The sequence below is a fragment of the Scyliorhinus torazame genome, chromosome 14 (assembly GCF_047496885.1).
Source record: "Scyliorhinus torazame isolate Kashiwa2021f chromosome 14, sScyTor2.1, whole genome shotgun sequence".
Classification (NCBI taxonomy): Eukaryota; Metazoa; Chordata; class Chondrichthyes; order Carcharhiniformes; family Scyliorhinidae; genus Scyliorhinus; species Scyliorhinus torazame.
The window spans coordinates 200126198-200197470 of NC_092720.1; the positions used below are offsets into that span (position 1 = coordinate 200126198).

Here is a 71273-nt window from a genome sequence, read left to right on the forward strand (position 1 = left end):
CTGAATATCCTGAGGGGAAAGAAAGAGAATAGATATGATCGAGTCAGATTAAAGAGTTCTTGTTGATGTAAATCCCGAGTAGAAATCTACATTTTTCACCCGTCTCACCTCCTCATTATTCTCGATCAGTCTGCAGCCTTTGACACGATCGATCACACCATCCTCCTCCACCGCCTCTCCACTGTTGTCCAGCTGGGTGTTCTGCCCGCACCAGTTCCCACTCTTATCTCTCTAACCGTAGCCCCCATCACCCCTGTGCTTGGTGAACTACATTGGCTCCCGGTTCAACAACGTATTGATGTTGAAAATTCTCATCCTTGTTTTCAAATTCCTCCATGGCCTCACTCCTCCCTATCTCTGTAATCTCCTCCAGCTCCACAACCCTCCGAGACATCCTATAATTTGTGTCTCTTGTCCATCCCCGATATTAATCCCAACACGATTGCTGGCTGAGGCTTCATTTGAATCCAGCGTTCGCAGGATCAGGAACAGCAAAACCCACAACTCAATAAAGATCTAACAACTCCACTTTAACAATGCATCTTAACCCCGTCCTCAGTAGAACTCCATCTGCAGCAGTGTAAACGTCTCCAGTTCCCAGCCCAGCTGTCTCTGAGTCCAATCATCAATCAGTGCCGTGGTAACACTGAGTATCGGAATCACACTGAGATTATCTCACCTCATTTCCCATTGGACCCTTACTGACAGCAGAAAGAAACAATCACCCAACCAATCAGACTGAGGCCTTGCCCAATCCCAGAGGTTAAAGGTCAGAGTGCCCGCCCTCAGTCTCTGGAATGTTTCACTGGACAAGACAAAGAGATTTTGTACCTTGAGGAACTCTGGGGCCTCTTGTACCCCCAGCCTCGATTTTAGATCTCTTATTGCTCCTTCAAGAGAAGACATTTCAGCCATGGTTTTGTTTAAATTCTGCTCCATTTCCTCGAACACTTTATTGCTTTTTCTCTCCAACTCTGCTTTCAGCAGCTCCTCCTTCTCAACCAGGAACTTGTGCATCTTTTCAAATTCACTGTTGATTTCATTTCTCAGTCTGTCAACTTCAGCCTGGAACAGATTGAATACAGAACAGAATAAGCAACGTTTATAATCCCAGTTTCCCGGTCTCTGTCCACTGGGATAGAGGAAAACAATTTGCATCCAGTATGACTAACAAATAATAACAGCTCACTGATGGCTCAATAATTTGATGGAATATTGGGTCTGTGGGAGTGAGTTACAAATAAACATTATAAAGTGATTCCAATGGTTAATCCTAAATAAGAATCATCAAGGTGTGAATTACAGACTGGAATCTAATCGAGGGGTTCAGATGGTTTATATATAGAATAATGGATACCTGGGAGTGAGTTATAGACTGGAATCTAATCGAGGGGTTCAGATGGTTTATATATAGAATAATGGATACCTGGGAGTGAGTTACAGACTGGAATCTAATCGAGGGGTTCAGATGGTTTATATATAGAATAATGGATACCTGGGTGTGAGTTACAGACTGGAATCTAATTGAGGGGTTCAGATGGTTTAGAAAAGAATAATGGATACCTGGGAGTGAATTACAGACTGGAATCTAATCGAGGGGTTCAGATGGTTGCTATATAGAATAATGGATACCTGGGAGTGACTTACGGAATGGAATCTAATCGAGGGGTTCAGATGGTTCATACATAGAATAATGGATACCTGGGAGTGAGTTACAGACTGGAATCTAATCGAGGGGTTCAGATGGTTTATATATAGAATAATGGATACCTGGGAGTGAGTTACAGACTGGAATCTAATCGAGGGGTTCAGATGGTTGATATATAGAATAATGGAAACCTGGGAGTGACTTACGGAATGGAATCTAATCGAGGGGTTCAGATGGTTTATATCTTGATAAAGGATGCCGGGGAGTGAGTTACAGTCTGGAATCTAATCGAGGGGTTCAGTTGGTTTACATATAGAATAATGGATGCCGGGGAGTGAGTTACAGACTGGAATCTAATCAAGGGATTCAAATGGTTTATATATATAATAATGTATACCTGGGAGTGAGTTACAGACAAGATTTATTTAATCAATTGATGTGATTGATTAGGAGGGAAAATAAGACATTTTCACATTGTCATAATAATCTGCAATTTGCAGACGCTCCCTTATCTTGCAGTTCGGGGAGCAGCCCGCAGTGTACTTTGGAGCAGCAGCATTTTATTCAGTAAAACTCTCTCTCTGACTGTGTGAGAAGCTCACTCACTCTCAATAACAAACACAGGGAAGTTTACACAAAGCCTAAAGGCCAGTCTCCTACCTTCATGTGTAAAATCCCATCCTCTCGTTCTCTTTTACTGTGGAGACTGAGGTCCATTTGCTTCTGCAGAGTTTCCAATGATGTTTCTAACTTGTTCTGAGACAGAAAGGACACAAAGGGGTTTGTCAAAGGAAACAATCATTGTCACATTCTGGAGGAGTTTGCTGTTTGAAATAGAGTGAGACTAGTGAGGTAGAGAAGGAGATATTCTCAGGATTGACACTCAATAATCAAAGTAGAAGCTGTGGGTTAATTCTGTTTGTTACAATTATCCTCCTCCAGGTTAATTCCCCTCCTCAATCAATCCTTTCCTCGTTCCAACCCTCTCCTCTTTACACTCCTCTCCCCTTCCCTACCCCTTTCTCTCCTGCCCTCTCTTCCCCTTCCCACATTCGACAAACACTCTCTCTCTCTATTACTTACACCCTGTCCCTCTTCCCCATCTACCTGTGTCAGTAGCAGTGATCCAGTACCTTGTATATCTGGGCTGCCTCCTTTATTGGGATCACACTGTGCGTCTTATGAGCTCTGGACACACCAGCCATTCGCTTTGTGTTCATCTCCGCAGAAGAGTTTCAGCTTCTCTTCGTGTTCCTGACAGTAAAACTCCTCCTGTGGCTGTGTCACCTTCACCTTCAGCTCTCTGAACTTCTCCACGATGTTAATCAAGGTCAGAGCGGGCCTGACGTTCCTCTGGGTGAAGACCTGTCGACACTGGGGGCAGGAAACATCGCCCGGGACCTTCTGCCAACTCTGAGAGATGCAGGAGCTGCAGAAATGATGTCTGTGGTGTTGGGTGCTCTGGTGCACAGATGAGCCAACACAGTTGTATGTGGTACAACTCTATTTTATTTTAACTCTTATAATACAGTTCGTTCTGGATACTCTGCACGTGCTGTCTCCCTGAGTGTGTTTGGTAACAGATGTGTCCTGGTCCTCCTCTGCAGCTAATACTGACCACCGGGGGTCGTGTCTGTGCTTTTATATCTTTCTGTGATTGGTTGTGGTGTTGTGTGTTCTGATTTGTCTGTTGGTGTGTCTATCATGATGTGTGTGTTTGAATATCATGACATCCCCCCTTTTTACAAAGATATGTGCCTACGTGGTTATAAATATAATTGTGTCGTGAGTGCATCTAAGAGTGTGTGTGTGTGTTGTGTACAGCGTGTGTATATGACGTAACTATTTACATGGGGCGATGTCGGGTGCGTCACACTAACAAGGTTGTACCATAACAAAACTTGGATGCGAGAGAAAAAAAAAACTTGAACATTGGTCTGGTCAGACGATATCTGGAACAATAAACAACAACAGGTTATAATACAGAAGTGTTTGACTTTTTGAACGTATGAACAGCGTTATAAGTCCAGTCTAATGGGTGACCGCCTCAAGAATGGGCTGGTCCTCAAGCCGGTTCAGCTGTGGAGATTTGGGGTCACACTGGTTCACCTTGGACTGTTGGAGGTGATGCTGTTGCCGAAGTCTCTACTTTACCATTTGTTGTACTTCGTGCAGTGCTTGGTTTTTTCATTCGTGCAAATATAACATTCAACATCTTTGTTAGTGGTGCCTTGGCTGTGGTTTGGTTCTGGTGGCGATGGAAGGGGCATGATCCGTGGCATCTCCACGAAGTCATCCTTGGGAACCAGTGGAGGATCCGGCGTGTGCGTACGGTTCAGTTGCGAGCGTGGAAGGCGGCGCAAAGCTCGCTGATTGCGCCTACGCACCAATCCATCCGCCCTGCATGCCAGGAACAAGGTGGAGTCTTTTTCTTTTTATGTTTGTGGTGGACGGCATCTTGTAGCCGATGGGTCGTTGCCATCGAAGTAGCACCATCACTAATATCATGCAAGGCGATGACTGTGCCAGATGTGGAAGTTGGCCGAGACCGTGTACGCTGGTTCCGGCCACCTGCTGTGCCGGAAGGGCGACTCCGCAGAGAAACGTCGAAGCATGTCGCCTTGGAGAGAGAATTGTTGCTCGCATCAACGTCTGGCGATGGCGCGAATTGGTGTGTCCATCTTGGACCGCCGGTGCTGGTTGCCACTGCCGACCCAGTGGGACTGCCACGCGATCCATTCCCTGTCGCCGTGGCATCCGCCGTCACCCTGAGCGAGCCATCACCGAGGCCGCGACACCGCCCGTCCGGAGCAAGGTCTGGCGTGCGCGAATCAGAGTCGGCGCTTGGCTGCTCCCCATCTGGAGTCCGGTCTGCCTTCCGTTGATGCCCCCCGTCCGGAGTCCCAACAGGTTCACTGGAGGCAGCCGAGATTCCCTGAAGCTGCACTTCTGGAGTCGGAACATGCAGGAATGCACCAACCAGTGGAGAGGGTCGAGCCATCGAGGGTGGAAGCGGTGCGCCGCCACCGCAGTCGTCAGTGGTCCCACCGTGATCGTCGAGTGCCTCGGTACGCACTAGGCGAGGTCTGTCACCTTGCACCTTTTGCATGGGAAGTGGGATGCTGTCGTCACTCGTCTCACATCCCGTGGATAGATCCTCATTAGCAGCTTGCTGTTCACTAGGGTTGGGTAAATTGTCAGAGTTTTCATCTGGTGGTGCACACCATGTCGGTGGACTGTCATTGTCTTGCCGTTGTCCTTCATTTGGGCTTTTCTTCTTTGGAATTTTAAATCTTCCCCCAGACATTGCAGAACCTTGTTTATTACCCCCAAATTCTCCCATAGGTATGGTCTCGAATATAGGATCCAATGTTCCTATCGACATTGTACTATTTTCCAAAGAACATTCCATTTCACTTTTCTTCTCAGGTGCCTCATATGTATCTTTGTCTAATGTACATGCCTTCATGGTCTCTGGGTCTGATTTTGCTGGGACTGGCATGGTCACAGTCTCTCTTTTACTGTTCTCAATTGCCCACATTATACTCCCCATACATAACTGCTTAATCACTGGGGTTAGTGTGGTACAATGGATAATCGGGTCGACCTTATCTGCATCTTCACCATTAGTGGAAAGCACACTTGGTTCACTTGAAACTGCTGTGGGTTTTAAATTCGTTATCTGGCTACTCGATGTCGGTGTCCTCAGGATTCTTGCTCCAATGTTCTGCTCAATAATCAGTGGAGTGTGTATAGGTTCAATGCAATTAATGTTCCCCTCAAGGTTTGAAGAGTCATTACTGACTAACTGCTGGTCTCCGAAGTTGGGATTTTGCGGCGTTGTGTTGAAGGGAGACATTTGTCCCTGCTGTAGATATGATTCAGGTTGTGTTATTTCCATTACCTGAGGATCAATGTCTTGTCCATTTTTTCGATCCGTACTAAAACACTGGCAATTCTCAGTCTGCTCCTTGCAAGTTAAACATTCAATTAATTTCGTTAGCAAATCCTCAGCATCCTTCTGTGGCCGTGCAGCATTATTAATCTCTGTTCGGCTATAATGATCCTGAAGGTCAGCGCATAAACCTTTTTTCTTCGGGCTTGGACGAGGCGATTCCTTTGGCTTGTCTTCAGTTGGGCTTGAACAGTCTTCAGCGCTGTGCCCTTCATTGTAGCATGAGAGACCGTCATGGTCATGCTGCTGTGTAGTGGAGCATGGTAGGCTGTTATAGCCTTCTTGCTGTTCACGTGAGCATGGCAGACTTGCATCGTCTGCCGCTGGTTGGTCAGGAGAGGTTGCTAGACAGCGCTGTGCCCTCATGGTCTTGTTCCTGCAAGGACTGCACATTGGAGTCTTGCGTTGCTTCTATCGTGGAGGCTGTCCACGAGCTCTCTGTGGAGGCTTGTGACACTGGAGTCACTTCTTGTTCGTGCAAGGACTGCGCTCTGGAGTCTTGCGTTGCTTCTATCGTGGAGGCTGTCCACGAGCTCTCTGTGGAGGCTTGTGACACTGGAGTCACTTCTTGTTCGTGCAAGGACTGCGCTCTGGAGTCTTGCGTTGCTTCTATCGTGGAGGCTGTCCACGAGCTCTCTGTGGAGGCTTGTGACACTGGAGTCACTTCTTGTTCGTGCAAGGACTGCGTTCTGGAGTCTTGCATTTCTGCAATTGTGGAGTCTGTCCACGAGCTTGCTGTGGAAGCTTGTGACACTGGAGTCATTTCTGGTTCATGCGAGGACTGCACTCTGGAGTCTTGCATGTCTTCTTTCATAGAGTCGGGAACGTTGAGCGGGACGTGGACCACGCTCTGTGTGGCAGCAGGGCACTCTCCGTGTGCTTGCACCGCTCCCTGTCTGTTAATGTCAGGCTGCAGCATCATCCGGTACTGATAAGTTGGAACGTCATATCTGCTGGATTGAAGATCCTCAAATCCGAAAAATGAATCCGCATCTGCGTCGGATTCAATGTGGGGGCCGCCAATGTGCAACATGAAAGGTTCGTCCGAGTCATAGTCGTATAGGACCACGGAGCTATCATTGGGCTCGCGAGGTCCGGAAACACTGTAAAGATCGTCATCGAAGTATTCAAGGTCGGAATCATCGGCTTGTGCGTAAGTAACTGCTTGTCGGAGGGTTCTTCGGAGGTCAAATTCATCTCCTGGGTGAATTTGCGGCACTGTGCTGTCATTCCAGGTGAGGGAAGGTTGTTTTACAGCTTTAACAGATTTTTGTTTTTTTGATTTGGGACGTTTCCCTTTTAAATTGGATTTGGGATGTTTCCCCTTTAAATTGGTGCAGTCTGGGGCCTCTGACATCCTGACGCTCGGTATGTAGCACGTAGGAAGCGACTGCGCATGCTCAGATAGCTGTTCCTTTACGATGGCCGTTTTCTTGACTGCGCATGCGCAGCATCTCGCGCATGCGCAAACGAAACTTCCGGTTCTGCGCACTGCTCGCGCAACTGTGCTAGCGTGATACCTTTAGCAAGATGGCCGCCGACCTCGACCCAGCCCTCTCTCAGGCCCGGGATTTCGGCCTCTGGGAATTCGGGCTCCGGGATCCCAGCCACGAGGTGAGTACTGCAGCTTTTCTTACCTTTACTTGCCGATTGGATTGCGTTTTCTTCACAGTACTTGGAGAATTTGTCCAGGACTGCCTGGTAATCGTACCTTTGCTGCCTCCTGAAGAACCTGAACCTTGTGAATATTTCTCTTGCCCTTGCACCGGCGATGGTGAGGAGAAATTCAATTTTTTCGCTATCATCCAGGTCTTGGAGTTCAGCTGCCACCAGGAACAATTCGAACCATTGCCGGAATCGCCGCCAGTTTTCGCGGAGATCGCCGTAGCACTGGAGCGGCTGCGGAACCGGGAGCTCTATCATTTTGCCTGGGCACTGCTGGTTGTCTGTGTACACTGAGGTATGCCGGCAGGTATCGATCCACTCCTGTACCATGTGGTGTTGGGTGCTCTGGTGCACAGATGAGCCAACACAGTTGTATGTGGTACAACTCTATTTTATTTTAACTCTTATAATACAGTTCGTTCTGGATACTCTGCACGTGCTGTCTCCCTGAGTGTGTTTGGTAACAGATGTGTCCTGGTCCTCCTCTGCAGCTAATACTGACCACCAGGGGTCGTGTCTGTGCTTTTATATCTTTCTGTGATTGGTTGTGGTGTTGTGTGTTCTGATTTGTCTGTTGGTGTGTCTATCATGATGTGTGTGTTTGAATATCATGACAATGTCCACATTCCAGAAACACCGGGTGGGTGAATATCTCCAGACAGATGGGACAGGTTAGTTCCTGTGTGAGATCTGGAGACGCCATCCCAGTGCTCAGAGTCTCTCTCTCCTTCCCTGTTCCAGCTCTTTCACTTTCAATTCCTGTTCAGGGCTGCACTTCCTGGATTTCACTTCACGTGATCAGTGACACCCTCAGTGTCAAGAACTTTAGAATTAAATCAAACTGACCCCTTTATTGTGTCTGGAGCCCCTCCCTCATCCCTGAGCCCCTCCTTATCCTCTCTCCAACCTGTCCCCATCTGACCCTCATTCTTACAAAAAACATATTTTCGAAAATGTCCACCCCCATCTCCAACCTCCCCCTTGTTCCCCAAATTCCTGGAGAGTCTCTTTCTCCCTCCCAAATCCGGGCCCATCTTTCCCCCCTCAATCCTGCCTGAACCTCTCCGATCAGCTTCTGGACAGGAAGATGGAAAGTTGGTGCCGAGTTTGTGTAACTGGAGTGAAGAGGAACAACGCTGTGTTGGAGCTGCTCATTTCTCAGATGCTGCACATTCTCTGCCTGTGGGGAGAAGCGTCTCGAACAACAGATTCAGTCTCAATGTTGTCTGATTCACGCTGCTGTCGAGTCCCTTTGGATGTTTTACTGCATTGAAGGCGCTATATAAATGTAATTTGTTGTTGCCTCTGACTGAATCAAAGTGTTTGTGCTGGAAACTGTCCTGAGATGGGGTCTTCAGTCCCAGTCAGAGACCCTGACACACACCCTCACACACACAGACACACACGCAAACACACACACAGACCCAGACACACATAGAAACACACAGACAGACACACATACAGACAGGCACACACATATACACACACATTCAGAGATGTGGAGATGCCGGCGTTGGACTGGGGTGAGCACAGTACGAAGTCTTACAACACCAGGTTAGCACCAGCTTGGGGTGAGCACAGTACGAAGTCTTACAACACCAGAACTCACATTCAGAGAGACACACACACACTCAGATAGACAGACAGACACACACAGACACCCACAGAGACACACTCACACACACAGACACACCCTACCTGGGCAGAGCTTCCATTTACTGGAGGGTGATGAAGGGACCGGCTCCGTCAGTCACTAGATCACATTTACACATCTGGAACTGGGACATCGAATGCACAATAACATCTTTAAATTCCTGTTCACCTCCTGCTCCATCCGCTTGTTAATCTTCTGTTAGTTTGAACAAATCGTGAAGCTGATTCTGCTATTGCCTCACAAGACTTGTTACTGAGACAGTGATGCTCATGAAAAGGATATTCGACTGGGATGGCAGCACTCAATGGGAGACAGTGAATCAGCCTCTTGTTGAACACTCTGGACAATATCCCTTTCCATTGACTCCCACTGGGAGTCACTGTGAGTACATCGAGCCCGGATTTAAAATGTTGCTTCACCTGAAACAAGGGCCTCGTCTCCATCCCCAAACCCAGTCAGAGTGAGTCCAGCCCTGAGCTGCTGGGCAAGGACACACTCCCTCTATTTGAACCGCGTCCCCTGCCCTGTTCTCAGTGAACAAAGTGACCTCCTCATTGTAATCACTCTCTGGGTAAAGATGTTTCTCCTGAATTCCCGATTGGATTTCCCAGTGACTCCCATATCTGAGGGGATTCTGATCTCCACACGGTGGGGATCGTCGGTGGCCACGTTTGAGGAATTGTCCGTCGCGCGGGCGGGAATGTGTAAAATGGAAACATTTGTACAGATTGTAACATTGTGTGCTGGGGAGGATGTTCCCCAGGTTGCTTATGTTTTTGTGTTATTTAATTTATTTGGAATAAAATACATTAAAAAAACTTTTTCTACTTCATGGATACACAAATCCTTCTGCCTCCCAATATTTATCAGTCTCTCATCTTTTGAAAATATCCGAGATCCTCATGTCAAAGTGGATAATTTTACAGAACATGTTGGGTATTGAGCCCCTCCAGCCTGTTCAGTCAGCTCATAGCTGATCTGTACCTGAACCATTTACTCACCTTGGTTTTATAACCTTTGTGTGAAGAAGCGCTTCCTGAAATCCCCCCTTGATCTCTCTCATCCTGACCCACACTTTCCCCATGTTGGCTGGAAGGGCTTTACATGGAGCAGCGCCGCCATCTGCTGGCAGTACTGTGAATGACCACTTGCACAGTCAGCTGCCTTTCAGTTGGAGACCGGATTGAGTGAGGCCATAAATATAATAATAATAATCTTTATTATTGTCGCAAGCCGGCTTACATTAACACTGCAATGAAGTTACTGTGAAAAGCCCCTTATCGCCACATTCCGGCGCCTGTTCGGGTACACAGAGGGAGAATTCAGAATGTACAAATTACCTAAGAGCACATCTTTCGGGGCTTGTAGGAGGAAACCGGAGCACCCGGAGGAAACCCACACAGACACAGGGAGAACGTGTGGACTCCACACAGACAGTGCCCCAAGCAGGGAATCGCTCCTGGGACCCTGGAGCTGTGTAGCAACAGTGCTAACCACTGTGCTACAGTGCTGCCCACTATTCTCTATATGAACCATCTGAACCCCTCGATTAGATTCCAGTCTGTGACTCACTCCCGGGTATCCATTATTCTATATATAAACCATCTGAACCTCTCTATTAGATTCCAGTCTGTAACTCACTCCCGGGTATCCATTATTCTATAAATAAACCATCTGAACCCCTCGATTAGATTCCAGTCTGTAACTCACTCCCAGGTATCCATTATTCTATATATAAACCATCTGAACCTCTCTATTAGATTCCAGTCTGTAACTCACTCCCAGGTATCCATTATTCTATAAATAAACCATCTGAACCCCTCGATTAGATTCCAGTCTGTAACTCACTCCCAGGTATCCATTATTCTATATATAAACCATCTGAACCTCTCTATTAGATTCCAGTCTGTAACTCACTCCCGGGTATCCATTATTCTATAAATAAACCATCTGAACCCCTCGATTAGATTCCAGTCTGTAACTCACTCCCAGGTATCCATTATTCTATATATAAACCATCTGAACCTCTCTATTAGATTCCAGTCTGTAACTCATTCCCAGGTATCCATTATTCTATATATAAACCATCTGAACCCCTCGATTTGATTCCAGTCTATAACTCACTCCCAGGTATCCATTATTCGATATATAAACCATCTGAACCCCTCGATTAGATTCCAGTCTGTGACTCACTCTCAGGTATCCATTATTCTATATATAAACCATCTGAACCTCTCTATTAGATTCCAGTCTGTAACTCATTCCCAGGTATCCATTATTCTATATATAAACCATCTGAACCCCTCGATTTGATTCCAGTCTATAACTCACTCCCAGGTATCCATTATTCGATATATAAACCATCTGAACCCCTCGATTTGATTCCAGTCTGTGACTCACTCCCAGGTATCCATTATTCTATAAATAAACCATCTGAACCCCTCGATTAGATTCCAGTCTGTAACTCACTCCCAGGTATCCATTATTCTATATATAAACCATCTGAACCTCTCTATTAGATTCCAGTCTGTAACTCATTCCCAGGTATCCATTATTCTATATATAAACCATCTGAACCCCTCGATTTGATTCCAGTCTATAACTCACTCCCAGGTATCCATTATTCGATATATAAACCATCTGAACCCCTCGATTAGATTCCAGTCTGTGACTCACTCTCAGGTATCCATTATTCTATATATAAACCATCTGAACCTCTCTATGAGATTCCAGTCTGTAACTCATTCCCAGGTATCCATTATTCTATATATAAACCATCTGAACCCCTCGATTTGATTCCAGTCTATAACTCACTCCCAGGTATCCATTATTCGATATATAAACCATCTGAACCCCTCGATTTGATTCCAGTCTGTGACTCACTCCCAGGTATCCATTATTCTATAAATAAACCATCTGAACCCCTCGATTAGATTCCAGTCTGTAACTCACTCCCAGGTATCTATTATTCTATATATAAACCATCTGAACCCCTCGATGAAATTCAGTCCGTAACTCACTCCCAGGGATCCATTATTCGCTATATAAACCATCTGAACCCCTCGATTTGATTCCAGTCTGTGACTCACTCCCAGGTATCCATTATTCTATATATAAATCACCTGAACCCCTCGATTAGATTCCAGTCCGTAACTCACTTCCAGGTATCCATTACTCTATATATAAACCATCTGAATCCCTCAATTAGATTCCAGTCTGTAACTCACTCCCAGGTATCCATTATTCTATATCCAAACCATCTGAACCCCTCGATTAGATTCCAGTCTGTAACTCAGTCCCAGGTATCCATTATTCTATATATAAACCATCTGAACCCCTCGATTAGATTCCAGTCTGTAACTCACTCCCAGGTATCCATTATTCTATATATAAACCATCTGAACCCCTCGATTAGATTCCAGTCTGTAACTCACCCCCAGGCATCCATTATTCTATATATAAACCATCTCTACCCCTCGATTAGATTCCAGTCTGTAACTCACCCCCAGGCATCCATTATTCTATATATAAACCATCTGAACCCCTCGATTAGATTCCAGTCTGTAACTCACCCCCAGGCATCCATTATTCTATATATAAACCATCTCTACCCCTCGATTAGATTACAGTCTGTAACTCACTGTATCCCATCCCACCTTTAACTGTATCAAACTCAGTCTCGCACAAGAGGTCAAATTCACCCCACCCAGCACCTCACTCTCCACCTAATCTCTCCCCCAACTCCTCCTCCCATTTCTCCTGAATCCTCATCACGTGCATTCCCCCTGCTTCCCCAGCCACCCGTATCGTTCCCAATCCTACCCTCCTCCTCCATGTCCAGAAGCAGCAGCCTTTTCAATGGGACATACTTCGGCAGCCTGGGGAACCCTTTACACACCATCCGTGCAAAGTCACTCACTTGTAGATACCTAAAATCACTCCCCCCTCGGGAGCTCTCCACTCTCCCACAGCTCTTCCAGACTGGCAAACCTCTCCTCCAAATATAAATCCTTGGCCCTCATCAAAACCACCTCTCTCCACCTCCTGTACATGCCATCCGTCTCCCCCGATTTGAATCCGTGGTTCACACACAACAATGTTAGCACCGACATCCCCTCCGTCCGAAACTGTCTCCTCAGCTGGTTCCACACCCTAACCGTGGACTGTACAACCGGGCTCTCCATATATCTCCTCGGTGACAACGGTAGTGCCACCGTTACCATGGCCCTGAAGCTGGGCCCCCTACAGGACTCCTCCTCCATCCTAACCCATTCCGGTCTCTCTCCCTCCCACTCTCACCTCACTTTCTCCACATTCACCACCCAATAAAAGTTAACAAGCAGATACAGTGAACTATTAGGAAGGTAAATGGTATCTTAGCCTTTATTACAACGGGGCTGAAGTATAAGACTATAAGTCTTGCTGCAATGCAACATGGATTGAGTGTGGTCACAGCTGGATGACTGTGGACAGTTTTAGTCTCCGTACCTGAGGAAACATGTACTTACCTTAGAGGGAGCAATGAAGGTTCACGGAATTGATTCTTGGGATGAAAGGGTTTTCCAATATGAGGAAGGATTGAGTTGGATGGATCAATATTGTTTGAAGTTTAGAAGAATAACAGGTTTCTTATTGAAACATGTACAATTCTCAGAGATCGTGACAGGGTAGTTGCTGAGACTCGTCCAGAACGAGGGGGTCACAGAATCAGGATAAGGGGTTGTCCATTTAAGACTGAGATGAGGAGAAATTCCTTCCCTCAGAGAGAGTTGTGAATCTTTGGAATTCTCTCTCTCGGTGAGATGTCAGTGAGTATATTCCACACAGAGATCGATATATTCCTGAGTGCAAAGAGAATGAAGGGATAGGATGGGAAAGTGGAGTCGGTGTTGATGATCAGACAGGATCTTACTGAATGATCACATGTCCTACTCCGGAACCTATTCTGATATTCTCATTCCTGATACCACCACCTGGAGGTTCCCTTCCAGTCACTCACCATCCCGACTGGGAAACACATCGGCCGTTCCTTCACTGTCACTGGGTCAGAATCCTGGAACTCCCTCCCTAACAGCACTGTGGGTGTACCTACACCACCTTCTCAAGGGCAATTAGGGATGGGTAACGAGGGCTCAGCCAGCGACATCCACATCCCAGACAGGAGAGAAAACATTCTTTCTGCTCATTCACTGAATCAGTAATCATCACACCAGGTGTCTGTCCCGTCTTCAAATAAAATATTTATTCAAGGGAGGAAACAAAATAAAGATTCACAATGAATTGTTCGAGAGCTGGGAACAGTTACCACAATTCAGGAGATTTTGCTTCATTCTATACCAGTCCAGTGTTTATGGGTCCCATTATATTCAGAGAGGGACAGTGGGATGGGTGGAGAATCTGAGTTAAATTTACAGAATAAACAATACAGAAACACACTCACCCCCTGACAGCACACAGCAGAGAATCAGGACAACATGAGCTGTTCAGACAGTAAATCAGGCTTCTCACTAAAACTCCGACCTCCCAAAACGTGTCCCACTGTGTTACCCAGTGAGCAGTGTGAGTAGGTCAGGGTGATTACAAGGGTTAAAGATGGGGTAGAGTTTCTCGGTGAATGTGTCAGTGAAGGTGTACAGGTGAGACATGTCCTCAGCATCGTAAAATGACACCTGTCCTCCCTCATAATCCAGGTAAATTCCCAACTTCCGGGGTTTCACTTTCCGCTGGGTGATGACATCCGGGATTTTCGATGATTTGCAGTCAGGAAGCCGGGCGATGACCCAGAATCCATTCTCAGGTGACTCTGTGATCGCTCCTTTCCTGTTGACAGACTCTCTGCAGACACCCACAACCCAGCAAGGCTTGTGTCCAAGACCCACCTCCCAGTAGTGTCTCCCTGATGTGAAACTCTGGGAGCTCAAAACATACAAGTGTTTATTAAATCTTCCCAGATGATCAGGGAGATCTTGCTCCTCATTTCCGAACCTCACACTAGTCAGATCCTGGGAAATGATGAGTCGGTTGTTTGCCGTCTCCGGGTCCAGGGTGAGAGATGCTGGAACTGGAAGAGAACATGATTGGGAAGCTGTTACTGTGAGAAAAACAGGAGTGAATGACGAGACGTGTACAGACGGTGATGGGACATCACCACTTTCCTCAGCCCAGGAACTGTGGAAGCTCAGGGACAGAGGACGGGATTCTCTCAGCCCGGGGCCTGGCCGGACAATCCCCGTGATCGGTGCGAATCGCGCCACGCCCCCCCGACGCCGGCACGCGATTCTCTGCTGAGCGGCGCTGGCGTGGTTGGCTCGGCATCGGTCGCGAGCCGCTCTATGCGGCAGGCCCGCCGATTCTCGGGCCGGGAGGGGCCGAGCGGCCGTCGTGGAAACGCCGAGTCCCACCGGCGCCGCCCACACCGGCTCTCAGCCGGCCGGAACGCAGCGTTGAAGGGCGACGGCCTGCGGGGGAGGGGGCCCAGAGTGTGTGAAGACATTTCTCCCCATTCCTTCAGCTCCATTCACTCAGCACAGATCAGCATCAATTCTCTGATAATAAACATCTCTCTCCAGGACAAGACCTCGGTTAAGACAAGTTGACCCTCATCTGCTTCTGACCCAGGACAGAGGCAGGAGGGAAAAAGGGAGGGAGGAACTTAAAATCAATCATGGTCACCAAAGAGAAAGTATCTGGAAAACTATTGGGATGAAAGGCAACTTGTCCCCTGGACCTGATGTCCGGCAACCCAGGATTTTAAAGCAGTGGTTTTGGAGAAAGTGGATGCATTGGTTGTAATCTTTCCAAATTCCCCCCATTCTGGAAAAGTCCCAGCGGTTTGGAAATGTTTCAAAAAAGGAGGGAGACAAAGCAGGAAGATTTGGGCCAAATCTGTTATTTGGAAACTCTCGATGCCATTGTGAAGGAGGGAGTCACAAGACATTTAGAAAATCTTCATACAATCAGGCGGAGTCCACACGGTTTTGTTAAATGAAGATTGTTTTTGAGACATTTATCAGAGCTTTCTGAGTATGGGACCAGCAGGGTAGATAAAGGTGAACCAGTAGATGTTGTGTATTTGGATTTCCAAACGACATGTCCTCATGTAAAATATTACTGCACAATATAAGAGTTCATGGTGTTGGATAGAGGATTGGCAAACTACCTGGCATAGCCAATATAAATGGTTCATTTTCAGGTTGGCAAACTGTGACTAGTGGAGTGACACACGGATCAGTGATGGGGACACAATTGTTTCTGATCTATATTAGTGATTGGATGAAGAGACCAAATCTGGAGCCAAATTTACTGATGACAGAAAGTTTGGTTGGGAAGTTGTGAGGAGGATACAAAGGTTCAGCGGAGGGATATAGACCGGTTAAGTGAGTGGACAAAGATTTAGCAGATGGAGTATAAAGTGGGAAAATGTGAGGTTGTCCACCTTGGCAGGAAGAATAGAAAATCAGCAAATGATTTGAAATGAAGATGAAATGAAAATGACATGAAAATCACTTATTGTCACAAGTAGGCTTCAAATGAAGTTTCTGTGAAAAGCCCCTAGTCGCCACATTCCTGCGCCTGTTCGGGGAGGCTGCTACGGGAAGCGAACCGTGCTGCTGGCCTGCCTTGGTCTGCTTTCAAAGCCAGCGATTTAGCCCTGTGCTAAACAGTCCCTTCAACAGAAAGAGACGGCAGAATGCTGCAGTACAGAGGGATCTGGGGGACCTTGTACATCAATCACTAAAAGTTAGTGTCCAGGTACAGCAAGGAATGAGGAAGGCAAATGGAATGTTGGCCTTTATTGGAAAAGGGATGGAGTGTAGAGTAGGGAAGACGTGCTGCAACTGTACAGGGGATTGGTGAGACTGCAGCTTGAGTACTGTGTTCAGATCTGATCTCCTTACATCAGGAGGGAGAGACTCTCATTGGACACAGTTCAGAGAAGATTCACTGGGCTGATTCCTGGGATGAAGGGATTGCCTTATGTGGAAAGGTTGAGCAGGTTGGTCTGTACTCACTGGAGTTTAGAAGAATAAAAGGTTATCTTATTGAAACATAACATTCTGAGGGATTCCTTCGTCAGGGTAGATGCTGGGAGGATGTTTGATCTCTGGGGTAAGCGAGGTGTAGGCGACACAGCATCAAATGAAGGGGCCTCTATTTAAGACAGAGATGTTGCTATTTACAGCACAGAAGGATGCCATTCGGCCCATCATGTCCGTACCAGCTCCCAAAAGAGCGGCCCAGCTTGTCCCATTCTCCAGCCCTGTCTCCGTGGTCCCCTAAATTCGGCACATTCAAATATATATCCAGCTCTCTTTTGAAACCTCCTGTGGAATCCGCCTCCACCACTCTCCCATGTACCACATTCCAATTCCCAACAACTCTCTGAGTAAAGAAGTTTCTCCTCACCTCACTCCTAGCTCTCTTGCTGGCCATCTTGAAATTGTGAGTCCTAGACACTGACTTACCAACCAGTGGAAACAGAGTCTCCTTCATATTCTCTGCTCTGGAGAACAAGCCCAATTTTCCCCAATATTTCCTTGTATCTAAAATTCCTCACTGCTGGTATCATCCTAGTAAATCTCCTTTGCACTCTCTCAAGGGCTTTAACATCTTTCCTTAAATAATGTGCCCAGAACTGAACACAATACTCGACCAATGATTTGTAGTGGTGTAGCATCACATCTTTGCTTTTATACTCTGTGCCTCTATTTATAAACCCAAGGATCCATTTAGCCTTCTTAACAACTCTTTCAACTTGCCAGGCCCCCTTCAGAGAATTATGCACTTGAATCCTGAGGTCCCTCTGCTCCTGTACTCCCCTCAAAGTTGTACCATTGAGCCTATATTGTCTCCCCATGATTCTTCTACTAAAATGCATTACCTCACATTTCACTGCATTGAAATTCATCTGCCAGGTATCGACCCATTGGCCAACTTGTCAATGTCCCTCTGAAGTCGCCCAGCGTCATCGTCACAATTCGGTATTCTCCCGAGCTTAGTGTCATCTACAAATTTAGAGATTTTACCCTCAACACGCAACTCTAAATCATTTATATCAATCGTAAAAAGCAAGTGTCCCAACACTGAGCCCTGGGGAACACCACTTGCAACTCGTCTCCAGTCTGAGAAATGGCCATCTATACCTACCCTCTGTCTCCTATCTTTTAGCCAATTTCCAATCCATGCAGCCCAGGACCCTTCAATCCCAAACATTTTTAATCTGCTAACCAACCTGCCATGTGGCACTGTATCAAATGCTTTCTCAAAGTACAAATATACAACATCCACAGCACTACCCTCATCCACTACCTGTGTCACCTTGTCAAATAACTCAATTACATTTGGCAGACATGGCCTGCCCTTGACAAGGCCATGAGGAGTGGCTAATATTAATTAATTTTTCTCGAAGTGCATATTTTTCTCATCTCATATTATCGCCTCTATCAGTTTTCCCACTGCTGATGTCAAACTGACAGGTCTGTACTTTCCTGGGTTAACCTTTGCCCCTTTCTGAAACAACGGCATCACATTTGCAATCCTCCAGGACTATTCCTGTGTTAGATGAGGAATTCCATCTCGGAGAGGGTTATTAGTCTTTGGAATTCTCTACCACAGAGACCAGCAGAGGCTGGGCCATTGATTCATGACCGAGTTCGATAGATTGTTGATCAACAAGGGGGTTAAGGGTCATCTGGGACAGGCAGGAAAGTGGAGTAAAGGCCACAATTCGATCAGACATGATCTTATCAAAAATCAGAGCAGGTTCACTGGGCTGGACCGCTCCTGTTCTTATTCCTTCTGATCTAATGATCATTTCATCAGTGTGTCTAACCTCATTAATCACTTGGATAACAGCAGGGAGACGGTAATATACAGAGAATGATACCTGGAGAAATCGCTGCTCTCATTTCCCTCCACACTTTGATGTATTTGACTGGTTCACCAGCGATATCCGCAGGTAACTGAGTGGAGACAGTTCCAGGCTTGTCAAACTCCATCTGACTCCTGTAAAAACAGGTCTGGAAATCAGTGTGTGTTAGAGAGACAGCAGTGATCATATCACAAAACTGTTTCTTTAAACCTGCTTACCTCATCAACAGGTCCTGAATATCCTGAGGGGAAAGAAACAGAATAGATGTGATCGAGTCAGATTAAAGAGTTCTTGTTGTTGTAAATCTCGATTAGAAATTATGAAGAGGGACAGAATTGAGAGACCAAGATTTCAGTTGGAAAATAACTTTTACTTTTTCCTTTCATTCCCTCTCTGAGCTCATCCTGGTCATCAGACCCACCTCCTGTCCCCTCCATCCTCTTCCCAAAAACTACTGATCTCCCAAACTCCCCTCCTGGTCCCCATGTTAGCTGGGATTGTCTCTCCTTTAAATCTACATCTTCACCCGTCTCACCTCCTCATTATTCTCGATCAGTCTGCAACCTTTGACACGGTCGATCACACCATCCTCCTCCACTGCCTCTCCACTGTTGTCCAGCTGGGTGTTCTGCCCGCACCAGTTCCCACTCTTATCTCTCTAACCGTAGCCCCCATCACCCCTGTGGTTGGTGAACTACATTGGCTCCCGGTTCAACAACGTATTGATGTTGAAAATTCTCATCCTTGTTTTCAAATTCCCCCATGGCCTCACTCTTCCCGATCTCTGTAACCTCCTCCAGCTCCACAACCCTCCGAGACATCCTCTAATTTGTGTCTCTTGTCCATCCCCGATATTAATCCCAACACTATTGCTGGCTGAGGCTTCATTTGAATCCAGCATTCGCAGGATCAGGAACAGCAAACCCACAACTCAATAAAGATCCACCGACTCCACTTTAACAACGCATCTTAACCCCGTCCTCAGTAGAACTCCATGGGCAGCAGTGTAAACGTCTCCAGTTCCCAGCCCAGCTCTCTCTGAGTCCAATCATCAATCAGTGCCGTGGTTACACTGAGTATCGGAATCACACTGAGATTCTCTCACCTCATTTCCCATTGGACCCTTACAGACAGCAGAAAGAAACAATCACCCAACCAATCAGACTGAGGCCTTGCCCAATCCCAGAGGTTAAAGGTCAGAGTGCCCGCCCTCAGTCTCTGGAATGTTTCACTGGACAAGACAAAGAGATTTTGTACCTTGAGGAACTCTGGGGCCTCTTGTACCGCCAGCCTTGATTTTAGATCTCTTATTGCTCCTTCAAGAGAAGACAATTCATCCATGGTTTTGGTTAAATTGCTCTCCATTTCCTCGAACACTTTATTGCTTTTACTCTCCAAATCTGCTTTCAGCAGCTCCTCCTTCTCAAACAGGAACTTGTGCATCTTTTCAAATTCACTGTTGATTTCATTTCTCAGTCTGTCAACTTCAGCCTGGAACAGATTGAATACAGAACGGAATAAACAACGTTTATAATCCCAGTGTCCCTGGTCTCTGTCCACTGGGATATAGGAAAACAATTTTCATTCAGTACAACTAACAAATAATAACAGCTCACTACCGGCTCAATAATTTGATAGAATATTGGGTCTGCGGGAGTGAGTCACAAACAAACATTATAAAGTGATTCCAACGGTTAATCCTAAATAAGAACCATCAAGGTGTGAATTACAGACTGGAATCTAATCGAGGGGTTCAGATGGTTTATATATAGAATAATGGATACCTGGGAGTGAGTTACAGACTGGAATTTAATCGAGGGGTTCAGATGGTTTATATATAGAATAATGGATACCTGGGAGTGAGTTACAGACTGGAATTTAATCGAGGGTTTCAGATGGTTTATATATGGAATAATGCATACCTGGGAGTGAGTTACAGACTGGAATCTGTTCGAGGGGTTCAGATGGTTCATGTATAGAATAATGGATACCTGGGAGTGAGTTACAGATTGCAATCTAATTGAGGGGTTCAGATGGTTTATTTATAGAATAATGGATACCTGGGAGTGAGTTACAGACTGGAATCTAATCGAGGAGTTCAGATGGTTTATATGTAGAATAATGGATACCTGGGAGTGAGTTACAGACAAGATTTATTTAATCAATTGATGTGATTGATTTGAGAGAGAAAATAAGACATTTTCACATTGTCATAATGATCTGCAGTTTACAGACGCTCCCTTATATTGCAGTTCGGGGAGCAGCTCGCAGTGTACGTTGGAGCAGCAGCATTTTATTCAGTAAAACTCTCTCTCTGACTGTGTGAGAAGTTCACTCACTCTCAATAACAAACGCAGGGAAGTTTACACAAAGCCTAAAGGCCAGTCTCCTACCTTCATGTGTAAAATCCCATCCTCTCGTTCTCTTTTACTGTGGAGACTGAGGTCCATTTGCTTCTGCAGAGTTTCCAATGATGTTTCTAACTTGTTCTGAGACAGAAAGGACACAAAGGGGTTTGTCAAAGGAAACAATCATTGTCACATTCTGGAGGAGTTTGCTGTTTTAAATAGAGTGAGACTAGTGAGGTAGAGAAGGAGATATTCTCAGGATTGACACTCAATAAACAAAGTAGAAGCTGTGGGTTAATTCTGTTTATTGCAATTATCCTCCTCCAGGTTAATTCCCCTCCTCAATCAATCCTTTCCTCGTTCCAACCCTCTCCTCTTTACATTCCTCTCCCCTTCCCTACCCCTTTCTCTCCTGCCCTCTCTTCCCCTCCCCACATTCTACAAACACTCTCTCTCTCTATTACTTACACCCTGTCCCTCTTCCCCATCTACCTGTGTCAGTAGCAGTGATGCAGTACCTTGTATATCTGGGCTGCCTCCTTTATTGGGATCACACTGTGCGTCTTATGAGCTTTGGACATCCCACACACCAGACAGATCGCTTTGTGTTCATCTTCACAGAAGAGTTTCAGCTTCTCTTCGTGTTCCTGACAGTAAAACTCCTCCTGTGGTTGTGTCACCTTCACCTTCAGCTCTCTGAACCTCTCCACGATGTTAATCAGGGTGAGAGCGGGCCTGACGTTCCTCTGGGTGAAGACCTGTCGACACTGGGGGCAGGAAACATCGCCCGGGACCTTCTGCCAACTCTGAGAGATGCAGGAGCTGCAGAAATGATGTCCACATTCCAGAGACACCGGCTGGGTGAATATCTCCAGACAGATGGGACAGGTTAGTTCCTGTGTGAGATCTGGAGACGCCATCCCAGTGCTCAGAGTCTCTCCTTCCCTGTTCCAGCTCTTTCCTGTTCAGGGCTCCACTTCCTGGATTTCACTTCACGTGATCAGTGACACCCTCAGTGTCAAGAACTTAAGAATTAAATCAAACTTACCCCTTTATTGTGTCTGGAGCCCCTCCCTCACCCCTGAGCCCCTCCTTATCCTCTCTCCACCCTGTCCCCATCTGACCCTCATTCTTACAAAAAACATCTTTTCGAAAATGTCCACCCCCATCTCCAACCTCCCCCTTGTTCCCCAAATTCCTGGAGAGTCTCTTTCTCTCTCCCAAATCCGGGCCCATCTTTCCCTCCTCAATCCTGCCTGAACCTCTCCGATCAGCTTCTGGACAGGAAGATGGAAAGTTGGTGCCGAGTTTGTGTAACTGGAGTGAAGAGGAACAACGCTGTGTTGGAGCTGCTCATTTCTCAGATGCTGCACATTCTCTGCCTGTGGGGAGAAGCGTCTCGAACAACAGATTCAGTCTCAATGTTGTTGTCTGATTCACGCTGCTGTCGAGTCCCTTTGGCTGTTTTACTGCATTGAAGGCGCTATAGAAATGTAATTTGTTGTTGCCTCTGACTGAATCAAAGTGTTTGTGCTGGAAACTGTCCTGAGGGGGGTCTTTAGTCCCAGTTAGAGACCTTGACAGACACACACAGACACAGGCACACACGCAAACACACACACAGACCCAGACATACATAGACACACACAGACACATACAGACAGGCACACACATATACACACACTCTCAGAGAGACACACACACACACTCAGATAGACAGACAGACATCCACAGAGACACACTCACACACACAGACACACCCTACCTGGGCAGAGCTTCCATTTACTGGAGAGTGATGAAGGGTCAGGCTCTGTCAGTCACTAGATCACATTTACACATCTGGAACTGGGACATCGACTGCACAATAACATCTTTAAATTCCTGTTCACCTCCTGCTCCATCCGCTTGTTAATCTTCTGTTAGTTTGAACAAATCGTGAAGCTGATTCTGCTATTGCCTCACAAGACTTGTTACTGAGACAGTGATGCTCATGAAAAGAATATTCGACTGGGGTGGCAGCACTCAATGGGAGACAGTGAATCAGCCTCTTGTTGAACACTCTGGACAATATCCCTTTCCATTGAATCCCACTGGGAGTCACTGTGAGTACATCGAGCCTGGATTTAAAATATTGCTTCACCTGAAACAAGGGCCTCGTCTCCATCCCCAAACCCAGTCAGAGTGAGTCCAGCCCTGAACTGCTGGGCAAGGACACACTCCCTCTATTTGAACCGCGTCCCCTGCCCTGTTCTCAGTGAAGGGCAGTGACCTCCTCATTCTAATCACTCTCTGGGTAAAGATGTTTCTCCTGAATTCCCGATTGGATTTCCCAGTTACTCCCATATCTGAGGGGATTCTGATCCCACACGGTGGGGATCGTCAGTGGCCACGTTTGAGCAATTGTCCGTCGCGCGGGCGGGAATGTGTAAAATGGAAACATTTGTCCAGATTGTAACATTGTGTGCTGGGGAGGATGTTCCCCAGGTTGCTGATGTTTTTGTATTATTTAATTTATTTGGAATAAAATACATTAAAAAAACTTTTCCTACTTCATGGATACAAAAATCCTTCTGTCTCCCAATATTTATCAGTCTCTCATCTTTTAAAGATATCCTGAGATCCTCGTGTCAAAGTGGATAATTTTACAGAACATGTTGGGTATTGAGCCCCTCCAGCCTGTTCCACCATTCAGTCAGCTCATAGCTGATCTGTATCTGAACCACATTTACTCACCTTGGTTTTATAACCTTTGTGTGAAGAAGCGCTTCCTGAAATCCCCCCTTGATCTCTCTCATCCTGACCCACACTTTCCCCCTGTTGGCTGGAAGGGCTTGACATGGAGCAGCGCCGCCATCTGCTGGCAGTACTGTGAATGTCCACTTGCACTGTCAGCTGCCTTTCACTTGGAGACCGGATTGAGTGAGGCCATAAATATAATAATAATAATCTTTATTATTGTCACAAGTCGGCTTACATTAACACTGCAATGAAGTTATTGTGAAAAGCCCCTTATCTCCACATTCCGGCGCCTGTTCGGGTACACAGAGGGAGAATTCAGAATATCCAAATTAACTAACAGCACATCTTTCGGGACTTGTGGGAGGCGGAGAACCCGGAGGAAACCCACCACCGACAGAGGGAGAACGTGTGGACTCCACACAGACAGTGCCCCAAGCAGGGAATCGCACCTGGGACCCTGGAGCTGTGTAGCAACAGTGCTAACCACTGTGCTACAGTGCTGCCCACTATTCTCTATACAAACCATCTGAACCCCTCGATTAGATTCCAGTCTGTAACTCACTCCCAGGTATCCATTATTCTATATATAAACCATCTGAACCCCTCGATTAGATTCCAGTCTGTAACTCACTCCCAGGTATCCATTATTCTATATATAAACCGTCTGAACCCCTCGATTAGATTCCAGTCTGTAACTCACTCCCAGGTATCCATTATTCTATATCTGAAACCATCTGAACCCCTCGATTAGATTCCAGTCTGTAACTCACTGTATCCCATCCCACCTTTAACTGTATCAAACTCATCCTCGCACAAGAGGTCAAATTCACCCCGCCCAGCGCCTCACTCTCCACCTTATCTCTCCCCCAACTCCTCCTCCCATTTCTCCTGAATCCTCACCATGTGCATTTCCCCTGCTCCCCCAGCCACCCGTATATGTCCCCAATCCTACCCTCCTCCTCCATGTGCGGAAGCAGCAGCCGTTCCAATGGGACATACTTCGGCAGCCTGGGGAACCCTTTACACACCTTCCGTGCAAAGTCACTCACTTGTAGATACCTAAAATCACTCCCCCCTCGGGAGCTCTCCCATCTCCCGCAGCTCTCCCAGACTGGCAAACCTCTCCTCCAAATATAAATCCCTGGCCCTCATCAACCCCACCTCTCTCCACCTCCTGTACATGCCATCCGTCTCCCCCGGTTTGAATCCGTGGTTCACACACAGCAATGTTAGCACCGACATCCCCTCCATCCGAAACTGTCTCCTCAGCTGGTTCCACACCCTAACCGTGGACTGCACAACCGGGCTCTCCATATATCTCCTCGGTGACAACGGTAGTGCCACCGTTACCATGGCCCTGAAGCTGGGCCCCGACAGGACTCCTCCTCCACCCTAACCCATTCCGGCCTCTCTCCCTCCCACTATCACCTCACTTTCTCCACATTCACCACCCAATAATAGTGCAGTAAGAATTTTTACAACACCAGGTTAAAGTCCAACAGGTTTGTTTCGATGTCACTAATTTTCGGAGCGCTGCTCCTTCCTCAGATGAATGAAGAAGTATGTTCCAGAAACATATATATAGACAGATTCAAAGATGCCAGACAATGCTTGGAATGCGAGCATTAGCAGGTGATTAAATCTTTACAGATCCAGAGATGGGGTAACCCCAGGTTAAAGAGGTGTGAATTGTGTCAAGCCAGGACAGTTGGTAGGATTTTGCAGGCCAGATGGTGGGGGATGAATGTAATGCGACATGAATCCCAGGTCCCGGTTGAGGACGCACTCATGTGTGCGGAACTTGGCTATAAGCTTCTGCTCAGCGATTCTGCGTTGTCGTGCGTCCTGAAGGCCGCCTTGGAGAACGCTTACCCGGAGATCAGAGGCTGAATGCCCTTGACTGCTGAAGTGTTCCCCGACTGGAAGGGAACATTCCTGCCTGATGATTGTTGCACGATGTCCGTTCATTCGTTGTCGCAGCGTCTGCATGGTCTCGCCAATGTACCACGCTTTGGGACATCCTTTCCTGCAGCGTATGAGGTAATAGTGCAGCAGGTTCAGTAACGCCAAGTCCCCTTTCTCTCCCTGCCTCTGTATCACAGCCCACTTCCCCCTTGGCACCTTCCCCACCCAAATAAACTCCCAAATTACGTTGACCAAATTCCGGAAGAAGGCCTTCGGAATAATAATCGGGAGCATCTGAAATACAAATAAAAACCTTGGCAAGACATTCATCTTAACCACTTGGACCCCTCCCGCCAGCATCAGGTGCTGTGTATCCCACCTCCTAAAGTCCTCCTTTATCTACTCTACCAACTTTGTTAAGTTCCACTTATCTGGGGGTCACCTGGACCCCCAGATACCTAAACCTATCCCTACCTACCCTAAATGGCAACCCCCCTAAATTAGCTGAAACAGAGAAGGTTAGCAAGCAGATACAGTGAACTATTAGGAAGGTAAATGGTATCTTAGCCTTTATTACAACGGGGCTGAAGTATAAGACTATAAGTCTTGCTGCAAAGTAACAGGGATTGAGTGTGGTCACAGCTGGGGGATTTTGGACAGTTTTAGTCTCCATACCTGAGGAAACATGTACTTACCTTCGAGGGAGCAATGAAGGTTCTCGGAATTGATACTTGGGATGAAAGGGTTTTCTGATATGAGGAAGGATTGAGTTGGATCGATCTATATTCTTTGAGGTTTAAAAGAATAATGGGTGATCTTATTGAAACATATACAATTCTCTAAGGGTAGATGCTGACACTGGTCTAGAACGAGGGGGTCACAGAATCAGGATAAGGGGTCGTCCATTTAAGACTGAGATGAGGAGAAATTCCTTCCCTCAGAGAGAGTTGTGAATCTTTGGGATTCTCTCTCTCGGCGAGATGTCAGTGAGTATATTCCACACAGAGATCGGTATATTCATGAGTGCAAAGAGAATGAAGGGATAGGAGGGGAAAGTGGAGTCGATGTTGATGTTCAGTCAGGATCTTACTGAATGGTCACATGTCCTACTCCGGAACCTATTCTGATATTCTCATTCCTGATGCCACCACCTGGAGGTTCCCTTCCAGTCACTCACCTTCCCGACTGGGAAACATATCGGCCGTTCCTTCACTGTCACTGGGTCAAAATCCTGGAACTCCCTCCCTAACAGCACTGTGGGTGTACCTACACCACCTTCTCAAGGGCAATTAGGGATGGGTGACGAGGGCTCAGCCAGCGACATCCACATCCCAGACAGGAGAGAAAACATTCTTTCTGCTCATTCACTGAATCAATAATCATCACACCAGGTGTCAGTCCCGTCTTCAAATAAAATATTTATTCAAGGGAGGAAACAAAATAAAGATTCACAATGAATTGTTCGAGAGCTGGGCACAGTTACCACAATTCAGGAGATTTTGCTTCATTCTACACCAGCCCAGTGTTTATGGGTCCCATTATATTCAGAGAGGGACAGTGGGATGGGTGGAGAATCTGAGTTAAATTTACAGAATAAACAATACAGAAACACACTCACCCCCTGACAGCACACAGCAGAGAATCAGGACAACATGAGCTGTTCAGACAGTAAATCAGGCTTCTCACTAAAACTCCGACCTCCCAAAACGTGCCCCACTGTGTTACCCAGTGAGCAGTGTGAGTGGCTCAGAGTTAGCACCAAACTTATGATTACAAGGATTAAAGATGGGGTAGAGTTTCTCGGTGAATGTGTCAGTGAAGGTGTACAGGTGAGACATGTCCTCAGCATCGTAAAATGACACCTGTCCTCCCTCATAATCCAGGTAAATTCCCAACTTCCGGGGTTTCACTTTCAGCTGGGAGATGACATCTGGGATTTTCAATGATTTGCAGTCAGGAAACCGGGCAATGACCCAGAATCCATTCTCAGGTGAACGTGTGATGTTTGCTTTCCTGTTGACAGACTCTCTGCAGACACCCACAATCCAGAGAGGTTTGTGTCCAAGACCCACCTCCCAGTAGTGTCTCCCTGATGTGAAACTCTGTGAGCTCAACACATACAAGTTGTCAGTAAATCTGTTCGGATGATCAGGTCGAGCTTGCTGCTCATTTCCATGCCTCACACTAGTCAGATCCTGGGAAATGATGAGTCGGTTGTTTGCTGTCTCCGGGTCCAGGGTGAGACTTGCTGGAACTGGAAGAGAACATGATTGGGAAGCTGTTACTGTGAGAAAAACAGGAGTGAATGACGAGACGTGTACAGACGGTGATGGGGCATCACCACTTTCCTCAGCCCAGGAACTGTGGAAGCTGAGAGACAGGGGGCCGGAATCTCAGTTTCCCCGTGCCGAAACTACGGCACGTGCCGGTTTGCCGTGGGTCACGGTGCTCCGCCCCCTCCAAATCAGCGTCACCGAGACCTGCGACCGCACATTCGCCAAGAAATTTGAATATAATTATCGGGCCCACCTGCGATGTTCTGCCTCCGATGGGCCGAGTTCCCGACGATGCGGCCACGCGTGGTCTCAGCGTTCGCGAGCCTGGCGTGGCGGCTGCGGAGAGAGAGTGGGCATGCGGACAGTGTCCGGCGGCGCCATACTGCGCCAAGAGCCGGGCCGTTGGCCGGGGGGGGGCTTCTGCCAGGGCTGGGGGGAGAGGGGCTTCTGTCAGGGCTGGGGGGGGACATGAAATGGGCTGTGGGGTCGGGGTGGACGGGCTCATGGTCCAGGACAACCGGTGTCATCGTTTCTGTGCGATCGGTGCGTGTGCGTGTGGGGGGTGTAGGCGTACGCACAGCTGCAGCTTGTCAGCCCTGCGCGTGTCCAGCGCGGACCCGCCGATTCTCCCACCATTTTCCGCGTGTTCCGCGGATGTTTCACGCAATGCCGGTGCTAGCCCCTCACCGGTAACGGAATCGGTGCGTGTGCGCAACCGATGTTTCCGTCGTCAAACACCGTGGATCCTCCATTGGTGTCAGCACTTAAGATGCAGGAACGGAGAATCCAGCCCAGGAGATCTGAAGAAATGTCTCCCCATTCCCTCAGCTCCATTCACTCGGCTCAGATCAGCATCAATTCACTGGGAATAAAGATCTCTCTCCAGTACAAGACCTCGGTTAAGACGAGTTGTAGGAAGTCGGTCATCGCCCTGAACTCAATCTACTGGAATCTGACACTGGTTGTCCCCTGTTGATAATTTCAGCCCCCCCAGTGCTCACTGATCCTCATCAGCTTTGAACCCAGCAACACCTCGAACTTAAAATACTTACTGTCCGCACCCTATCTCTGACACCTGGGGCAGCACGGTAGCATTGTGGATAGCACAACTGCTTCACAGCTCCAGAACTAACTAGTGACATGTACATGTTCGGCATGAATAACTTGTACACTTTGCCTCTATTAGTAAAGACCAGAATACTTTATACTTTATTAACTGTTCTCTCCACCTGTCCTGCTACTTTTAATAACTTATACACATACACATCAGGTTCCTCTGCTCCTGCTCACTCATTAAAGTTGTGTCACTTATTTTATATTGTCTCTTCATGTTGTTTCTAACTAAATACACCACCTCTCCCTTCTCCGCATTGAACTTCATCTGCCACCTATCTGCATCTTACACCAACTTGTCTATATCCCTCTGAAGTTCAACACTATCCTCCTCACAGTTGACAAGACTTCCAAGTTTTATATAATCTTCAAACGTTGAAATTTCCCCCTGCACACCAAGATCTAGATCATTATTATAAATCAGGGAGGGAAGAAGTCCTAATAAAGACACCTGGGTAACACCACTCCGAACATTCCTCCAGCCCAAAAAATATCCATGAACTCTCTATGCTTCCTCTTATTCAAATGCCAATTTTGTTCCATGTTGCTGTTGTCCCTTTTAGGCCGTAAGCTATGACTTTTTTCACAAGTCTGTTCTGTGGCACTGTATCGAATCTCTTCTGAAAATCTACATGCACCATTATCCTCATTGACACTTTGTGTTATCAGTTTAAAAAACCCCAGAAAGTTATTTAAACATGACTTCCCCTTACAATCATCTATGAAACAGGTAGTAAGGCCTGAAATTGTCCAGTCCTCTGGCACCTCGCCTGAGTCTAGAGAAGATGGAGCATTATGGTCAGTGACACTGCAATTTCCACTGTCAACGCCTTGTCAACGTTTGTGACAGTTCATGGGCAGCCCGGTAGCATTGTGGATAGCTCAATTGCTTCACAGCTCCAGGGTCCCAGGTTCGATTCCGGCTTGGGTCACTGTCTGTGCGGAGTCTGCACATCCTCCCCGTGTGTGCGTGGGTTTCCTCCGGGTGCTCCGGTTTCCTCCCACAGTCCAAAGATGTGCAGGTTAGGTGGATTGGCCATGCTAAAATTGCCCTTAGTGTCCAAAATTGCCCTTAGTGTTGGGTGGGGTTACTGGGTTATGGGGATAGGGTGGAGGTGTTGACCTTGGGTAGGGTGCACTTTCCAAGAGCCGGTGCAGATGGGCTGAATGGCCTCCTTCTGCACTGTAAATCCTATGATAATCCAATAACTTGTCCATGTTGAAGCCTTCCAGTGACAGGGTTTCCTCCTCTCTTACCATGGCCTGCCTTGTATGAAGGGACCATGTGTATTGTAAGTAAATTTGATGGTGACAGATAGAGGTAGCAAAGTATGTTGTGAGGAGGACACAGAGACACGGAATTTCATTCCCAAGTTGGGTGGGCGGGGTGGATAGTTTTGTTACTTTGCAAAACCAGCTCGGGGGAATCTGCCCTGAGCCACGGCATTCCCGCTGTAGGAGGCCGTGTGCATAGTGAGTCCGGCCAGTCACCCCGAGCAACAACGTGGAGGCAGCTACAGGGGCAACCAAATGGCAAGGTGGGCTGTTTGAAAGACTCACCTGTGTGCTCAGGGGATCCATACTCGTTACAATAAAAAGAATGAAACATAAATAATTACATCTGGAGTATTGTCTACAGTTTTGGTCCACTTACCTAAGGGATATAATTGCATTGGAAACAATTCAGAGAAGCTTCACTGGGCTCATTCCAGGATGAAGGGGTTGTTTTATGGGGAAAGGTTGAACCGGTTGGAACGATACTCATTGGAGTTTAGAAGAATGAAAGGTGATCTTCGTGAAGCATCCAGGACTCAGAGCAGGATTGACAGGACCGATGCTGAGAGGATGTTTAATCAATAGGAATCTACAACGAGGTGTCACCGTTTAAAAATAAGCGACCTCTCATTTAAGATGGAGACGAGGAGGAATTTCTTCTCCGAGGGTCATCGGTCTCTGGAATTCTCTCCCACAGAGAGTTAGGGACATGGGTCATTGAATATGTTCAAGGCTGAGTCAGACAGATGTTGATGGACAGGTGAGTTAAGGGTTATCGGGGATGGGCAGAAGCACCGGGTTGAGGCCACAATAGGATTAACTATTATCTTGTTGAATGGCAGAGCAGGCTCAATGGGCGAGTCCGACTCTTATTTCTGATGATCATTTCATCAGTGCGTCAAACCTCATTAATCACGTGGATAACAGCAGGGAGACGGTAATATACAGAGAATGATACCTGGAGAAATCACTGCTCTCATTTCCCTCCACACTTTGATGTATTTGAATGGTTCAACAGCGATATCCGCAGGTAACTGAGTGGAGACAGTTCCAGGCTTGTGAAACTCCATCTGACTCCTGTAAAAACAGGTCTGGAAATCAGTGTGTGTTAGAGAGACAGGAGTGATCGCATCACAAAACTGTTTCTTTAAATCTGCTTACCTCATCAACAGGTCCTGAATATCCTGAGGGGAAAGAAACAGAATAGATATGATCGAGTCAGATTAAAAAGTTCTTGTTGCTGTAAATCCCGAGTAGAAATTAAGAGGGACAGAATCGAGACAAGGAATCAGATAGAAAATAACTTTTACTTTTTCCTTTCATTCCCTCTCTGAGCTCATCCTGGTCATCAGACCCACCTCCTGTCCCCTCCATCCTCTTCCCCAAAACTACTGATCTCCCAAACTCCCCTCCTGGTCCCCATGTTAGCTGGGATTGTCTCTCCTTTAAATGTACATCTTCACCCCTCTCGCCTCCTCATTATTCTCGATCAGTCTGCAACCTTTGACACGGTCGATCACACCATCCTCCTCCACCGCCTCTCCACTGTTGTCCAGCTGGGTGTTCTGCCCGCACCAGTTCCCACTCTTATCTCTCTAACCGTAGCCCCCATCACCCCTGTGGTTGGTGAACTACATTGGCTCCCGGTTCAACAACGTATTGATGTTGAAAATTCTCATCCTTGTTTTCAAACTCCTCCATGGCCTCACTCCTCCCGATCTCTGTAACCTCCTCCAGCTCCACAACCCTCCGAGACATCCTCTAATTTGTGTCTCTTGTCCATCCCCGATATTAATCCCAACACTATTGCTGGCTGAGGCTTCATTTGAATCCAGCATTCGCAGGATCAGGAACAGCAAACCCACAGCTCAATAAAGATCCACCGACTCCACTTTAACAACGCATCTTAACCCCGTCCTCAGTAGAACTCCATGTGCAGCAGTGTAAACGTCTCCAGTTCCCAGCCCAGCTCTCTCTGAGTCCAATCATCAATCAGTGCCGTGGTTACACTGAGTATCGGAATCACACTGAGATTCTCTCACCTCATTCCCCATTGGACCCTTACTGACAGCAGAAAGAAACAATCACCCAACCAATCAGACTGAGGCCTTGCCCAATCCCAGAGGTTAAAGGTCAGAGTGCCCGCCCTCAGTCTCTGGAATGTTTCACTGGACAAGACAAAGAGATTTTGTACCTTGAGGAACTCTGGGGCCTCTTGTATCTCCAGCCTCGATTTTAGATCTCTTATTGCTCCTTCAAGAGAAGACATTTCAGCCATGGTTTTGGTTAAATTGCTCTCCATTTCCTCGAACACTTTATTGCTTTTTCTCTCCAACTCTGCTTTCATCAGCTCCTCCTTCTCAAACAGGAACTTGTGCATCTTTTCAAATTCACTGTTGATTTCATTTCTCAGTCTGTCAACTTCAGCCTGGAACAGATTGAATACAGAACGGAATAAAAAACGTTTATAATCCCAGTGTCCCTGGTCTCTGTCCACTGGGATATAGGAAAACAATTTGCATCCAGTACAACTAACAAATAATAACAGCTCACTACCGGCTCAATAATTTGATGGAATATTGGGTCTGTGGGAGTGAGTCACAAACAAACATTACAAAGTGATTCCAACGGTTAATCCTAAATAAGAACCATCAAGGTGTGAATTACAGACTGGAATTTAATCGAGGGTTTCAGATGGTTTATATATGGAATAATGCATACCTGGGAGTGAGTTACAGACTGGAATCTGTTCGAGGGGTTCAGATGGTTCATGTATAGAATAATGGATTCCTGGGAGTGAGTTACAGACTGGAATCTAATCGAGGGGTTCAGATGGTTTATATATAGAATAATGGATACCTGGGAGTGAGTTACAGACTGGAATCTAATCGAGGGGTTCAGATGGTTTATATATAGAATAATGGATTCCTGGGAGTGAGTTACAGACTGGAATCTAATCGAGGGGATCAGATGGTTTATACACAGAATAATGGATACCTGGGAGTGAGTTACAGATTGCAATCTAATTGAGGGGTTCAGATGGTTTATTTATAGAATAATGGATACCTGGGAGTGAGTTACAGACTGGAATCTAATCGAGGGGTTCAGATGGTTTATATATAGAATAATGGATTCCTGGGAGTGAGTTACAGACTGGAATCTAATCGAGGGGATCAGATGGTTTATATATAGAATAATGGATACCTGGGAGTGACTTACGGAATGGAATCTAATCGAGGGGTTCAGATGGTTTATATATAGAATAATGGATACCTGGGGGTGAGTTACAGATTGGAATCTAATCGAGGGGTTCAGATGGTTTATATATAGAATAATGGATACCTGGGAGTGAGTTACAGACTGGAATCTAATCGAGGGGTTCAGATGGTTTGTATATAGAATAATGGAAACCGGGGAGTGAGTTACAGTCTGGAATCTAATCGAGGGGTTCAGATGGTTTATATATAGAATAATGGATACACGGGAGTGAGTTACAGACAAGATTTATTTAATCAATTGATGTGATTGATTTGAGAGAGAAAATAAGACATTTTCACATTGTCATAATGATCTGCAGTTTACAGACGCTCCCTTATATTGCAGTTCGGGGAGCAGCTCGCAGTGTACGTTGGAGCAGCAGCATTTTATTCAGTAAAACTCTCTCTCTGACTGTGTGAGAGGCTCACTCACTCTCAATAACAAACACAGGGAAGTTTACACAAAGCCTAAAGGCCAGTCTCCTACCTTCATGTGTAAAATCCCATCCCCGCGTTCCCTTTTACTGTGGAGACTGAGGTCCATTTGCTTCTGCAGAGTTTCCAATGATGTTTCTAACTTGTTCTGAGACAGAAAGGACACAAAGGGGTTTGTCAAAGGAAACAATCATTGTCACATTCGGGAGGAGTTTGCTGTTTTAAATCGAGTGAGACTAGTGAGGTAGAGAAGGAGATATTCTCAGGATTGACACTCAATAAACAAAGTAGAAGCTGTGGGTTAATTCTGTTTGTTACAATTATCCTCCTCCAGGTTAATTCCCCTCCTCAATCAATCCTTTCCTCGTTCCAACCCTCTCCTCTTTACATTCCTCTCTCCTTCCCTACCCCTTTCTCTCCTGCCCTCTCTTCCCCTCCCCACATTCTACAAACACTCTCTCTCTCTATTACTTACACCCTGTCCCTCTTCCCCATCTACCTGTGTCAGTAACAGTGATCCAGTACCTTGTATATCTGGGCTGCCTCCTTTATTGGGATCACACTGTGCGTCTTATGATCTCTGGACATCCCACACACCAGACAGATCGCTTTGTGTTCATCTTCACAGAAGAGTTTCAGCTTCTCCTCGTGTTCCTGACAGTAAAACTCCTCCTGTGGCTGTGTCACCTTCACCTTCTGCCCTCTGAACTTCTCCACGATGTTAATCAGGGTCCGAGCGGGCCTGACGTTCCTCTGGGTGAAGACCTGTCGACACTGGGGGCAGGAAACATCGCCCGGGACCTTCTGCCAACTCTGAGAGATGCAGGAGCTGCAGAAATGATGTCCACATTCCAGAAACACCGGCTGGGTGAATATCTCCAGACAGATGGGACAGGTTAGTTCCTGTGTGAGATCTGGAGACGCCATCCCAGTGCTCAGAGTCTCTCACTCCTTCCCTGTTCCAGCTCTGTCACTTTCAATTCCTGTTCAGGGCTGCACTTCCTGGATTTCACTTCACGTGATCAGTGACACATCTCAGTGTCAGGAACTTTGGAATTAAATCAAACTGACCCCTTTATTGTGTCTGGAGCCCCTCCCTCACCCCTGAGCCCCTCCTTATTCTCTCTCCACCCTGTCTCCACCTGACCCTCATTCTTACAAAAAACATCTTTTTGAAAATGTCCACCCCCATCTCCAACCTCCCCCTTGTTCCCCAAATTCCTGGAGAGTCTCTTTCTCTCTCCCAAATCCGGGCCCATCTTTCCCCCCTCAATCCTGCCTGAACCTCTCCGATCAGCTTTTGGACAGGAAGATGGAAAGTTGGTGCCTAGTTTGTGTAACTGGAGTGAAGAGGAACAACGCTGTGTTGGAGCTGCTCATTTCTCAGATGCTGCACATTCTCTGCCTGTGGGGAGAAGCGTCTCGAACAACAGATTCAGTCTCAATGTTGTCTGATTCACGCTGCTGTCGAGTCCCTTTGGATGTTTTACTGCATTGAAGGCGCTATATAAATGTAATTTGTGCTGGAAACTGTCCTGAGGGGGGGGGGGGGGGGGGTCTTCAGTCCCAGTCAGAGACCCTGACAGACAGACACACACGCAAATACACACACAGACCCAGACACACATAGACACACACAGACAGGCACACACATATACACACACTCTCAGAGAGACACACACACTCAGATAGACAGACAGACACCCACAGAGACACACTCACACACACAGACACACCCTACCTAGGCAGAGCTTCCATTTACTGGAGAGTGATGAAGGGACAGGCTCTGTCAGTCACTAGATCACATTTACACATCAGGAACTGGGACATCGACTGCACAATAACATCTTTAAATTCCTGTTCACCTCCTGCTCCATCCGCTTGTTAATCTTCTGTTAGTTTGAACAAATCGTGAAGCTGATTCTGCTATTGCCTCACAAGACATGTCACTGAGACAGTGATGCTCATTAAAGGATATTCGACTGGGGTGGCAGCACTCAATGGGAGACAGTGAATCAGCGTCTTGTTGAACTATCTGGACAATATCCCTTTCCATTGAATCCCACTGGGAGTCACTGTGAGTACATCGAGCCCGGATTTAAAATATTGCTTCACCTGAAACAAGGGCCTCGTCTCCATCCCCAAACCCAGTCAGAGTGAGTCCAGCCCTGAGCTGCTGGGCAAGGACACACTCCCTCTATTTGAACCGCGTCCCCTGCCCTGTTCTCAGTGAACGGCAGTGACCTCCTCATTCTAATCACTCTCTGGGTAAAGATGTTTCTCCTGAATTCCCGATTGGATTTCCCAGTGACTCCCATATCTGAGGGGATTCTGATCCCCACACGGTGGGGACTGTCGGTGGCCACGTTTGAGGAATTGTCCGTCGCGCGGGGGGAATGTGTAAAATGGAAACATTTGTACAGATTGTAACATTGTGTGCTGGGGAGAATGTTCCCCAGGTTGCTGATGTTTTTGTATTATTTAATTTATTTGGAATAAAATACATTAAAAAAAACTTTTCCTACTTCATGGATACACAAATCCTTCTGTCTCCCAATATTTATCAGTCTCTCATCTTTTAAAGATATCCTGAGATCCTCATGTCAAAGTGGATAATTTTACAGAACATGTTGGGTATTGAGCCCCTCCAGCCTGTTCCACCATTCAGTCAGCTCATAGCTGATCTGTATCTGAACCACATTTACTCGCCTTGGTTTTATAACCTTTGTGTCAAGAAGCGCTTCCTGAAATCCCCCCTTGATCTCTCTCATCCTGACCCACACTTTCCCCCTGTTGGCTGGAAGGGCTTGACATGGAGCAGCGCCGCCATCTGCTGGCAGTACTGTGAATGACCACTTGCACAGTCAGCTGCCTTTCAGTTGGAGATCATTGAGTGAGGCCATAATAAATATAAGAATAATAATCTTTATTATTGTCACAAGTCGGCTTACATTAACACTGCAATGAAGTTACTGTGAAAAGCCCCTTATCGCCACATTCCGGCGCCTGTTCGGGTACACAGAGGGAGAATTCAGAATATCCAAATTACCTAACAGCACATCTTTCGGGACTTGTGGGAGGAAACCGGAGCAGCCGGAGGACACCCACACCGACACAGGGAGAACCTGTGGATCCACACAGACAGTGGCCCACTAGGGAATCGCTCCAGGGACCCTGGAGCTGTGTAGCAACAGTGCTAACCACTGTGCTACAGTGCTGCCCACTATTCTCTATATGAACCATCTGAACCCCTCGATTAGATTCCAGTCTGTGACTCACTCCCGGGTATCCATTATTCTGTATATAAACCATCTGAACCCCTCAATTAGATTCCAGTCTGTAACTCACTCCCAGATATCCATTATTCTATATATAAACCATCTGAACCCCTCGATTTGATTCCAGTCTGTAACTCACTCCCGGGTATCCATTATTCTATATATAAACCATCTGAACCCCTCGATTTGATTCCAGTCTGTGACTCACTCCCGGGTATCCATTATTCTATATATAAACCATCTGAACCCCTCGATTAGTTTCCAGTCTGTAACTCACTCCCAGGTATCCATTATTCTATATATAAACCATCTGAACCCCCCGATTAGATTCCAGTCTGTAACTCACTCCCAGGTATCCATTATGTTGTATATAAACCATCTGAACCCCTCGATTTGATTCCAGTCTGTAACTCACTCCCGGGTATCCATTATTCCATATATAAACCATCTGAACCCCTCGATTTGATTCCAGTCTGTGACTCACTCCCGGGTATCCATTATTCTATATATAAACCATCTGAACCCCTCGATTAGATTCCAGTCTGTAACTCACTCCCAGGTATCCATTATTCTTTTTATAAACCATCTGAACCCCTCGATTAGATTCCGGTCTGTAACTCACTGCCAGGTATTCATTATTCTATATATAAATCACCTGAACCCCTCGATTAGATTCCAGTCTGTAACTCACTTCCAGATATCCATTATTCGATATATAAACCACCTAAACCCCTCGATTAGATTCCAGTGTGTAACTCACTCCCAGGTATCTATTATTCTATATATAAACCATCTGAATCCCTCAATTAGATTCCAGTCTGTAACTCACTCCCAGGTATCCATTATTCTATATCCAAACCATCTGAACCCCTCGATTAGATTCCAGTCTGTAACTCAGTCCCAGGTATCCATTATTCTATATATAAACCATCTGAACCCCTCGATTAGATTCCAGTCTGTAACTCACTCCCAGGTATCCATTATTCTATCTCTAAACCATCTGAACCCCTCGATTAGATTCCAGTCTGTAACTCACTCCCAGGTATCCATTATTCTATATATAAACCATCTGAACCCCTCGATTAGATTCCAGTCTGTAACTCACTCCCAGGTATCCATTATTCTATATATAAACCATCTGAACCCCTCGATTAGATTACAGTCTGTAACTCACTGTATCCCATCCCACCTTTAACTGTATCAAACTCAGTCTCGCACAAGAGGTCAAATTCACCCCACCCAGCACCTCACTCTCCACCTAATCTCTCCCCCAACTCCTCCTCCCATTTCTCCTGAATCCTCATCACGTGCATTCCCCCTGCTTCCCCAGCCACCCGTATATGTCCCCAATCCTACCCTCCTCCTCCATGTCTGGAAGCAGCAGCCGTTCCAATGGGACATACTTCGGCAGCCTGGGGAACCCTTTACACACCATCCGTGCAAAGTCACTCACTTGTAGATACCTAAAATCACTCCCCCCTCGGGAGCTCTCCCATCTCCCGCAGCTCTTCCAGACTGGCAAACCTCTCCTCCAAATATAAATCCCTGGCCCTCATCAACCCCACCTCTCTCCACCTCCTGTACATGCCATCCGTCTCCCCCGGTTTGAATCCGTGGTTCACACACAACAATGTTAGCACCGACATCCCCTCCGTCCGAAACTGTCTCCTCAGCTGGTTCCACACCCTAACCGTGGACTGTACAACCGGGCTCTCCATATATCTCCTCGGTGACAACGGTAGTGCCACCGTTACCATGGCCCTGAAGCTGGGCCCCCTACAGGACTCCTCCTCCATCCTAACCCATTCCGGTCTCTCTCCCTCCCACTATCACCTCACTTTCTCCACATTCACCACCCAATAAAAGTTAACAAGCAGATACAGTGAACTATTAGGAAGGTAAATGGTATCTTAGCCTTTATTACAACGGGGCTGAAGTATAAGACTGTAAGTCTTGCTGCAATGTAACAGGGATTGAGTGTGGTCACAGCTGGATGACTGTGGACAGTTTTAGTCTCCGTACCTGAGGAAACATGTACTTACCTTAGAGGGAGCAATGAAGGTTCACGGAATTGATTCTTGGGATGAAAGGGTTTTCCAATATGAGGAAGGATTGAGTTGGATGGATCAATATTGTTTGAAGTTTAGAAGAATAACAGGTTTCTTATTGAAACATGTACAATTCTCAGAGATCGTGACAGGGTAGTTGCTGAGACTCGTCCAGAACGAGGGGGTCACAGAATCAGGATAAGGGGTTGTCCATTTAAGACTGAGATGAGGAGAAATTCCTTCCCTCAGAGAGAGTTGTGAATCTTTGGAATTCTCTCTCTCGGTGAGATGTCAGTGAGTATATTCCACACAGAGATCGACATATTCCTGAGTGCAAAGAGAATGAAGGGATAGGATGGGAAAGTGGAGTCGGTGTTGATGATCAGACAGGATCTTACTGAATGGTCACATGTCCTACTCCGGAACCTATTCTGATATTCTCATTCCTGATACCACCACCTGGAGTTTCCCTTCCAGTCACTCACCATCCCGACTGGGAAACACATCGGCCGTTCCTTCACTGTCACTGGGTCAGAATCCTGGAACTCCCTCCCTAACTGCACTGTGGGTGTACCTACACCACCTTCTCAAGGGCAATTAGGGATGGGTAACGAGGGCTCAGCCAGCGACATCCACATCCCAGACAGGAGAGAAAACATTCTTTCTGCTCATTCACTGAATCAGTAATCATCACACCAGGTGTCAGTCCCGTCTTCAAATAAAATATTTATTCAAGGGAGGAAACAAAATAAAGATTCACAATGAATTGTTCGAGAGCTGGGCACAGTTACCACAATTCAGGAGATTTTGCTTCATTCTATACCAGCCCAGTGTTTCTGGGTCCCATTATATTCAGAGAGGGACAGTGGGATGGGTGGAGAATCTGAGTTAAATTTACAGAATAAACAATACAGAAACACACTTACCCCCTGACAGCACACAGCAGAGAATCAGGACAACATGAGCTGTTCAGACAGTGAATCAGGCTTCTCACTAAAACTCCGACCTCCCAAAACGTGTCCCACTGTGTTACCCAGTGAGCAGTGTGAGTGGGTCAGGGTGATTACAAGGGTTAAAGATGGGGTAGAGTTTCTCGGTGAATGTCTCAGTGAAGGTGTACAGGTGAGACATGTCCTCAGCATCGTAAAATGACACCTGTCCTCCCTCATAATCCAGGTAAATTCCCAACTTCCGGGGTTTCACTTTCCGCTGGGTGATGACATCCGGGATTTTCGATGATTTGCAGTCAGGAAGCCGGGTGATGACCCAGAATCCATTCTCAGGTGACTCTGTGATCTCTCCTTTCCTGTTGACAGACTCTCTGCAGACACCCACAATCCAGTAAGGCTTGTGTCCAAGACCCACCTCCCAGTAGTGTCTCCCTGATGTGAAACTCTGGGAGCTCAAAACATACAAGTATTCATTAAATCTTCCCAGATGATCAGGGAGATCTTGCTCCTCATTTCCGAACCTCACACTAGTCAGATCCTGGGAAATGATGAGTCGGTTGTTTGCCGTCTCCGGGTCCAGGGTGAGAGATGCTGGAACTGGAAGAGAACATGATTGGGAAGCTGTTACTGTGAGAAAAACAGGAGTGAATGACGAGACGTGTACAGACGGTGATGGGACATCACCACTTTCCTCAGCCCAGGAACTGTGGAAGCTCAGGGACAGAGGACGGGATTCTCTCAGCCCGGGGCCTGGCCGGACAATCCCCGTGATCGGTGCGAATCGCGCCACGCCCCCCTGACGCCGGCACGCGATTCTCTGCAGAGCGGCGCTGGCGTGGTTGGCTCGGCATCGGTCGCGAGCCGCTCTATGCGGCAGGCCCGCCGATTCTCGGGCCGGGAGGGGCCGAGCGGCCGTCGTGGGAACGCCGAGTCCCACCGGCGCCGCCCACACCGGCTCTCAGCCGGCCGGAACGCAGCGTTGAAGGGCGACGGCCTGCGGGGGAGGGGGCCCAGAGTGTGTGAAGACATTTCTCCCCATTCCTTCAGCTCCATTCACTCAGCACAGATCAGCATCAATTCTCTGATAATAAACATCTCTCTCCAGGACAAGACCTTGGTTAAGACAAGTTGACCCTCATCTGCTTCTGACCCAGGACAGAGGCAGGAGGGAAAAAGGGAGGGAGGAACTTAAAATCAATCATGGTCACCAAAGAGAAAGTATCTGGAAAACTATTGGGATGAAAGGCAACTTGTCCCCTGGACCTGATGTCCTGCAACCCAGGATTTTAAAGCAGTGGTTTTGGAGAAAGTGGATGCATTGGTTGTAATCTTTCCAAATTCCCCCCATTCTGGACAAGTCCCAGCGGTTTGGAAATGTTTCAAAAAAGGAGGGAGACAAAGCAGGAAGATTTGGGCCAAATCTGTTATTTGGAAACTCTCGATGCCATTGTGAAGGAGGGAGTCACAAGACATTTAGAAAATCTTCATACAATCAGGCGGAGTCCACACGGTTTTGTTAAATGAAGATTGTTTTTGAGACATTTATCAGAGCTTTCTGAGTATGGGACCAGCAGGGTAGATAAAGGTGAACCAGTAGATGTTGTGTATTTGGATTTCCAAACAATGTGTCCTCATGTAAAATATTACTGCACAATATAAGAGTTCATGGTGTTGGATAGAGGACTGGCAAACTACCTGGCATAGCCAATATAAATGGTTCATTTTCAGGTTGGCAAACTGTGACTAGTGGAGTGACACACGGATCAGTGATGGGGACACAATTGTTTTTGATCTATATTAGTGATTGGATGAAGAGACCAAATCTGGAGCCAAATTTACTGATGACAGAAAGTTTGGTTGGGAAGTTGTGAGGAGGATACAAAGCATCTGCGGAGGGATATAGACCGGTTAAGTGAGCGGACAAAGATTTAGCAGATGGAGTATAATGTAGGAAAATGTGAGGTGGTCCACCTTGGCAGAAAGAATAGAAAATCAGCAAATGATTTGAAATGAAGATGAAATGAAAATGAAATGAAAATCGCTTATTGTCACAAGTAGGCTTCAAATGAAGTTTCTGTGAAAAGCCCCTAGTCGCCACATTCCTGCGCCTGTTCGGGGAGGCTGTTACGGGAACCGAACCGTGCTGCTGGCCTGCCTTGGTCTGCTTTCAAAGCCAGCGATTTAGCCCTGTGCTAAACAGTCCCTTCAACAGAAAGAGACGGCAGAATGCTGCAGTACAGCGGGATCTGGGGGACCTTGTACATCAATCACTAAAAGTTAGTGTCCAGGTACAGCAAGGAACGAGGAAGGCGAATGGAATGTTGGCCTTTATTGGAAAAGGGATGGAGTGTAGAGTAGGGAAGACGTGCTGCAACTGTACAGGGGATTGGTGAGACTGCAGCTTGAGTACTGTGTTCAGATCTGATCTCCTTACATCAGGAGGGAGAGACTCTCATTGGACACAGTTCAGAGAAGATTCACTGGGCTGATTCCTGGGATGAAGGGATTGCCTTATGTGGAAAGGTTGAACAGGTTGGTCTGTACTCACTGGAGTTTAGAAGAATAAAAGGTTATCTTATTGAAACATAACATTCTGAGGGATTCCTTCGTCAGGGTAGATGCTGGGAGGATGTTTGATCTCTGGGGTAAGCGAGGTGTAGGCGACACAGCATCAAATGAAGGGGCCTCTATTTAAGACAGAGATGTTGCTATTTACAGCACAGAAGGATGCCATTCGGCCCATCATGTCCGTACCAGCTCCCAAAAGAGCGGCCCAGCTAGTCCCATTCTCCAGCCCTGTCTCCGTGGTCCCCTAAATTCGGCACATTCAAATATATATCCAGCTCTCTTTTGAAACCTCCTGTGGAATCCGCCTCCACCACTCTCCCATGTACCACATTCCAATTCCCAACAACTCTCTGAGTAGATCATTATCATAGAATTTACAGAGCAGAAGGAGGCCATTCAGCCCATCGAGTCTGCACCGGTTCTTGGAAAGAGCACCCTACCCAAGGTCAACACCGCCACCCTATCCCCATAACCCAGTAGCCCCACGGGCAATTTTGGACACTAAGGGCAATTTATCATGGCCAATCCACCTAACCCGCACATCTTTGGACTGTGGGAGGAAACCGGAGCACCTGGAGGAAACCCACGCACACACGGGGAGGATGTGCAGACTCCGCACAGACAGTGACCCAAGCCGGAATCGAACCTGGGACCCTGGAGCTGTGAAGCAATTGTGCTATCCACAAGGCTACCGTGCTGCCCCATGAGTAAAGACGTTTCTCCTCACCTCACTCCTAGCTCTCTTGCTGGCCATCTTGAAATTGTGACTCCTAGTCACTGACTTACCAACCAGTGGAAACAGAGTCTCCTTGTCAAAACTGTTGATAATTTTGAACACCTCAATAAGGTCACTTCTTAATCTTCTCTGCTCTGGAGAACAAGCCCAATTTTCCCCAATATTTCCTTGTATCTAAAATTCCTCACTGCTGGTATCATCCTAGTAAATCTCCTTTGCACTCTCTCAAGGGCTTTAACATCTTTCCTTAAATAATGTGCCCAGAACTGAACACAATACTCGACCAATGATTTGTAGTGGTGTAGCATCACATCTTTGCTTTTATACTCTGTGCCTCTATTTATAAACCCAAGGATCCATTTAGCCTTCTTAGCAACTCTTTCAACTTGCCAGGCCCCCTTCAGAGAATTATGCACTTGAATCCTGAGGTCCCTCTGCTCCTGTACTCCCCTCAAAGTTGTACCATTGAGCCTATATTGTCTCCCCATGATTCTTCTACTAAAATGCATTACCTCACATTTCACTGCATTGAAATTCATCTGCCAGGTATCTACCCATTGGCCAACTTGTCAATGTCCCTCTGAAGTCGCCCAGCGTCATCGTCACAATTCGGTATTCTCCCGAGCTTAGTGTCATCTACAAATTTAGAGATTTTACCCTCAACACGCAACTCTAAATCATTTATATCAATCGTAAAAACCAAGTGTCCCAACACTGAGCCCTGGGGAACACCACTTGCAACTTGTCTCCAGTCTGAGAAATGGCCATCTATACCTACCCTCTGTCTCCTATCTTTTAGCCAATTTCCAATCCATGCAGCCCAGGACCCTTCAATCCCAAACATTTTTAATCTGCTAACCAACCTGCCATGTGGCACTGTATCAAATGCTTTCTCAAAGTACAAATATACAACATCCACAGCACTACCCTCATCCACTACCTGTGTCACCTTGTCAAATAACTCAATTACATTTGGCAGACATGGCCTGCCCTTGACAAAGCCATGAGGACTGGCTAATATTAATTAATTTTTCTCGAAGTGCATATTTTTCTCATCTCATATTATCGCCTCTATCAGTTTTCCCACTGCTGATGTCAAACTGACAGGTCTGTACTTTCCTGGGTTAACCTTTGCCCCTTTCTGAAACAACGGCATCACATTTGCAATCCTCCAGGACTATTCCTGTGTTAGATGAGGAATTCCATCTCGGAGAGGGTTATTAGTCTTTGGAATTCTCTACCACAGAGACCAGCAGAGGCTGGGCCATTGATTCATGACCGAGTTCGATAGATTGTTGATCAACAAGGGGGTTAAGGGTCATCTGGGACAGGCAGGAAAGTGGAGTAAAGGCCACAATTCGATCAGACATGATCTTATCAAAAATCAGAGCAGGTTCACTGGGCTGGACCACTCCTGTTCTTATTCCTTCTGATCTTATGATCATTTCATCAGTGTGTCAAACCTCATTAATCACGTGGATAACAGCAGGGAGACGGTAATATACAGAGAATGATACCTGGAGAAATCGCTGCTCTCATTTCCCTCCACACTTTGATGTATTTGACTGGTTCACCAGCGATATCCGCAGGTAACTGAGTGGAGACAGTTCCAGGCTTGTGAAACACCATCTGACTCCTGCAAAAACAGGTCTGGAAATCAGTGTGTGTTAGAGAGACAGCAGTGATCACATCACAAAACTGTTTCTTTAAACCTGCTTACCTCATCAACAGGTCCTGAATATCCTGAGGGGAAAGAAACAGAATAGATATGATCGAGTCAGATTAAAGAGTTCTAGTTGATGTAAATCCCGAGTAGAAATCTACATTTTCACCCCTCTCGCCTCCTCATTATTCTCGATCAGTCTGCAACCTTTGACACGGTCGATCACACCATCCTCCTCCACCGCCTCTCCACTGTTGTCCAGCTGGGTGTTCTGCCCGCACCAGTTCCCACTCTTATCTCTCTAATCGTAGCCCCCATCACCCCTGTGGTTGGTGAACTACATTGGCTCCCGGTTCAACAACGTATTGATGTTGAAAATTCTCATCCTTGTTTTCAAATTCCTCCATGGCCTCACTCCTCCCTATCTCTGTAATCTCCTCCAGCTCCACAACCCTCCGAGACATCCTCTAATTTGTGTCTCTTGTCCATCCCCGATATTAATCCCAACACGATTGCTGGCTTCATTTGAATCCAGCGTTCGCAGGATCAGGAACAGCAAAACCCACAACGCAATAAAGATCTAACAACTCCACTTTAACAATGCATCTTAACCCCGTCCTCAGTAGAACTCCATGGGTAGCAGTGTAAACGTCTCCAGTTCCCAGCCCAGCTCTCTCTGAGTCCAATCATCAATCAGTTCCGTGGTTACACTGAGTATCGGAATCACACTGAGATTATCTCACCTCATTCCCCATTGGACCCTTACTGACAGCAGAAAGAAACAATCACCCAACCAATCAGACTGAGGCCTTACCCAATCCCAGAGGTTAAAGGTCAGAGTGCCCGCCCTCAGTCTCTGGAATGTTTCACTGGACAAGACAAAGAGATTTTGTACCTTGAGGAACTCTGGGGCCTCTTGTACCCCCAGCCTCGATTTTAGATCTCTTATTGCTCCTTCAAGAGAAGACATTTCAGCCATGGTTTTGTTTAAATTCTGCTCCATTTCCTCGAACACTTTATTGCTTTTTCTCTCCAACTCTGCTTTCAGCAGCTCCTCCTTCTCAACCAGGAACTTGTGCATCTTTTCAAATTCACTGTTGATTTCATTTCTCAGTCTGTCAACTTCAGCCTGGAACAGATTGAATACAGAACAGAATAAGCAACGTTTATAATCCCAGTTTCCCGGTCTCTGTCCACTGGGATAGAGGAAAACAATTTGCATCCAGTATGACTAACAAATAATAACAGCTCACTACCGGCTCAATAATTTGATGGAATATTGGGTCTGTGGGAGTGAGTTACAAATAAACATTATAAAGTGATTCCAATGGTTAATCCTAAATAAGAATCATCAAGGTGTGAATTACAGACTGGAATTTAATCGAGGGGTTCAGATGGTTTATATATAGAATAATGGATACCTGGGAGTGAGTTATAGACTGGAATCTAATCGAGGGGTTCAGATGGTTTATATATAGAATAATGGATACCTGGGAGTGAGTTACAGACTGGAATCTAATCGAGGGGTTCAGATGGTTTATATATAGAATAATGGATACCTGGGTGTGAGTTACAGACTGGAATCTAATCGAGGGGTTCAGATGGTTTAGAAAAGAATAATGGATACCTGGGAGTGAATTACAGACTGGAATCTAATCGAGGGGTTCAGATGGTTGCTATATAGAATAATGGATACCTGGGAGTGACTTACGGAATGGAATCTAATCGAGGGGTTCAGATGGTTTATACATAGAATAATGGATACCTGGGAGTGAGTTACAGACTGGAATCTAATCGAGGGGTTCAGATGGTTTATATATAGAATAATGGATACCTGGGAGTGAGTTACCGACTGGAATCTAATCGAGGGGTTCAGATGGTTGATATATAGAATAATGGAAACCTGGGAGTGACTTACGGAATGGAATCTAATCGAGGGGTTCAGATGGTTTATATCTTGATAAAGGATGCCGGGGAGTGAGTTACAGTCTGGAATCTAATCGAGGGGTTCAGTTGGTTTATATATAGAATAATGGATACCTGGGAGTGAGTTACAGACTGGAATCTAATCGAGGGGTTCAGATGGTTTATATATAGAATAATGGATGCCGGGGAGTGAGTTACAGACTGGAATCTAATCAAGGGGTTCAGATGGTTTATATATAGAATAATGGATACCTGGGAGTGAGTTACAGACAAGATTTATTTAATCAATTGATGTGATTGATTAGGAGAGAAAATAAGACATTTTCACATTGTCATAATAATCTGCAATTTGCAGACGCTCCCTTATCTTGCAGTTCGGGGAGCAGCTCGCAGTGTACGTTGGAGCAGCAGCATTTTATTCAGTAAAACTCTCTCTCTGACTGTGTGAGAAGCTCACTCACTCTCAATAACAAACACAGGGAAGTTTACACAAAGCCTAAAGGACACTCTCCTACCTTCATGTGTAAAATCCCATCCTCTCGTTCTCTTTTACTGTGGAGACTGAGGTCCATTTGCTTCTGCAGAGTTTCCAATGATGTTTCTAACTTGTTCTGAGACAGAAAGGACACAAAGGGGTTTGTCAAAGGAAACAATCATTGTCACATTCTGGAGGAGTTTGCTGTTTTACATAGAGTGAGACTAGTGAGGTAGAGAAGGAGATATTCTCAGGATTGACACTCACAAGTAGAAGCTGTGGGTTAATTCTGTTTGTTACAATTATCCTCCTCCAGGTTAATTCCCCTCCTCAATCAATCCTTTCCTCGTTCCAACACTCTCCTCTTTACATTCCTCTCCCCTTCCCTACCCCTTTCTCTCCTGCCCTCTCTTCCCCTTCCCACATTCGACAAACACTCTCTCTCTCTATTACTTACACCCTGTCCCTCTTCCCCATCTACCTGTGTCAGTAGCAGTGATCCAGTACCTTGTATATCTGGGCTGCCTCCTTTATTGGGATCACACTGTGCGTCTTATGAGCTCTGGACATCCCACACACCACACAGATCGCTTTGTGTTCATCTTCACAGAAGAGTTTCAGCTTCTCTTCGTGTTCCTGACAGTAAAACTCCTCCTGTGGCTGTGTCACCTTCACCTTCAGCTCTCTGAACTTCTCCACGATGTTAATCAGGGTCAGAGCAGGCCTGACGTTGCTCTGGGTGAAGACCTGTCGACACTGGGGGCAGGAAACATCGCCCGGGACCTTCTGCCAACTCTGAGAGATGCAGGAGCTGCAGAAATGATGTCCACATTCCAGAGTCACCGGCTGTGTGAATATCTCCAGACAGATGGGACAGGTTAGTTCCTGTGTGAGATCTGGAGACGCCATCCCAGTGCTCAGAGTCTCTCTCTCCTTCCCTGTTCAAGCTCTTTCGCTTTCAATTCCTGTTCAGGGCTGCACTTCCTGGATTTCACTTCAACTGATCAGTGACACATCTCAGTGTCAGGAACTTTGGAATTAAATCAAACTGACCCCTTTATTGTGTCTGAAGCCTTTTTCACTTTTATAAAGTCAGCTTTATAACATTATTTCTCTTCTCTCTCGCTACAAACTCACTCCTTGAAAACTCTCTCCCCCCTTTCCCCACCTCCCTCAACTCCCCCTGTCTGTGGAAGTCAGAAGTGACTTTCTCAGTTAAAATCCAGACCATCCTTACAGCTGTTTCTGTTACTAACCTCCTGCCCCCCCCCCCCCCAACCCACTGACCAAACATCCCCCCTTCACCCCCACATCTTTATCTATTTTATCTCCCCCCACCCTCCCCTCCCCAAGTCCTTTCCAAATCCATCTCATCCCTGAGCCCCTCCTTATTCTCTCTCCACCCTGTGTCCAGCTGACCCTCATTCTTACAAAAAACATCTTTTTGAAAATGTCCACCCCCATCTCCAACCTCCCCCTTGTTCCCCAAATTCCTGGAGAGTCTCTTTCTCTCTCCCAAATCCGGGCCCATCTTTCCCCCCTCAATCCTGCCTGAATCTCTCCGATCAGCTTCTGGACAGGAAGATGGAAAGTTGGTGCCGAGTTTGTGTAACTGGAGTGAAGAGGAACAACGCTGTGTTGGAGCTGCTCATTTCTCAGATGCTGCACATTCTCTGCCTGTGGGGAGAAGCGTCTCGAACAACAGATTCAGTCTCAATGTTGGGGCGTCATTCTCCGACCCCCCAGCGGGTCGGAGAATGGCCGTTGGCCGCCGTGAATCCCACCCCCCGCCGGTTGCCGAAGTCTCCGAAGGGAGAAAAGTCGGCGGGGCGTTAATGTCGCCGCTGCCGCGGAGAATGGCACGGGTCTGCGCAAGGCAGCCGATTTTCGGCCTGCCGATATTCTCCCTTCCGGATGGGCCGAAGTCCCGTCGACGTGATGACCGGTCACGTCGACGTAAATCAAACTTCCTTTTCATCGGCGTAAACCTGTGCTCCAGGTTCACGCCGACCAGCGTGGAGGTGAGTGACGGTGGCTCTGGGCAGGCGATGGCGTGGCCGCAGTCTGAATGCGTGAGGAGAGGTGTGTCTCGGGTTGTGTGTGTGTGTGTGTGCGGAGGGTGGGGGAGGGGGGTGGTTAGAGTGGGCTGGGCTCCAGGAGAGTGCCGGGAGGGGGGGTCAGTGCCGGGGAGGGCCGGGGAGGAGGATGGGGGGTCCGTGCCGGGGAGGAGAATGGGGTGTCCGTGCCAGGGAGGGGGATGGGGGGTCCGTGCCGGGGAGGGGGATGGGGGGTCCGTGCCGTGGAGGGGGATGGGGGGTCCGTGCCGGGGAGGAGGATGGGGTGTCCGTGCCAGGGAGGGGGATGGGGGGTCCGTGCCGGGGAGGGGGATGGGGGGTCCGTGCCGGGTAGGGGGATGGGGGGTCCGTGCCGGGGAGGGGGATGGCGGGGTCCGTGCCGGGGAGGGGGATGGGGGGTCCGTGCCGGGGAGGAGGATGGGGGGTCCGTGCCGGGGAGAAGGATGGGGGTTCCGTGCCGGGGAGGGGGATGGGGGGTCCGTGCCAGGGAGGGGGATGGGGAGTCCGTGCCGGGGAGGGGGATGGGGGCTCCGTGCCGGGGAGGGGGATGGGAGGTCCGTGCCAGGGAGGGGGATGGGGGGTCGGTGCTGGGGAGGGGGATGGGGGGTCCGTGCCGGGGAGGAGGATGGGGGGGTCGGTGCAGGGGAGGGGGATGGGGGGTCCGTGCCGGGGAGGGGGATGGGGGGTCGGTGCTGGGGAGGGGGATGGGGGGTCCGTGCCGGGGAGGGGGATGGGGGGTTCGTGCCGGGGAGGAGGATGGGAGGTCCGTGCCCGGGAGGGGGATGGGGGCTCCGTGCCAGGGAGGGGGATGGGGGGTCGGTGCCGGGGAGGGGGATGGGGGGTCCGTGCCAGGGAGGGGGATGGGGGGTCGGTGCTGGGGAGGGGGATGGGGGGTCCGTGCCGGGGAGGGGGATGGGGGGTCCGTGCTGGGGAGGGGGAAGGGGGGTCCATGCCGGGGAGGAGGATGGGGGGTCCGTGCCGGGGAGGGGGATGGGGGGTCCGTGCCGGGGATGAGGATGGGGGGGTCCGTGCCGGGGAGGGGGAAGGGGGGGGGCAAGTGAGTTGGTCCACCTGGCCAGGTGCCAGCCTCCAACAGTTGGACCCATGCGGTCCATGCCACCTGGCTGGGGGGAAGGAGGGGATATGGGCAATGATGACATGTCGTTGTTCCCCCCCCCCCCCACCAGGCCGTCATGTTTTCAGATCATCCAGCGATGTTGGCCGCCGTGGCGGCAGCAGCTCATGTCCATGTTGCCCTGGATGTGGAGGAGGAGGAGGAGGAGCGTGCCAGAGAGGCGGTGCAGGCTGCCGCAGAGGGGCAGGCGGCAGCCGCCCAGGCTGGAGGGACACCTGACCGACAGGACGAGGAGGGGGAGGAGGACGTCGCGGCCCCATGGCAACGGAGGCACCCGAGGGCGCCCCATGTGTACCGGCCCCGGCACTCATACCAGGGCTCACGGACCGGGAATACAGGAGGAGACTCCGGATGAGCCGGGAAACCGTGGCACACATCTGCCACCTGCTGGCACACCTGTCACCGCGTGGCCCTGGCGGGGGACACCCTCTCCCCGTGTCCGTCAAGGTTACGGTTGCCCTGAACTTTTATGCAACGGGGTCATTCCAGGCACCGAGTGGGGACCTGTCCGGCATATCACAGACATCGTTGCACCGATGCATCCGGGCAGTGACAGATGCCCTATATGCCATGGCGCACCACTACATCCGCTTCCCTGTGGACCGGGCCAGCCAAGATGCCCGGGCCGTGGGCTTCTCTGCCGTGGCCGGGTTCCCCATGGTCCAGGGCGCGATTGATGGGATGCACGTCGCCGTGCGGCCACCTGCAGATAACAGGGCCGTGTTCACCAATAGGAAGGGGACCTATTCGATGAACATACAGGTGGTCTGCGACCACCGCATGATGATCCTGCAAGTCTGCGCCCGTTACCCAGGCAGTGTACACGACTCATACGTGTTGTCGCGGTCATCCATCCCCGGCATGTACGAGGGACGCCATCCCCGGCTGAGGGGCTGGTTGCTGGGCGACAGGGGCTACCCATTGCGATCGTGGCTGATGACGCCTGTACGGAGGCCACGCAATGAGGCGGAGAACCGCTACAATGATGCCCATGTAGCGACAAGGGGAGTGATGGAGAGGTGCTTTGGCGTGCTGAAGATGCGTTTTAGGTGCCTGGACCTCTCTGGGGGAGCCCTCCAGTGTCGGTCAGATAGGGTCGGCCGCATCATTGTGGTGTGCTGCGTCCTGCACAACATAGCCCAACAGAGGGGCGATGTGCCGCAGGCAGAGGAGGGCGGAGTGGAGGAGCAGCAGGAAGAGGCGCAGTCCTCCCCAGATGGGGGGATGGGGGCAATGGTCAGGGCAGACGGGCTAGACACAGGCGGGTGGCTGTCCACCGTTACCGGCTGGCCCAGCGGGCACGGGACAGGCTGATAGCCGCCCGCTTTACTGACTAGATGGGCGTGGGAATCGGGCCACAGACCGCACACCATGGCAACAGCCGACCACCCACACCCCCCACCCATCCACCACCCTCACCCCCCTCCCCAACCCCACCCACCCCACCCGCATGCACACCACCCCCCCCATTGCCGATCCACCTGCGGCACAATTGCGGGTGGACGCATCTGCGGGGATGGGTGCCTCGACGTTTGCTCCTGCGATACACAATGAGGCATGCATGGTTAGACACGCAGGCAGTGAGTGATCAGGTGATATGGGGGAGGGGGGATATGGGGGAGGGGGGGATATGGGGGAGGGGGGATATGGGGGAGGGGGGATATGGGGAGGGGGGATATGGGGGAGGGGGGATATGGGGGAGGGAGAATATGGGGGAGGGGGGATATGGATATTGGAGGGGGGAGATGCTCACCCTGGCTGCTCTGACGAGGTCGTTCACCTTCTTGTGGCACTGGGTGCCTGTCCGTGGTGTCAGGGCCGCAGCGGTGACGGCCTCTGCCACTTCCCTCCACAGACGCCGGCAGTGGCGTGGGGCAACTCTGCGGCCGTGCCCGGGATACAGGGCGTCCCTTCTCTGCTCCACCGCGTCCAGGAGCGCCTCCACATCCCGTGACTGGAACCTCGGGGCTGAGCGGCGGCCAGCCATCCAGTCGGGTGTTCCGGTCGGGTGTTCCGGTCGGGTGGGGGGGAGCAGCGCGTCCTTATGACCCGTCACGCCGTGCGGCGTGTATGACGCTGCACGGCGTGAACCACGTGCGCAAGCGCGGATCCCGTCACGACGCTGCTCGCCTATTTCCGGCCGGAAACTTTACGACCATTTTTCCGGCGTGACGCAAGTCGGATCTGCGCCGTTTTTTTGCGCCGATCGGCGGACTTTGCGCCGAAAACGGAGAATTTCGCCCTTGTTGTCTGATTTACGCTGCGGTCGAGTCCCTTTGGATGTTTCACTGCATTGAAGGTGCTAGATAAATGTAATTTGTTGTTGCCTCTGACTGAATCAAAGTGTTTGTGCTGCAAACTGTACAGAGGGGGGTCTTCAGTCCCAGTCAGACCCTGACACACACCCTCACACAGACAGACACGGACACACACACAGCCACACACACAGAGACATACACAAGCAAACAGACCCTGACACACACACACAGACAGACACAGACACACACACCCTACCTGGGCAGAGCTTCCATTTACTGGAGAGTGATGAAGGGACAGGCTCTGTCAGTCACTGGATCACATTTACACATCTGGAACTGGGACATCGACTGCACAATAACATCTTTAAATTCCTGTTCACCTCCTGCTCCATCCGCTTGTTAATCTTCTGTTAGTTTGAACAAATCGTGAAGCTGATTCTGCTATTGCCTCACCCACAGTTTGTGATCATCTCACAAGACATTTTACTGAGACAGTGATGCTCATGAGAAGGGTATTCGACTGGGGTGGCAGCACTCAATGGGAGACAGTGAATCAGCCTCTTGTTGAACACTCTGGACAATATCCCTTTCCATTGAATCCCACTGGGAGTCACTGTGAGTACATCGAGCCCGGATTTAAAATATTGCTTCACCTGAAACAAGGGCCTCGTCTCCATCCCCAAACCCAGTCAGAGTGAGTCCAGCCCTGAGCTGCTGGGCAAGGACACACTCCCTCTATTTGAACCGCGTCCCCTGCCCTGTTCTCAGTGAACGGCAGTGACCTCCTCATTCTAATCACTCTCTGGGTAAAGATGTTTCTCCTGAATTCCCGATTGGATTTCCCAGTGACTCCCATATCTGAGGGGATTCTGATCCCCACACGGTGGGGATCGTCGGTGGCCACGTTTGAGGAATTGTCCGTCGCGCGGGGGGAATGTGTAAAATGGAAACATTTGTCCAGATTGTAACATTGTGTGCTGGGGAGAATGTTCCCCAGGTTGCTGATGTTTTTGTATTATTTAATTTATTTGGAATAAAATACATTAAAAAAACTTTTTCTACTTCATGGATACACAAATCCTTCTGCCTCCCAATATTTATCAGTCTCTCATCTTTTGAAAATATCCGAGATCCTCATGTCAAAGTGGATAATTTTACAGAACATGTTGGGTATTGAGCCCCTCCAGCCTGTTCCACCATTCAGTCAGCTCATAGCTGATCTGTATCTGAACCATTTACTCACCTTGGTTTTATAACCTTTGTGTGAAGAAGCGCTTCGTGAAATCCCCCCTTGATCTCTCTCATCCTGACCCACACTTTCCCCCTGTTGGCTGGAAGGGCTTGACATGGAGCAGCGCCGCCATCTGCTGGCAGTACTGTGAATGACCACTTGCACTGTCAGCTGCCTTTCAGTTGGAGATCATTGAGTGAGGCCATAATAAATATAACAATAATAATCTTTATTATTGTCGCAAGTCGGCTTACATTAACACTGCAATGAAGTTACTGTGAAAAGCCCCTTATCGCCACATTCCGGCGCCTGTTCGGGTACACAGAGGGAGAATTCAGAATGTACAAATTAACTAACAGCACATCTTTCGGGGCTTGTAGGAGGAAACCGGAGCACCCGGAGGAAACCCACACAGACACAGGGAGAACCTGTGGATCCACACAGACAGTGGCCCAAGTAGGGAATCGCTCCTGGGACCCTGGAGCTGTGTAGCAACAGTGCTAACCACTGTGCTACAGTGCTGCCCACTATTCTCTACACAAACCATCTGAACCCCTCGATTAGATTCCAGTCTGTAACTCACTCCCAGGTATCCATTATTCTATATATAAACCATCTGAATCCATCGATTAGATTCCAGTCTGTAACTCACTCCCAGGTATCCATTATTCTATATATAAACCATCTGAACCCCTCGATTAGATTCCAGTCTGTAACTCACTCCCAGGTATTCATTATTCTATATATAAACCATCTGAACTCCTCGATTAGATTCCAGTCTGTAACTCACCCCCAGGTATCCATTATTCTATATATAAACCATCTGAACCCCTCGATTAGATTCCAGTCTGTAACTCACTCCCAGGTATTCATTATTCTATATATAAACCATCTGAACTCCTCGATTAGATTCCAGTCTGTAACTCACCCCCAGGTATCCATTACTCTATATATAAACCATCTGAACCCCTCGATTAGATTCCAGTCTGTAACTCACCCCCAGGTATCCATTATTCTATATATAAACCATCTGAACCCCTCGATTAGATTCCAGTCTGTAACTCACTCCCAGGTATCCATTATTCTATATATAAACCATCTGAACCCCTCGATTAGATTCCAGTCTGTAACTCACTCCCAGGTATCCATTATTCTATATCTAAACCATCTGAACCCCTCGATTAGATTCCAGTCTGTGACTCACTCCCGGGTATCCATTATTCTATATCTAAACCATCTGAACCCCTCGATTAGATTCCAGTCTGTGACTCACTCCCAGGTATCCATTATTCTATATATAAACCATCTGAACCCCTCGATTAGATTCCAGTCTGTAACTCACTCCCAGGTATCCATTATTCTATATCTAAACCATCTGAACCCCTCGATTAGATTCCAGTCTGTGACTCACTCCCGGGTATCCATTATTCTATATATAAACCATCTGAACCCCTCGATTAGATTCCAATCTGTAACTCACTCCCAGGTATCCATTATTCTATATATAAACCATCTGAACCCCTCGATTAGATTCCAGTCCGTAACTCACTCCCAGGGATCCATTATTCACTATATAAACCATCTGAACCCCTCGATTAGATTCCAGTCTGTAAATCACTCCCAGGTATCCATTATTCTATATATAAACCATCTGAACCCCTCGATTAGATTCCAGTCTGCAACTCACTCCCAGGCATCCATTATTCTATATATAAACCATCTGAACCCCTCGATTAGATTCCAGTGTGCAACTCACTCCCAGGCATCCATTATTCTATATATAAACCATCTGAACCCCTCGATTAGATTCCAGTCTGCAACTCACTCCCAGGCATCCATTATTCTATATATAAACCATCTGAACCCCTCGATTAGATTCCAGTCTGTAACTCACTGTATCCCATCCCACCTTTAACTGTATCAAACTCAGTCTCGCACAAGAGGTCAAATTCACCCCACCCAGCGCCTCACTCTCCACCTTATCTCTCCCCCAACTCCTCCTCCCATTTCTCCTGAATCCTCATCACGTGCATTCCCCCTGCTTCCCCAGCCACCCGTATCGGTCCCCAATCCTACCCTCCTCCTCCATGTCTGGAAGCAGCAGCCGTTCCAATGGGACATACTTCGGCAGCCTGGGGAACCCTTTACACACCTTCCGTGCAAAGTCACTCACTTGTAGATACCTAAAATCACTCCCCCCTCGGGAGCTCTCCACTCTCCCACAGCTCTTCCAGACTGGCAAACCTCTCCTCCAAATATAAATCCCTGGCCCTCATCAACCCCACCTCTCTCCACCTCCTGTACATGCCATCCGTCTCCCCCGGTTTGAATCCGTGGTTCACACACAACAATGTGAGCACCGACATCCCCGCCATCCGAAACTGTCTCCTCAGCTGGTTCCACACCCTAACCGTGGACTGTACAACCGGGCTCTCCATATATCTCCTCGGTGACAACGGTAGTGCCACCGTTACCGTGGCCCTGAATCTGGGCCCCCTACAGGACTCCTCCTCCACCGTAACCCATTCCGGTCTCTCTCCCTCCCACTCTCACCTCACTTTCTCCACATTCACCACCCAATAAAAGTTAACAAGCAGATACAGTGAACTATTAGGAAGGTAAATGGTATCTTAGCCTTTATTACAACGGGGCTGAAGTATAAGACTATAAATCTTGCTGCAATGTAACAGGGATTGAGTGTGGTCACAGCTGGATGACTGTGGACAGTTTTAGTCTCCGTACCTGAGGAAACATGTACTTGCCTTAGAGGGAGCAATGAAGGTTCACGGAATTGATTCTTGGGATGAAAGGGTTTTCCAATATGAGGAAGGATTGAGTTGGATGGATCAATATTGTTTGAAGTTTAGAAGAACAACAGGTTTCTTATTGAAACATGTACAATTCTCAGAGATTGTGACAGGGTAGTTGCTGAGACTCGTCCAGAACGAGGGGGTCACAGAGTCAGGATAAAGGGTCGTCCATTTAAGACTGAGATGAGGAGAAATTCCTTCCCTCAGAGAGAGTTGTGAATCTTTGGAATTCTCTCTCTCGGTGAGATGTCAGTGAGTATATGCCACACAGAGATCGGTATATTCCTGAGTGCAAAGGGAATGAAGGGATAGGAGGGGAAAGTGGAGTCGGTGTTGATGTTCAGACAGGATCTTACTGAATGGTCACATGTCCTACTCCGGAACCTATTCTGATATTCTCATTCCTGATACCACCACCTGGAGGTTCCCTTCCAGTCACTCACCATCCCGACTGGGAAACATATCGGCCGTTCCTTCACTGCCACTGGGTCAGAATCCTGGAACTCCCTCCCTAACAGCACTGTGGGTGTACCTACACCACCTTCTCAAGAGCAATTAGGGATGGGCAACGAGGGCTCAGCCAGCGACATCCACATCCCAGACAGGAGAGAAAACATTCTTTCTGCTCATTCACTGAATCAGTAATCATCACACCAGGTGTCAGTCCCGTCTTCAAATAAAATATTTATTCAAGGGAGGAAACAAAATAAAGATTCACAATGAATTGTTCGAGAGCTGGGCACAGTTACCACAATTCAGGAGATTTTGCTTCATTCTATACCAGCCCAGTGTTTCTGGGTCCCATTATATTCAGAGAGGGACAGTGGGATGGGTGGAGAATCTGAGTTAAATTTACAGAATAAACAATACAGAAACACACTCACCCCCTGACAGCACACAGCAGAGAATCAGGACAACATGAGCTGTTCAGACAGTGAATCAGGCTTCTCACTAAAACTCCGGCCTCCCAAAACGTGTCCCACTGTGTTACCCAGTGAGCAGTGTGAGTGAATCAAGGTTATCACCAGACTTATCATTACAAGGATTAAAGATGGGGTAGAGTTTCTCGGTGAATGTGTCAGTGAAGGTGTACAGGTGAGACATGTCCTCAGCATCGTAAAATGACACCTGTCCTCCCTCATAATCCAGGTAAATTCCCAACTTCCGGGGTTTCACTTTCAGCTGGGAGATGACATCTGGGATTTTCAATGATTTGCAGTTAGGAGACCGGGCGATGACCCCGAATCCATTCTCAGGTGAACGTGTGATCTCTCCTTTCCTGTTGACAGACTCTGCAGACACCCACAATCCAGTAAGGCTTGTGTCCAAGACCCACCTCCCAGTAGTGTCTCCCTGATGTGAAACTCTGGGAGCTCAAAACATACAAGTGTTTATTAAATCTTCCCAGATGATCAGGGAGATCTTGCTCCTCATTTCCGAACCTCACACTAGTCAGATCCTGGGAAATGATGAGTCGGTTGTGTGCCGTCTCCGGGTCCAGGGTGAGAGATGCTGGAACTGGAAGAGAACATGATTGGGAAGCTGTTACTGTGAGAAAAACAGGAGTGAATGACGAGACGTGTACAGACGGTGATGGGACATCACCACTTTCCTCAGCCCAGGAACTGTGGAAGCTCAGGGACAGAGGACGGGATTCTCTCAGCCCGGGGCCTGGCCGGAGAATCCCCGGGAGCGGTGCGAATCGCGCCACGCCCCCCTGACGCCGGCACGCGATTCTCTGCTGAGCGGCGCTGGCGTGGTTGGCTCGGCATCGGTCGCGAGCCGCTCTCTGCGGCAGGCCCGCCGATTCTCGGGCCGGGAGGGGCCGAGCGGCCGTCGTGGAAACGCCGAGTCCCACCGGCGCCGCCCACACCGGCTCTCAGCCGGCCGGAACGCAGCGTTGAAGGGCGATGGCCTGCGGGGGAGGGGGCCCAGAGTGTGTGAAGACATTTCTTCAGCTCCATTCACTCAGCACAGATCAGCATCAATTCTCTGATAATAAACATCTCTCTCCAGGACAAGACCTTGGTTAAGACAAGTTGACCCTCATCTGCTTCTGACCCAGGACAGAGGCAGGAGGGAAAAAGGGAGGGAGGAACTTAAAATCAATCATGGTCACCAAAGAGAAAGTATCTGGAAAACTATTGGGATGAAAGGCAACTTGTCCCCTGGACCTGATGTCCTGCAACCCAGGATTTTAAAGCAGTGGTTTTGAAGAAAGTGGATGCATTGGTTGTAATCTTTCCAAATTCCCCCCATTCTGGACAAGTCCCAGCGGTTTGGAAATGTTTCAAAAAAGGAGGGAGACAAAGCAGGAAGATTTGGGCCAAATCTGTTATTTGGAAACTCTCGATGCCATTGTGAAGGAGGGAGTCACAAGACATTTAGAAAATCTTCATACAATCTGGCTGAGTCCACACGGTTTTGTTAAATGAAGATTGTTTTTGAGACATTTATCAGAGCTTTCTGAGTATGGGACCAGCAGGGTAGATAAAGGTGAACCAGTAGATGTTGTGTATTTGGATTTCCAAACGACATGTCCTCATGTAAAATATTACTGCACAATATAAGAGTTCATGGTGTTGGATAGAGGATTGGCAAACTACCTGGCATAGCCAATATAAATGGTTCATTTTCAGGTTGGCAAACTGTGACTAGTGGAGTGACACACGGATCAGTGATGGGGACACAATTGTTTCTGATCTATATTAGTGATTGGATGAAGAGACCAAATCTGGAGCCAAATTTACTGATGACAGAAAGTTTGGTTGGGAAGTTGTGAGGAGGATACAAAGCATCTGCGGAGGGATATAGACCGGTTAAGTGAGTGGACAAAGATTTAGCAGATGGAGTATAAAGTGGGAAAATGTGAGGTGGTCCACCTTGGCAGAAAGAATAGAAAATCAGCAAATGATTTGAAATGAAGATGAAATGAAAATGAAATGAAAATCGCTTATTGTCACAAGTAGGCTTCAAATGAAAAGCCCCGAGTCGCCACATTCCTGCGCCTGTTCGGGGAGGCTGTTACGGGAACCGAACCGTGCTGCTGGCATGCCTTGGTCTGCTTACAAAGCCAGCAATTTAGCCCTGTGCTAAACAGTCCCTTCAACAGAAAGAGACGGCAGAATGCTGCAGTACAGAGGGATCTGGGGGACCTTGTACATCAATCACTAAAAGTTAGTGTCCAGGTACAGCAAGGAATGAGGAAGGCGGATGGAATGTTGGCCTTTATTGGAAAAGGGATGGAGTGTAGAGTAGGGAAGACGTGCTGCAACTGTACAGGGGATTGGTGAGACTGCAGCTTGAGTACTGTGTTCAGATCTGATCTCCTTACATCAGGAGGGAGAGAGTCTCATTGGACACAGTTCAGAGAAGATTCACTTTGCTGATTCCTGGGATGAAGGGATTTCCTTATGTGGAAAGGTTGAACAGGTTGGTCTGTACTCACTGGAGTTTAGAAGAATAAAAGGTTATCTTATTGAAGCATAACATTCTGAGGGATTCCTTCGTCAGGGTAGATGCTGGGAGGATGTTTGATCTCTGGGGTAAGCGAGGTGTAGGCGACACAGCATCAAATGAAGGGGCCTCTATTTAAGACAGAGATGTTGCTATTTACAGCACAGAAGGATGCCATTTGGCCCATCATGTCCGTACCAGCTCCCAAAAGAGCGGCCCAGCTAGTCCCATTCTCCAGCCCTGTCTCCGTGGTCCCCTAAATTCGGCACATTCAAATATATATCCAGCTCTCTTTTGAAACCTCCTGTGGAATCCGCCTCCACCACTCTCCCATGTACCACATTCCAATTCCCAACAACTCTCTGAGTAAAGAAGTTTCTCCTCACCTCATTCCTAGCTCTCTTGCTGGCCATCTTGAAATTGTGACTCCTAGTCACTGACTTACCAACCAGTGGAAACAGAGTCTCCTTGTCAAAACTGTTGATAATTTTGAACACCTCAATAAGGTCACTTCTTAATCTTCTCTGCTCTGGAGAACAAGCCCAATTTTCCCCAATATTTCCTTGTATCTAAAATTCCTCACTGCTGGTATCATCCTAGTAAATCTCCTTTGCACTCTCTCAAGGGCTTTAACATCTTTCCTTAAATAATGTGCCCAGAACTGAACACAATACTCGACCAATGATTTGTAGTGGTGTAGCATCACATCTTTGCTTTTATACTCTGTGCCTCTATTTATAAACCCAAGGATCCATTTAGCCTTCTTAACAACTCTTTCAACTTGCCAGGCGCCCTTCAGAGAATTATGCACTTGAATCCTGAGGTCCCTCTGCTCCTGTACTCCCCTCAAAGTTGTACCATTGAGCCTATATTGTCTCCCCATGATTCTTCTACTAAAATGCATTACCTCACATTTCCCTGCATTGAAATTCATCTGCCAGGTATCTACCCATTGGCCAACTTGTCAATGTCCCTCTGAAGTCGCCCAGCGTCATCGTCACAATTCGGTATTCTCCCGAGCTTAGTGTCATCTACAAATTTAGAGATTTTACCCTCAACACGCAACTCTAAATCATTTATATCAATCGTAAAAAGCAAGTGTCCCAACACTGAGCCCTGGGGAACACCACTTGCAACTCGTCTCCAGTCTGAGAAATGGCCATCTATACCTACCCTCTGTCTCCTATCTTTTAGCCAATTTCCAATCCATGCAGCCCAGGACCCTTCAATCCCAAACATTTTTAACCTGCTAACCAACCTGCCATGTGGCACTGTATCAAATGCTTTCTCAAAGTACAAATATACAACATCCACAGCACTACCCTCATCCACTACCTGTGTCACCTTGTCAAATAACTCAATTACATTTGGCAGACATGGCCTGCCCTTGACAAAGCCATGAGGACTGGCTAATATTAATTAATTTTTCTCGAAGTGCATATTTTTCTCATCTCATATTATCGCCTCTATCAGTTTTCCCACTGCTGATGTCAAACTGACAGGTCTGTACTTTCCTGGGTTAACCTTTGCCCCTTTCTGAAACAACGGCATCACATTCGCAATCCTCCAGGACTATTCCTGTGTTAGATGAGGAATTCCATCTCGGAGAGGGTTATTAGTCTTTGGAATTCTCTACCACAGAGACCAGCAGAGGCTGGGTCATTGATTCATGACCGAGTTCGATAGATTGTTGATCAACAAGGGGGTTAAGGGTCATCTGGGGCAGGCAGGAAAGTGGGGTAAAGGCCACAATTCGATCAGACATGATCTTATCAAAAATCAGAGCAGGTTCACTGGGCTGGACCACTCCTGTTCTTAGTCCTTCTGATCTTATGATCATTTCATCAGTGTGTCAAACCTCATTAATCACTTGGATAACAGCAGGGAGACGGTAATATACAGAGAATGATACCTGGAGAAATCGCTGCTCTCATTTCCCTCCACACTTTGATGTATTTGACTGGTTCACCAGCGATATCCACAGGTAACTGAGTGGAGACAGTTCCAGGCTTGTGAAACACCATCTGACTCCTGTAAAAACAGGTCTGGAAATCAGTGTGTGTTAGAGAGACAGCAGTGATCACATCACAAAACTGTTTCTTTAAACCTGCTTACCTCATCAACAGGTCCTGAATATCCTGAGGGGAAAGAAACAGAATAGATATGATCGAGTCAGATTAAAGAGTTCTTGTTGATGTAAATCCCGAGTAGAAATCTACATTTTCACCCCTCTCGCCTCCTCATTATTCTCGATCAGTCTGCAATCTTTGACACGGTCGATCACACCATCCTCCTCCACTGCCTCTCACTGTTGTCCAGCTGGGTGTTCTGCCCGCACCAGTTCCCACTCTTTTCTCTCTAACCGTAGCCCCCATCACCCCTGTGGTCGGTGAACTACATTGGCTCCCGGTTCAACATCGTATTGACGTTGAAAGTTCTCATCCTTGTTTTCAAATTCCTCCCTGGCCTCACTCCTCCCTATCTCTGTAATCTCCTCCAGCTCCACAACCCTCCGAGACATCCTCTAATTTGTGTCTCTTGTCCATCCCCGATATTAATCCCAACACGATTGCTGGCTGAGACTTCATTTGAATCCAGCGTTCGCAGGATCAGGAACAGCAAAACCCACAACTCAATAAAGATCTAACAACTCCACTTTAACAATGCATCTTAACCCTGTCCTCAGTAGACCTCCATGGGCAGCAGTGTAAACGTCTCCAGTTCCCAGCCCAGCTCTCTCTGAGTCCAATCATCAATCAGTGCCGTGGTTACACTGAGTATCGGAATCACACTGAGATTCTCTCACCTCATTTCCCATTGGACCGTTACTGACAGCAGAAAGAAACAATCATCCAACCAATCAGACTGAGGCCTTGCCCAATCCCAGAGGTTAAAGGTCAGAGTGCCCGCCCTCAGTCTCTGGAATGTTTCACTGGACAAGACAAAGAGATTTTGTACCTTGAGGAACTCTGGGGCCTCTTGTACCGCCAGCCACGATTTTAGATCTCTTATTGCTCCTTCAAGAGAAGACAATTCATCCATGGTTTTGGTTAAATTGCTCTCCATTTCCTCGAACACTTTATTGCTTTTTCTCTCCACCTCTGCTTTCAGCAGCACCTCCTTCTCAACCAGGAACTTGTGCATCTTTTCAAATTCACTGTTGATTTCATTTCTCAGTCTGTCAACTTCAGCCTGGAACAGATTGAATACAGAACAGAATAAGCAACGTTTATAATCCCAGTTTCCCGGTCTCTGTCCACTGGGATAGAGGAAAACAATTTGCATACAGTATGACTAACAAATAATAACAGCTCACTGACGGCTCAATAATTTGATGGAATATTGGGTCTGTGGGAGTGAGTTACAAATAAACATTATAAAGTGATTCCAATGGTTAATCCTAAATAAGAATCATCAAGGTGTGAATTACAGACTGGAATTTAATCGAGGGGTTCAGATGGTTTATATATAGAATAATGGATACCTGGGAGTGAGTTACAGACTGGAATCTAATCGAGGGGTTCAGATGGTTTATATATAGAATAATGGGTACCTGGGTGTGAGTTACAGACTGGAATCTAATCGAGGGGTTCAGATGGTTTAGAAAAGAATAATGGATACCTGGGAGTGAATTACAGACTGGAATCTAATCGAGGGGTTCAGATGGTTGCTATATAGAATAATGGATACCTGGGAGTGACTTACGGAATGGAATCTAATCGAGGGGTTCAGATGGTTTATACATAGAATAATGGATACCTGGGAGTGAGTTACAGATTGGAATCTAATCGAGGGGTTCAGATGGTTGATATATAGAATAATGGAAACCTGGGAGTGACTTACGGAATGGAATCTAATCGAGGGGTTCAGATGGTTTATATCTTGATAAAGGATGCCGGGGAGTGAGTTACAGTCTGGAATCTAATCGAGGGGTTCAGATGGTTTATATATAGAATAATGGATACCTGGGAGTGAGTTACAGACTGGAATCTAATCAAGGGGTTCAGTTGGTTTATATATAGAATAATGGATGCCAGGGAGTGAGTTGCAGACTGGAATCTAATCGAGGGGTTCAGATGGTTTATATATAGAATAATGGATACCTGGGAGTGAGTTACAGACAAGATTTATTTAATCAATTGATGTGATTGATTAGGAGAGAAAATAACACATTTTCACATTGTCATAATAATCTGCAATTTGCAGACGCTCCCTTATATTGCAGTTCGGGGAGCAGCCCACAGTGTACTTTGGAGCAGCAGCATTTTATTCAGTAAAACTCTCTCTCTGACTGTGTGAGAGGCTCACTCACTCTCAATAACAAACACAGGGAAGTTTACACAAAGCCTAAAGGACACTCTCCTACCTTCATGTGTAAAATCCCATCCTCTCGTTCTCTTTTACTGTGGAGACTGAGGTCCATTTGCTTCTGCAGAGTTTCCAATGATGTTTCTAACTTGTTCTGAGACAGAAAGGACACAAAGGGGTTTGGCAAAGGAAACAATCATTGTCACATTCTGGAGGAGTTTGCTGTTTTAAATAGAGTGAGACTAGTGAGGTAGAGAAGGAGATATTCTCAGGATTGACACTCAATAAACAAAGTAGAAGCTGTGGGTTAATTCTGTTTGTTACAATTATCCTCCTCCAGGTTAATTCCCCTCCTCAATCAATCCTTTCCTCGTTCCAACCCTCTCTTTACATTCCTCTCCCCTTCCCTACCCCTTTCTCTCCTGCCCTCTCTTCCCCTTCCCACATTCGACAAACACTCTCTCTCTCTATTACTTACACCCTGTCCCTCTTCCCCATCTACCTGTGTCAGTAGCAGTGATCCAGTACCTTGTATATCTGGGCTGCCTCCTTTATTGGGATCACACTGTGCGTCTTATGAGCTCTGGACATCCCACACACCAGACAGATCGTTTTGTGTTCATCTTCACAGAAGAGTTTCAGCTTCTCTTCGTGTTCCTGACAGTAAAACTCCTCCTGTGGCTGTGTCACCTTCACCTTCTGCCCCCTGAACCTCTCCACGATGTTATTCAGGGTGAGAGCGGGCCTGACGTTCCTCTGGATGAAGACCTGTCGACACTGGGGGCAGGAAACATCGCCCGGGACCTCCTGCCAACTCTGAGAGATGCAGGAGCTCCAGAAATGATGTCCACATTCCAGAGACACCGGCTGGGTGAATATCTCCAGACAGATGGGACAGGTTAGTTCCTGTGTGAGATCTGGAGACGCCATCCCAGTGCTCAGAGTCTCTCTCTCCTTCCCTGTTCCAGCTCTGTCACTTTCAATTCCTGTTCAGGGCTGCACTTCCTGGATTTCACTTCACGTGATCAGTGACACACTCAGTGTCAGGAACTTTGGAATTAAATCAAACTGACCCCTTTATTGTGTCTGGAGCCCCTCCCTCATCCCTGAGCCCCTCCTTATTCTCTCTCCACCCTGTCTCCAGCTGACCCTCATTCTTACAAAAAACATCTTTTTGAAAATGTCCACCCCCATCTCCAACCTCCCCCTTGTTCCCCAAATTCCTGGAGAGTCTCTTTCTCTCTCCCAAATCCGGGCCCATCTTTCCCCCCTCAATCCTGCCTGAACCTCTCCGATCAGCTTCTGGACAGGAAGATGGAAAGTTGGTGCCGAGTTTGTGTAACTGGAGTGAAGAGGAACAACGCTGTGTTGGAGCTGCTCATTTCTCAGATGCTGCACATTCTCTGCCTGTGGGGGGAAGCGTCTCGAACAACAGATTCAGTCTCAATGTTGTTGTCTGATTCACGCTGCTGTCGAGTCCCTTTGGATGTTTCACTGCATTGAAGGCGCTATATAAATGTAATTTGTTGTTGCCTCTGACTGAATCAAAGTGTTTGTGCTGGAAACTGTCCTGAGGGGGGTCTTCAGTCCCAGTCAGAGACCCTGACACACACCCTCACACACACAGACACACACGCAAATACACACACAGACCCAGACACACATAGACACACACAGACAGGCACACACATATACACACACTCTCAGAGAGACACACACACTCAGATAGACAGACAGACACCCACAGAGACACACTCACACACACAGACACACCCTACCTGGGCAGAGCTTCCATTTACTGGAGGGTGATGAAGGGACAGGCTCCGTCAGTCACTAGATCACATTTACACATCTGGAACTGGGACATCGACTGCACAATAACATCTTTAAATTCCTGTTCACCTCCTGCTCCATCCGCTTGTTAATCTTCTGTTAGTTTGAACAAATCGTGAAGCTGATTCTGCTATTGCCTCACAAGACTTGTTACTGAGACAGTGATGCTCATGAAAAGGATATTCGACTGGGGTGGCAGCACTCAATGGGAGACAGTGAATCAGCCTCTTGTTGAACATTCTGGACAATATCCCTTTCCATTGGCCCCCACTGGGAGTCACTGTGAGTACATCGAGCCCGGATTTAAAATATTGCTTCACCTGAAACAAGGGCCTCGTCTCCATCCCCAAACCCAGTCAGAGTGAGTCCAGCCCTGAACTGGTGGGCAAGGACACACTCCCTCTATTTGAACCGCGTCCCCTGCCCTGTTCTCAGTGAACGGCAGTGACCTCCTCATTCTAATCACTCTCTGGGTAAAGATGTTTCTCCTGAATTCCCTATTGGATTTCTCAGTGACTCCCATATCTGAGGGGATTCTGATCCCCAAACGGTGGGGACGTTCGGTGGCCACGTTTGAGGAATAGTCCGTCGCGCGGTGGGGAAATGTGTAAAATGGAAACATTTGTCCAGATTGTAACATTGTGTGCTGGGGAGAATGTTCCCCAGGTTGCTGATGTTTTTGTATTATTTAATTTATTTGGAATAAAATACATTAAAAAAACTTTTTCTACTTCATGGATACAAAAATCCTTCTGACTCCCAATATTTATAAGTCTCTCATCTTTTAAAGATATCCTGAGATCCTCGTATCAAAGTGATAATTTTACAGAACATGTTGGGTATTGAGCCCCTCCAGCCTGTTCCACCATTCAGTCAGCTCATAGCTGATCTGTATCTGACCAACATTTACTCACCTTGGTTTTGTAACCTTTGTGTGAAGAAGCGTTTCCTGAAATCCCCCCTTGATCTCTCTCATCCTGACCCACACTTTCCCCATGTTGGCTGGAAGGGCTTGACATGGAGCAGCGCCGCCATCTGCTGGCAGTACTGTGACTGTCCACTTGCACTGTCAGCTGCCTTTCAGTTGGAGACCGGATTGAGTGAGGCCATAAATATAATAATAATAATCTTTATTATTGTCACAAGTCGGCTTACATTAACACTGCAATGAAGTGACTGTGAAAAGCCCCTTATCGCCACATTCCGGCACCTGTTCGGGTACACAGAGGGAGAATTCAGAATATCCAAATTAACTAACAGCACATCTTTCGGGACTTGTGGGAAGAAACCGGAGCACCCGGAGGAAACCCACACCGACACAGGGAGAACGTGCCAGACAGTGCCCCAAGCAGGGAATCGCACCTGGGACCCTGGAGCTGTGTAGCAACAGTGCTAACCACTGTGCTACAGTGCTGCCCACTATTCTCTATACAAACCATCTGAACCCCTCGATTAGATTCTAGTCTGTAACTCACTCCCTGGTATCCATTATTCTATATATAAACCATCTGAACTCCTTGATTAGATTCCAGTCTGTAACTCACTCCCAGGTATCCATTATTCATTATATAAACCATCTGAACCCCTCGATTAGATTCCAGTCTGTAACTCACTCCCAGGTATCCATTATTCTATATATAAATCATCTGAACCCCTCGATTAGATTCCAGTCTGTAACTCACTCCCAGGTATCCATTATTCTATATATAAACCATCTGAACCCCTCGATTAGATTCCAGTCTGTAACTCACTCCCAGGTATCCATTATTCTATATATAAACCATCTGAACCCTTCGATTGGATTCCAGTCTGTAACTCACTCCCGGGTATCCATTATTCTATATATAAACCATCTGAACCCCTCGATTAGATTCCAGTCTGTATCTCACTCCCAGGTATCCATTATTCATTATATAAACCATCTGAACCCCTCGATTAGATTCCAGTCTGTAACTCACTCCCAGGTATCCATTATTCTATATATAAATCATCTGAACCCCTCGATTAGATTCCAGTCTGTAACTCACTCCCAGGTATCCATTATTCTATATATAAACCATCTGAACCCCTCGATTAGATTCCAGTCTGTAACTCACTCCCAGGTATCCATTATTCTATATATAAACCATCTGAACCCTTCGATTGGATTCCAGTCTGTAACTCACTCCCGGGTATCCATTATTCTATATATAAACCATCTGAACCCCTCGATTGGATTCCAGTCTGTAACTCATTGTATCCCATCCCACCTTTAACTGTATCAAACTCAGTCTCGCACAAGAGGTCAAATTCACCCCGCCCAGCGCCTCACTCTCCACCGTATCTCTCCCCCAACTCCTCCTCCCATTTCTCCTGAATCCTCATCACGTGCATTCCCCCTGCTTCCCCAGCCACCCGGAGATGTCCCCAATCCTACCCTCCTCCTCCATGTCCGGAAGCATCAGCCGTTCCAATGGGACATACTTCGGCAGCCTGGAGAACCCTTTACACACCATCCGTGCAAAGTCACTCACTTGTAGATACCTAAAATCACTCCCCTCGGGAGCTCTCCCATCTCCCGCAGCTCTTCCAGACTGGCAAACCTCTCCTCCAAATATAAATCCCTGGCCCTCATCAACCCCACCTCTCTCCACCTCCTGTACATGCCATCCGTCTCCCCCGGTTTGAATCCATGGTTCACACACAACAATGTTAGCATCGACATCCCCTCCGTCCGAAACTGTCTCCTCAGCTGGTTCCACACCCTAACCGTGGACTGTACAACCGGGCTCTCCATATATCTCCTCGGTAACAACGGTAGTGCCACCGTTACCATGGCCCTGAATCTGGGCCCCCGACAGGACTCCTCCTCCACCCTAACCCATTCTGGCCTCTCTCCCTCCCACTATCACCTCACTTTCTCCACATTCACCACCCAATAATAGTGCAGTAAGAATTTTTACAACACCAGGTTAAAGTCCAACAGGTTTGTTTCGATGTCACTAATTTTCGGAGCGCTGCTCCTTCCTCAGATGAATGAAGAAGTATGTTCCAGAAACATATATATCGACAGATTCAAAGATGCCAGACAATGCTTGGAATGCGAGCATTAGCAGGTGATTAAATCTTTACAGATCCAGAGATGGGGTAACCCCAGGTTAAAGAGGTGTGAATTGTGTCAAGCCAGGACTGTTGGTAGGATTTTGCAGGCCAGATGGTGGGGGATGAATGTAATGCGACATGAATCCCAGCTCCCGGTTGAGGACGCACTCATGTGTGCGGAACTTGGCTATAAGCTTCTGCTCAGCGATTCTGCGTTGTTGTGCGTCCTGAAGGCCGCCTTGGAGAACGCTTACCCGGAGATCAGAGGCTGAATGCCCTTGACTGCTGAAGTGTTCCCCGACTGGAAGGGAACATTCCTGCCTGGTGATTGTTGCACGATGTCCGTTCATTCGTTGTCGCAGCGTCTGCATGGTCTCGCCAATGTACCACGCTTTGGGACATCCTTTCCTGCAGCGTATGAGGTAATAGTGCAGCAGGTTCGGTAACGCCAAGTCCCCTTTCTCTCCCTGCCTCTGTATCAGGGCCCACTTCCCCCTTGGCACCTTCCCCACCCAAATAAACTCCAAAATTACGTTGACCAAATTCCGGAGGAAGGCCTTCGGAATAATAATCGGGAGCATCTGAAATACAAATAAAAACCTTGGCAAGACATTCATCTTAACCACTTGGACCCCTCCCGCCAGCATCAGGTGCTGTGTATCCCACCTCCTAAAGTCCTCCTTTATCTACTCCACCAACTTTGTTAAGTTCCACTTATGCAGTGTCGCCCACTCCCCTGTCACCTGGACCCCCAGATACCTAAACCTATCCCTACCTCCCCTAAATGGCAACCCCCCTAAATTAGCTGAAACAGAGAAAGTTAGCAAGCAGATACAGTGAACTATTAGGAAGGTAAATGGTATCTTAGCCTTTACTACAACGGGGCTGAAGTATAAGACTATAAGTCTTGCTGCAAAGTAACAGGGATTGAGTGTGGTCACAGCTGGAGGATTTTGGACAGTTTTAGTCTCCGTACCTGAGGAAACATGTACTTACCTTAGAGGGAGCAATGAAGGTTCTCGGAATTGATACTTGGGATGAAAGGGTTTTCTGATATGAGGAAGGATTGAGTTGGATCGATCTATATTCTTTGAGGTTTAAAAGAATAATGGGTGATCTTATTGAAACATATACAATTCTCTAAGGGTAGATGCTGACACTGGTCTAGAACGAGGGGGTCACAGAATCAGGATAAAGGGTCGTCCATTTAAGACTGAGATGAGGAGAAATTCCTTCCCTCAGAGAGAGTTGTGAATCTTTGGGATTCTCTCCCTCGGCGAGATGTCAGTGAGTATATTCCA

At 47.5% G+C, this 71273-nt stretch overlaps 4 protein-coding genes and 1 pseudogene across 4 annotated transcripts in view; all 5 read right to left on the reverse strand.

The window, feature by feature from the left end:
* LOC140389106 (E3 ubiquitin-protein ligase TRIM39-like) overlaps positions 1-2868 on the reverse strand; it is a 7445-nt gene extending 4577 nt beyond the window's left edge. The window contains exons 1-4 of the mRNA XM_072473265.1: positions 2782-2868; positions 2309-2404; positions 832-1065; positions 1-9 (exon numbers count right to left, since the gene is read on the reverse strand). The exon at positions 1-9 is cut by the window's left edge and continues 14 nt beyond it. Coding sequence (XP_072329366.1) covers positions 1-9; positions 832-1065; positions 2309-2404; positions 2782-2868 — 426 coding nt within the window. The remainder of the gene's footprint in view (positions 10-831; positions 1066-2308; positions 2405-2781) is intronic.
* Positions 2869-14144: 11276 nt separating this feature from the next.
* On the reverse strand, positions 14145-17415 carry LOC140389107 (E3 ubiquitin-protein ligase TRIM39 pseudogene; annotated as a pseudogene).
* A 9775-nt stretch (positions 17416-27190) lies between these two features.
* On the reverse strand, positions 27191-35204 carry LOC140390343 (zinc-binding protein A33-like). Its single transcript, XM_072475415.1, has 6 exons — positions 34667-35204; positions 34194-34289; positions 32644-32877; positions 31611-31633; positions 31408-31526; positions 27191-28039 (listed from the first exon to the last, which is right to left on the reverse strand). Exons 1-6 carry the CDS (start codon positions 35066-35068, stop codon positions 27507-27509), a joined length of 1407 nt encoding a protein of 468 aa, XP_072331516.1. The 5' UTR covers positions 35069-35204; the 3' UTR covers positions 27191-27506.
* Positions 35205-40180: 4976 nt separating this feature from the next.
* On the reverse strand, positions 40181-48694 carry LOC140389109 (E3 ubiquitin-protein ligase TRIM39-like). Its single transcript, XM_072473266.1, has 6 exons — positions 48293-48694; positions 47826-47921; positions 46280-46513; positions 45442-45464; positions 45239-45357; positions 40181-41167 (listed from the first exon to the last, which is right to left on the reverse strand). Exons 1-6 carry the CDS (start codon positions 48692-48694, stop codon positions 40497-40499), a joined length of 1545 nt encoding a protein of 514 aa, XP_072329367.1. The 3' UTR covers positions 40181-40496.
* Positions 48695-58281: 9587 nt separating this feature from the next.
* On the reverse strand, positions 58282-65988 carry LOC140389110 (zinc-binding protein A33-like). The gene is made up of 6 exons (XM_072473267.1): positions 65587-65988; positions 65117-65212; positions 63709-63942; positions 62866-62888; positions 62663-62781; positions 58282-58586 (listed from the first exon to the last, which is right to left on the reverse strand). The coding sequence occupies exons 1-6, from the start codon at positions 65986-65988 to the stop codon at positions 58282-58284; spliced, it is 1179 nt and encodes a 392-aa protein (XP_072329368.1).
* Between the last annotated feature and the right edge of the window lie 5285 nt (positions 65989-71273).

Bases quoted from the DNA above. Each gene is read 5' to 3' on its own strand.
- LOC140390343 (XM_072475415.1), bottom strand. From the start codon at position 35,068: ATGGCGTCTCCAGATCTCACACAGGAACTAACCTGTCCCATCTGTCTG. The intron at 32,878-34,193 runs GTAGGAGACTGG...AATCTGTTCCAG, and splicing joins ATGGGATTTTACACATGAAG to GCTGAAGTTGACAGACTGAG. The intron at 31,634-32,643 runs GTACAAAATCTC...CTTTCCCCTCAG, and splicing joins AGGCCCCAGAGTTCCTCAAG to GATATTCAGGACCTGTTGAT.
- LOC140389109 (XM_072473266.1), bottom strand. From the start codon at position 48,694: ATGGCGTCTCCAGATCTCACACAGGAACTAACCTGTCCCATCTGTCTG. The intron at 45,465-46,279 runs GTACAAAATCTC...CTTTCCCCTCAG, and splicing joins AGGCCCCAGAGTTCCTCAAG to GATATTCAGGACCTGTTGAT. The intron at 41,168-45,238 runs GTATCATTCTCT...TTGTCCGGCCAG, and splicing joins GAGAGCAGCGATTTCTCCAG to GCCCCGGGCTGAGAGAATCC.
- LOC140389110 (XM_072473267.1), bottom strand. From the start codon at position 65,988: ATGGCGTCTCCAGATCTCACACAGGAACTAACCTGTCCCATCTGTCTG. The intron at 65,213-65,586 runs GTACTGGATCAC...TTTCTGTCTCAG, and splicing joins AGGCAGCCCAGATATACAAG to AACAAGTTAGAAACATCATT. The intron at 58,587-62,662 runs GTATCATTCTCT...GGGTGTCTGCAG, and splicing joins GAGAGCAGCGATTTCTCCAG to AGTCTGTCAACAGGAAAGGA.